Source organism: Chionomys nivalis, chromosome 16, assembly GCF_950005125.1.
Source record: "Chionomys nivalis chromosome 16, mChiNiv1.1, whole genome shotgun sequence".
Taxonomy (NCBI): Eukaryota; Metazoa; Chordata; class Mammalia; order Rodentia; family Cricetidae; genus Chionomys; species Chionomys nivalis.
In genome coordinates this window covers 3,123,642-3,195,730 of record NC_080101.1, presented here as the reverse complement: position 1 = coordinate 3,195,730, position 72,089 = coordinate 3,123,642, and the positions used below count along the sequence as shown (strand labels likewise).

The following is a 72,089-nucleotide window of genomic DNA, read 5'->3' as shown; positions in this document are numbered from 1 at the left end:
CTAGGTTTAATGCTAAGATTCTAAGATTAGCATTCTTTACGAAGAATTCAAGGAGAATACCCTGTTGTGATCACCATAAAACTCATATTCAATGCTACTAAGAAGTTATCATTCAGATGTCTGTGCCTTTAGGGAATAAAAAAAATATTTAAACCCATTTAATGTTTAATTAAAAACCAAAACATAAAGAATGTTCTAAGAACAACAAAGAATATTTCTTCTTTCACCCAAAGGGAAAAAAATAATCAAAATGTGACGAATGATTCCTTGCTGTGGTGCTTCTTTCATAGATGGACTCATAATCGCTTTCCTGACTTGCTCAGACCAACGTCCCCCCATGAGCCCAATGCACAATGAGAGTCCCATTCTCCAATGATGTAGGGGGCTAATGAGAGCCTGTAGACACTGCTCCTCTCTGATGAGGGCCTGTAGACACTGCTCCTCTCTGATGAGGGCCTGTAGACACTGCTCCTCTCTTTTGCACTTTCTGTTCTCACAGCTCAGCGCTCCAAAAATCCTCAAACTGCCTTAAGTTTGCAGTTTTGCACAATCCAAGACATCTGACTGGGATTTGGGTTTTATGGTGCAGCATTTGCCACTAAACTTCTCTCAGTAACATGGTTGCTTAAGTTAGGCTGGTCAGTTCTCTAAATGAGGTATGTATGAATACCTTACCTTTAATGATACAAAAATTCTGAAATAGATGGACACATTTCAATTTTTTTCCCTACTAATCAAGAGTCATCAAAATATGATTCACAGGCTAAATCCATCCAGTCACTTGTCTGATTTGTCAAGGTTCCTTTGGACAGAGGCCCCATTATTCATTTCCTGTTGTTTACGACTGCTATTAACGGTGCAATGATGTAGTTGAATGGTTGTGAAAGATGTGGATGATTTACAAAGCCTCAACTATTTCTATCCGGTTCTTTACCATTGTTGTTTGATGGCTATCAAAGCCCCACTTTTTTCTAAACCCAGAGCTCTCATCACTTCTTTTACAAGAGGCTCAATTGTCCCTCACTAAGAAGGTGGTGTCTGTAACCTGCTAAGGTCGTTCACACCCACCTCTGTATATCTACTTTTACAAAACGGCTTGTGAAATTTAAGAACATGGCAGCTGTCACCCAGAGGGCAAAACGTGCAAATGTTCACCTGTGTGAACTCAGTGGCCAAGAGCAGAGACCCAAATCACCTGGAGGTGATGCTCAGAGTTGCCACCCACCCGTCACTAACATGCTTGCTTTGCTACCTCTCTTCTCAGTTTTAAGTCTCCTGCAGCAAGTCTAGCCTCTCCACCGGCCGCTTTGTACCAGTCAGCCTTCGTTGGGTTGTTCCCAAAGGGAAAGTGTCTCCCAGAACGTAGCGCTGCGGCAACAAAGCCTCGCTTCACATTTAGTTTCCAAATCAGTCAAGGAAAATTTCCAAGGGCTGCATCCAGAACCGAGCCTGAGTGCACTTCTTCCTTGGTATCTGTCGCTTTGTAAGCAAGTTAAAATGAGACGATGCTCTTAAATCTCTGTGCAGAGAGCTCACGTGCGTCTCAGTCTTTCTCTAATAACAGACACCTGTCACTAGACTCGCCCTGATAAACGTGGAAGGGGGAGGTGTGCCCTCCCCTGGAGAAAGCCTCGCAGAAGGCGCTCATAGGGGAGAGGATTATAATCTTACAGGGAGCATGATGAAACTTTGGGATGGTAGCACAGCTTATGGCATGAGCTTGTTTATGCTCTTTCCGCTCCTCCTTATGTCTTCTTGTGGGGGCTCAGAACTTAATTTGGCCTCCGTCACCCTTCAATCCCAGAATCTGATTTGAACACAGCCTGTGCTGATAGATGTGGCCTGGGGCCTTGCACCTGTGAGGCCAGTGTTCACCCACTGTGTCTACTTCTCTTTGGACTCGAAAACATCTGATCTGTATCTCTCCCGGGAGCCAAATGAATTCTGAAGCTACATGAAGTTAGTGTTCCCTGCCCAGGTACTGCAAGTTCCTGTTCAGAATCACAACCCCAAGCAAATGAACATCGTTGGTTTTGCTTTTGATCATTTTCAAAGATACATTTTTATAAATTAGACAACCGTTCCAAGTTCTGATGAAAAATTAGAAAACCCTGTTCTCATCTCTGTACCCACTTTGTGCAGCTTTTTGTATTATCGATGGATTTTAAGCAAATAGTTGTTCTTAAAGCATTCTGCGATTTAGAGACAGGTTTCTTGACACTGATAAAAAATAAATATCACCATTGTGTATAAATTGGGCAGTATTTCTATCTGGACATTAATTCCATAGGTGCATGTAAAGCTTAGAATTATACTCAGTCCACACATGCCGGTGTGAGTGGAAAACATGGCTGGGACAGACAATGTATTGAACGTGGTGTTTAGTAGCTGAAGACTAACATATTGAAAGGACCAAAGGAAACAAGGAGGATGAAATACTAGAAATGGAAGGTGGCCTAAGCTACCACTCGGCCGACTTCAGGCCTCACAATAAGTTTCTGCTAACACCTGGCTTCAGCCACACATCAGTCATAAGCCATGGTCAGAACACCTGACAACGGAAAGTTCCCAGAGAAACTGTGGACCTTATCCAATGCCTACTTATTACGGTTTCCTGCAAAACGAACCGTTCCTTGAATAACTCCTTCTCTCTCTCTCTCTATTTGTATATCACTGGACAACTGGAATTTATAAAAGTGGTCCAAATCCAAATGGCTGTTCTCTTCAATATTTTAGAAAGTATATTTCTAGCATAAGTTGAGAAAAGACCATATGATGAAAACAATTCTCTAGGATGAAATTAGGGAGCTTTGCTAGTTGGTGTTGTGTTAGATAAACATGTGTAGGACCCTCACCCCTTATTCTCAAAGGGGCAAGAAGAAATTTCCTAGCAGAGTGTTTTCCCAGGAAGATAGTGGCCTTCCCCTCTCCCACCCAGGAGATTCCGAACACAAGGTCACTTAGCCCAGCCAGCCACCTGGTGATAACAAGAAAACAAGGACAAAGCTGACTTAGCAGGATGAGAGGGAGCAAAAGTCCTTGTAGCTGTGCCAAGGCAGCTTTAAAAAGCCTCTTTGTAGTTATGCCTTTAAAAGCTTACCCCACAGAGAGAGGTAGAAGCTCTCTCTACCTTCCTGCGATGGGGTTTTGGAGACAGGGATTCCAAACGTGTTTGTATTATGCTGATTAAACCTTGCTTATTACAGTCTGGGCCTCTCTGGTGGTCTCTCTCTGGGGGTTGTAATCTGGGCACAACACATGACATACGGTATTATCTGAATGGGTAGATTTTCAGCGGTAATATCTGAATGGCTTCAGAGTTTACTATTTGTTCTAAACAAAAGTGTGTTTTTGTTTTACCCTCAAGGCAGAGTAAACAATCCTCTGAAGGCAGACAAGATGCATCATTGGGAAAGACTGAGAAATAACTCAAATGTACAGGACAGCGCAACCAGGAAACTGTGAGGGGGTTTTCGTAGCTGGTAGCTGACAGCTGACAACTTCCTCATTCCCAGCATCAAGTGAGTTTTACCTCCACCTGAATGTGAAAGCTTGGTCTCTCTGGCATTGTTCATCTCTCAAAAGGGTAAACCCGTGGGTGCTGGGAGGATTGGAAACTTCCCATGGCTTCTCCACTGCCCGGAAACATACTAGATGTTCTCAAAAAATTTCCAAAACATAAGTCTGCCCTCTACGGCAGCATCTCTTTGAGTATGATCTAAGGACAGCCTGCACCAGTCATTCTAGTTTTTCCACAGACAAAGCCATGGCCCCTAACCCATATCTACTAAAAGCAGGATATTGGAGGGTGGATCCTGGGAATTTCTTTTTTTTAATTAATTAATTTATTTATTAAAGATTTATGCCTCCTCCCCGCCACCGCCTCCCATTTCCCTCCCCTTCCCCCAATCAATTCCCCCTCCCTCAGTAGCCCGAAGAACAGTAAGCGTCCCCTGCCTTGTGGGAAGTCCAAGGATCTCCCACCTCCTTCCAGGTCTAGTATAAGGTGAGTATGGGAATTTCTTAATAGGCAGGCTGAGTGGTTGTTAGCCACACAAATATTTGAGCAGCACAACTGGGTAATTTAAGCAAATTACTCCCCAAGTGTGACAAGTTATAAATAGATTCGTTTTTCTAGTAAAGCTTTGAACTCCTCTATCCGCTCTGCAACATGATGCCCAAGTCTCAGAAAATTACTGAAAGTCGCTACAGTCTAGCAGAATTGAATGTCCTTCATTAAAGTAATTTGTGGTCTAATTTCAGTTCTCCAAAGACCAGAAAATAAAAGCCAGAATCAATCTTAACAGGCAAGTTAATTAGCTGCATTGTTATCTTTTCCAGCATATGGGAAAGTTGTGTATGAAGTTAAAAAGAGAGAAGAGGAGTAGCAATCACGGAGGTTAAACAACAACCAAGGTTAATGCTGAAAACCGGATACAGAAATCCTGCTGTCAGCTACAATACATATGAGACGAAATTTGAGCTTACTTTTAAGGTACTAGAAAAAAAGAGAAAAAGTATAAGCGCCCTTATAAGACAAACTCCCGAGTTTTTCCGTTCTCTGAGTGTTTCTCTCTAGGCTCTTTACTGTCAGCTGCTGGTGTACTGGAGTAATAAACACCTTTAATTAAATGAATACCCATGATGGGCCATAATATTGATGACAAAACTGCACCAGGTAAAACTCACTCCTTGACTGATGGGAGGACAGGAAGCAGTTTCTGGTTGCAGTATTTTCAAGTCGAAATCAAACTGAGACCCAAGTTTGGGCTCTCAGAGGCCCTGGTCAGTGCTCAGGTTCTGACAGGAGCAGATAGCTTGGCAGTTAGTCTCACATACATGAGGCTGCACCTCTCCTTCCATAGGCAGAGTGAATGTGACCCTCTTATGGGGCCTACTCACACGGCTTCTACTTTGAGCTTCCAAGAAGATAGGCGTCTTCGGGTGGAGATCAGTGCAGAGAGGCCAAGGAAGGAGCCAAACGCCCAGACTCTTGCTTGGTCCCCAGCGCAGCATTTCCTTGCTGACAGCATGTCGGGACACTTCCAGGGATATCGTTTACAGGATGAATCCTGCAGTGAGCTCTAGCTCAGAGTGGGAAGGAGCTGGAATGAAAAGGGAATCGTGAGTCTAGAGTGTTGCTATTTCTAATTCCTATGCGTCTCTTCTTTTTACCATCCTTTAAAAGCAATAGCTTTCTGGGGACTCATTCTACTGCTTTCTATACTCACGCACCCGCTCGCCGCTGGAGAAGCATCCAGCCATATTGTTCTTCTCTAGGCTGTAACTGCAACTATTGTGTATCTGTGAGCAGTCCAGGAAACTCCGCGTGGAGAACTCAGATTAACTCAGATCACCTGTTCAAGGTCACCTTCAGAGCCCGTGAGAGGCAGAGCTGCTTGCAAAGCCACTTCAGCTCAAGGCTCTAACTTTGTACACCTGTTGCCCAGATTCTTTTTCATGCCGAATTATTATCTGTTTGTAGATACTTTGGACTGTAAAATCCTGACATTCCATCAAACTGACATTTCTACAAGTGTTTTCTTCAGGAAGGAAAAACTTTCAATTTTATATTTGTACTCTGGAATGCCTCCCCACTTTTTCTCGTCTCCAAACTCAAGTTGAAAAGAAACAAGTCCAATACAAACGCTGCCAACTCCGATCTTGGTCTACAGCAGCCACCCTCTACCTTCCTAATGCTGTGACCCTCACGTTGTGATGACCCCTAGCCATGATAATTTCGTTGCTACACCATAACTGTAGTTCTGCTTCTGTTACTGCAGGTATCTGACATGGAGGGTATCAGACATGCAACCCAAAGGGGTCAAGACCAACAGGAGGAGAAAGTGCTCTAGACGATGACTGCTTTCTGTCTCTGCGATCACTTTCATTCTGAAGCTGCTCCGTGTCTGGGTTACAGTGATCCTCATCACTGTCTTCCCAACCCTGACAAGCTTTCCTAGAACACAGATTCATAGACCCCACCCCTCGACAGCTGCTCTCCTCACCCAGGGCCAACCTCCATGTACGTGTCAAAACAGTTCATTGTTTTTCTAAACTGCAATCTTGAGAATGTGTGTGCAAGGGTAGAGATGGGGACACCAAAATGATTGTTAAATTTATTTGGAGAGAAGACATGCCAAACTAGACCTGTTTGATATTTTGTACAAAACAGGTGTGGGTCCAGGTACTTCCATAATCAAAATAATATGAAGGAAGTCAATAAAACACAGCTGATGTTGTATTTTAAAACCCTCTGTAAGTCATACAAATAGAGGTTGAATTATTTAACAAATGAAATTATTAAATTTGGGGCATGTTCTAGAATTCACTCATGGGACCTCTATAATGGAGCCTTCATAAAAACACAGTGCAAGCCACAGAGAGCTGTGAAGTTATGAACTCTGGCACAATTGTGCAGACACTGAGTCAGAGTCAGAAGCAGGTCCCTTCTGCCTCAGGGACACAGACTCCGTCTTAACACTGATAGATTCCATACCAATTATACAGAAAAATGAACTCACGTTGTTTAATTTATCCACAGAAATAAGACTAGGAAGAAGACAACCAGAATGTTCTTGGTGAGAAAAGGCTTTAATATAGAACACAAAGGAATCATTTTCAGTTAAATGCTATTTTAAGAATGTGTGGGTGTCACGGGATAATTTTAAACTTCTTAATCCAGCACTTAATCGTTTAAGGGACAGTGTCTGCACTTCCCTAGAAGTGCACTGTCCCCTAGAGCAGCAGCCACAGCATCGCCTCGTTGTTTCTAAACACGGGACCTAACCCTGCCTCCCATCGTGGTGTCCCTCTTTCATCTCACTCTTATCGTGTTCATGTTTCAGTGCCCAGTCCTGGCTTCCTTCTCATGCAGCATCTTCCAAACTCTTCAGGACAGGACCTTTCTTCCCCGTCCAACATGTAGCATTGGTTTTCTAGAGAAATTATCTGGCAAATTGTTTTTACACTGTGTCCAGATTATTTACTTAATTTATTTTACCTTCCACTGTGCCTGTAAGAGCAAATGTTACATATTCCTCTCAGCCTAACCCACGGTCCTCACTTCATCCTTTATTCACAATGTTCTTATCAAATGTGCTTGTCACGAGGGTGGTAGAAAGATCAACCCTTGAAGTCACACTATTCTGGGCAGAGCTAAGTTTGAATTCATGGACTCCATTCTCCTCTGTAAGAAACCTTTAATAATTATATTCTCTAAGATGAGGTGAAATGTGAAATTCATGTAAGTGGTATAAATTACAGTTTTGTCTCTCATAAAAGAAGGAACTTGATAATTGTAGCTGCTTGTCACCACCACCACCATCGTCATCATGAATTTACATAGTCCTTCAGATCAGGGGTCACAGCTACCATTAGCTCTACATTACTTATTCATAAAGTACTTGACGTGAGCCTGCTGCATGCCAGACAAGGCACGCTGTTAAACACGGAAGGTAAATTCTTGTCCTTTGTGTCTACAGCCTCCTGGGAACTGGTGTTCCTAGAATCAAATCTTAAACAATCCGGGTGAGAAAGTTCTTTTCCCAAACTAACAATGTTAATTAAGTCATAGTTTTTTGTTATGAAAATAATGCATTTTATCTTTTAGGTGATTCAAATTTTATTGTTTGACTGATTTACTTATTTGCAGAGAAGTCATGAACAACTTCACATTTGTACACGGCTACTAATCTTGACTGAACTGTTTTGTATGTGACGTGACCTCAAGTCATTTTTGTCATACCTCTGTGCTTGTAATCTAACGATAGATCGGTTGTGACATCAGAAAGGAAGAATGCTGGTGTGCGGGCTCTCCTTCACATTGCTCCACTCTGGGCCCACGCACTGCCCACAGCATTTTAGTGGTGTTTGGTGGATCGGGTAACTGGCACCACCGTGAAATGAAATGACTTCCTTTTCTTTCATTTCCAAAACCCCTACACACCAAAGCTCATTCCAGAGCAGCCCACGTGGCTGCTAACAGCTGTTGCTGAAGTGTCTCCTGACCACCAGCTGAGTAAACATTTCAATAATACAATAAAAAGTCCAATCTGTAAAACACTGGTTAAACTTGTTCTTGGAGCTATGTCCTATAAATCTAAGGTCTCTTTTTCCATAGCACCTGTTAGCTTCTTGGGTAATCAGTCAGCTCATAGACTAATATTTTCCATATAAATCAATGTTGTGAATAGCCTGGTATGTGACCTTATGCGCAGCTATGAAGGACAGGTCGTAAGAGTGAAATGAATATGGCCAGGAAGGGAAGAGCGGTCACAGAATTGAAAAAGGACAAGGGAGAGGGATCCTTCTTCTTGTCCCTTATACCTGGGGGAAGAAAAGAACATTTTCCATTTCATTTGTTTATTATTTGCCCATTCTAATCATGACAAATAGGACCTCTGCCATGTCTTGCTCCAGGGAGAGTGGGTGGCTGTGGGTTTGCCTGGGTACCACTTTGGTTTTGTCCAGCTCTTTGTGGGACGTTGACAAATTTGGAATCTTATATAAAGAAGTTATGGGATAGAGGGGCAGGAATTTTATTGACACAGCTGGGGGAAGTTTTCTGGAAGAGGAGAGTTATTTGATAGCTTTCATAGGAGTGGAATCTCGGAGCAAGAGAGAGATGTTGAGACAGTTCTCGGGAAGTTTTGCTAAGTGTTGTGGGACTGAACTCTAGTCTCTCAGTTCTTCCCACGGAGCTCTTCAGAGCCCTCATTGTGTGAAGGGGGAAGGTAAGTATGAGGCCACTGCTGGCTGGGAAAGAGCCGCAGGAGAACTGCGTTGCTTAAAGGGGAATTATGACAGTCTTCCACCTAAGATCTACTTCATTTTTCTTTGGCATAAAGGACACCTAAGATGCTAACAAAAAAATTCTTGGAGTACCTTATTATCTCAAACCAATTTCGTAAATGCATGGCTCAGGTAAGTCACCTAAATGTAAGAATACAATACTGAGCAAACGGTTCACTAGTTACAACATTAAATGTAATATCAATCTGTGTCATTTTCCATATTTGTGCCTCTTTATTTTCTGAACTCAAAGTATCAAGTGGTTGTTGTACATAAAATAAAATTCACGGCAGAACTCCGAGTTTTAAAAGTTCTTTCTTATATGCATTATTGCAAGGCATCCAGTTCTTGGGTTCAGGAAACATTTTAAAGTCTCTTTTGGTTTCTCTTTACAAGCTCTGTATTTGAAAAGCATTCCCCAGCCCGTCTTGGCAACCTGCTCTGAGCTTTGTGAAAACATAAGTGTGCATTGCTGGGAATCTTGTCACGACAACAAGTCCTGTGCACTGATGTGCTCCAACACACTAAATAAAGTTTTAAAATTTGAAAACCAAGAAATTAAACTTTCTCTTATTTCCTCTGAGGCTGCATGAATATCCGATACTCCATCATAGTCACGTTTAAAATGACTTTGGCCTCCTACTTATCTGAGAAGAATTAATATCTATTCCTCACTAGTAATAAAAAGGAACCTAAAATGAAAGTAGAGAATCCTAAAAGCCAGGAAGAGAAGCTAATTACGTGTTTGTTCTTTTCATATCCTTCATAGCTTCTGTTTGTTTTTTTGTTTTTTTGTTTTTGTTTTTTTTTTTTTTTTTTTTTGATTTTTCGAGACAGGGTTTCTCTGTGGTTTTGGAGCCTGTCCTGGAACTAGCTCTTGTAGACCAGGTTGGTCTCGAACTCACAGAGATCCGCCTGCCTCTGCCTCCCGAATGCTGGGATTAAAGGCGTGCGCCACCACCGCCCAGCCCTCCATGGCTTTTGAATGAGGAGGCAGCCTTCCCTCCCTGGGTTTGTCTCTCTGTGAATCCACTGCTCGGTGCTGAGGTCAGTCCCTTCTCCAGACTGTGGGTTAAGAAAACATCCTTGGTTCCCACTTCCTGTTTTTTGGTTCTCGCAACATCCTGATCAGGGCAAAAAACTGTATGTAACTAAATAATAATAACAAAAGGTTCAACAAGCCTTTCACTACTGTTTAAAAAAGGCTACCCCTGCCCACTGACTCCTCAGTGCTTTCGGCACCACACATACAGAACCTCCCCGAACAGGTGTGAAACCCTTTCTTTCTTCCTCTGCACTTTCTATTCAGAGCCGTCTTCAGGACTTTTCATTTCCTTGTTTCCATCAGTATATTTATATATTTTATATTTATAGGCATAATTTCTTCCTCTTACAACCTTTCAACCAGTTTTTAAAATTCCACTCTAAAGCTAAAAATTTCTCTTAAAATGTATTTCTGTTTCTACAAGCGGCTTATCCTGAATAACCTAGTCAATTCCAGCACATGCAAGGCCTGCCCTCTTTCATGCTTTTGACTCCCAGGAAATGTTTCATTCATTCACAATTTGTCCATTTATCTATTCATTAAAATCTTTATTATGTAGCCAAAATTAGAAACAAACATGAATGCCAAAACGATTCAAATTATGGGCTTGGGTCTGGACCCTAGAGCTCTTCCCTTTGCCAAATATGTGACTGGTAAATTACTAACCCTCCCATCCCTCAGTCTTCTCATGAGCCACATAGACAAGAAAATACTAACCCCATAATTCGTTATGAAGATTAAAAAAATAATCTATGCAGAGTACTGTAGCCTATTTGTAATGATCGAGATAGTGTCACACTGGTCAGCATGAGCTGGACATACTTTTATTCTAATTTCTGTGCTCATACTTCAAGTTCATTCTTCGGAGTGAGGGCACCATATCTGGGCTCTACTCTCCTTCTGAGTCTTCCGGGTAATGAACCCAAGTGAAGATATTTCAACAGTTCTTAGGTAGTAGCTGCATGAGCTTCTCAGAAGCAGGTCCATTCTGATGGGAGGATCCTAGGTCTGGGGATGCGATCACGAAGGGAGAAGGGGCACTAAGGCACAAGAAGATTCTAGAGAGGTTGTGTTAACTTCTGTGAAGAAACTGCCTTGACTAGCGGTGTGCTTAGATAGAATCCCACCTTTTAGACACAAAGTGCATACTGAAAGGAACTGCTCATATTTAAGAAGTCTCATACAAAGGCAGGCATTGTCCCTAAGCATGGCCTAAAGGACACCTACCTGTCATGATGTTCTACACTGAGCCAGAAGAATGGAAAGTTGAAAGTAGGGCTGCTGGCCTTTCCCTTTCTTACCCACAATGTCTTTGCTAGGCAGTCTGTGGGTAGAGGGAGGCAGGGATTTGATTGGCTCTTTCCTTTTTGCACTAAGAAGCCCTCTAGGCTACTCAGAGTCCATTATGACCATGTCAACTTAGAAAATTAATAGTACATACACTTTGAATATGTATTACACAGAGCAAGCTGCCACAACACTTAAATAGACACTCTCAAAGAGAGGAAAGAGAAGAGATTCCTGGTAATAGTTAAAATCAGAGATTCGTTTGAGGGGGCAGAAAGGCAGACAAATCCGCAGCAGGAATCAAATTTACCTTCTTCTTTGCTTAGTTGTTGCCTGATGAGAACTTTCTTGCTGTTCAAATTGAAACGAAAGGTTGTTTACAACTGTCATTTCAGAGTTAATTAAATGTGGGAAGTGGGTGCAAAGCAACTACCTCTGACCCCTTCGTTCAAAAGTAATGTAGAATAAACATTAATGAAATAATTACATAGAAGTAAAAGGTTATATAATTAATTCTATTCTGACTGCCTTCTCCACCAAAGAAAGGGGAAAAAGAATTTGAATGTCTGACATTACATAGTGATTTTAATCAATTATAGCATAATACAAATAAAAATATTATGTAGGTTTTTACTCTAAAAGCATAACTGTAGGAATATTGGGAACTCATAATTACATGGTGGGTAGTGAAATAGCAAGTATAGTCAACAGACACAAACACATAAAAGGAAGTGCATATGTAGGGTCGGAACCTTAGAAGAGAAAGACGTGTCCCTTACCTGCACACAGAACCAACCGTCTTATAGTTTACACTTATAAAATAAGTGTGTTTAAAAAAAGAGTTTCTTAAGTTAAAGAAATAAAAAGCACATGGAACCCTTCTCAGCCTAAACATGCTGAGCAGGATCAGTTCCCATACATCAGGATTTGTCTCCCGCAGACCCTTGCCTCCTTTAGGCTTCCTTTTGAAAACAGAGAACAGCAATTTGAAGGTAAGGACTAAAGAGCTGTCTTTGCTTCGATATAGATATATAGCGTGATTTGGCTCCAGAATTGCCTTTGTGTTCCATCTTATTTATTCCTTGCTGGATTAAGGTTCGCTGCTCTCAGTTAAACAGAAGCTGGTCTCCACTTGCTCAACTATGTTCATAGCAGCATTATTTGTCATAGCCAGAACCTGGAAACAACCTAGATGGCCCTCAACTGAAAAGTGGATAAAGAAAATGTGGTATAATTACACAATGGTGATGTGGGAGTGATTTCTTTCTAATCTGTTGCTTTCATTGGTTAATTAAAAGAAACTGCCTAGGCCCATTTGATAGGCCAACCCTTAGGTGGGTGGAGTAGACAGAACAGAATGCTGGGAGAAGGAAGCTGAGTCAGGGAGTCGCCATGATTCTCCCACTCCAGACAGACGCAGGCTAAGATCCTCCCTGGTAAGCCACCTCGTGGGGCTACACAGAATATTAGAAATGGGTTAGATCAATATGTAAGAGCTAGCCAATAAGAGCTGGAACTAATGGGCCAGGCGGTGTTTAAAAGAATACAGTTTCCGTGTAATTATTTCGGGTAAAGCTAGCCGGGTGGTGGTGGGAAGCAGCCCCGCCGCACACTACTATACAATGGAGTATTACTCAGTAGTAAAAAACAAAACAATGACACCATGAAACTTGCAGGCAAATGGATGGAACTAGAAAAAAAAATCATCCTGAGTGAGGGAACCCAGACCCAGAAAGACAGACACAAACACAGTATGTACTTGCTTATAAGTGGATATTAGCTGTAAAGCAAAGAATAATCAGGCTGCAATTCACAGCTTCAGAGAAGCTAGGTAAAAAGGAGAACCTTAAGAGAGAAAGAGAGAGTCAGAGACAGAGAGAGATGAATCCCCCTGGGTAAACTGTGGGGGGGTGGGGGAGGGGACAGGAAGGAGTACAAGATCATGAGGGAGCAGGATGGTTGAGTTGGGGGAGGGATGGAAAGGGAGGGCTATGAGAGAGATATCTTGGCAGAGGAAGCCATTATGGGGTTAGGGAGAAATCTGGTGCTAGGGAAACACCCAGAAACCCACAAGGATGACCCCACCTAAGACTCCTAGCAATAGTGGAGAGGATGCCTAAAGCGGCCTTCTCCTATAATCAGACTAGTGACTACCCTAATTGACATCATAGAACCTTCATCCAGTAACTGATGGAAGCAGATGCAGAGATCCACAGCTAAGCACTGGCCTAAAGTCCTGGAATTCAGTGGAAGAGAGGGAGGAGGGATTACATGAGCATGGGGGGTGGGGTCAAGACCATGATGGGGAAACCCACAGAGACAACTGCCTGAGCTAGTGGGAGCTCATGGACCCTGGACTGACAGCTGGGGAGCCTGCATGGGACAAACCAGGTCCGCTGAAGGTGGGCGACAGTTGTGTGACTTTGGCAATCTGTGGGCCCTGGCAGTGGGACCAGGATCTATCCCTGGTGTGTGAATTGGCTTTTTAGAGCCCATTTCCTGTGGAAGGATACCCTGCTCAGCATTGATGCAGGGGGCAGGGACTTGGTTCTGCCTCAACTTGATATGCCAGGCTTAGTTGACTCCCCATGGGAGGCCTTACCCTTTCTAGGGAGTGGATGGCAGGGTGGGGGCAGGGGAGAGAAGTGGCAGGGGAGCAGGTGGAGGGGAGGGAGGGGGAACTGTGGTTGGTGTGTAAAATGAATAAAAAATTTAAAATAAAAAAATGAAAGTCAAAGAAAGGAAGGAAGGAGGGAGGGAGGGAGGGAAGGAGGGAAGGAGGGAGGGAGGGAGGGAAGGAAGGAAGGAGAAAGGAAGGAAGGAGGAAGGAAGGAAGAAGGAAGGAAGGAAGGAGAAAGGAAGGAGGGAAGGAGGGAAGGAAGGAAGAAGTCATGGGGTACATACTGTGGCCCAAGTGACTAAAACAGTGTAACAAGAATGTTCCACTCATACCTTGGTTTTTCACCTTCTGTCTCTAATTCTTTGTAAATTGTTCTAATTTGGGTCTGAATTTTCCATTTTACCTCCTCCACAGGTCAGCCATTCTCCATGAAAGTGCGCTGTCATGGACATAATAAACTCTGTTTAGATGCGTATTAGAAAAGTTGAAGTTTAATTCTGTATTATATGAATAAGATTTTTCTGAAAAACAACTTCAAGTTTGGATTGCTTTGACTTCCAAAGAACCTATTAATATGATACAGTTAATTGAACAACAACATGGAAAGGGGGGAACTTTTTTTAAAGAAACCTGTAAGTTGGGTTTTAATGCATTTTTGTGTTCTTTCCAGTTTCCCAGGAAAAGAGAGTTCCATATCACTCAGCAGGACTAGCAAATAAAACTGAATATTTCTAGAGTTAATTCTGCCTAAAAAAACACACTTTAGGAGAACTGAAAGAGCTCTGCCTAAGAAATCCCCCTTTCCCCACTGGCGTTTTTAACGAAGGTTCCAGTCCCAGGGTAAAATGAAGTGTCATCCAGGTAGAAAAACCTACGGAGTCCTAAACAAGACGGGCATGGGCTCTGCAGAGCTGCCAATCTAGGAAGGAGGGAGATGCTGAAGAGTAAAGGGTGTTGAAGGAGTGGCGGGCTGCGTTCCTGGCACCCGGCCGCCCGCACGGCTAGCTTATGCCCTGAAATAATTACACGGAAACTGTATTCTTTTAAACACTGCCTGGCCCATTAGTTCCAGCCTCTTATTGGCTAGCTCTTACATATTGATCTAACCCATTTCTAATATTCTGTGTAGCACCATGAGCTGGCTTACCAGGAAAGATCTTAACCTGCGTCTGTCTGGAGTGGGAGAATCATGGCGACTCACTGACTGGGCTTCTTTCTCCCAGCCTTCTGTTTTGTCTACTCCACACACCTAACGGTTGGCCTATCAAATGGGCCTAGGCAGTTTCTTTATTAATTAACCAATAAAAACAACAGATTAAAAAAAATCACTCCCACATCTAAAAGGCTGTGTGTGTCTAAGAGGAGAAACCCAGAGTGCCTAGGAAGGCCCTAGAGAAGAGGCCTGGTGGGTGAGCCATTGACCTTAGCACCAGACAGTCCACAGTGCTGACTTTGGCACTGTTGAGTTGCTTCACAAGAATCTTGATTGGGCTGTACTTTGTCTCATCACGTGTCTTCTGTATTGAAGGGCTCCCCATGTCGCGACAAACTCAAGTCAGATGGCCTAAGGCTGCAACACACGTCAGTTCTAAGCCTAGAGGAGGATACAGTTTTTGTTAATCCTGTCTTTTGATGGTTTCATTTCAAAACCTCATCCATCTCCACTCCAGTCTGCACAAAAGCAATGAGAGCCTGAAGGCCAGGCTAAGGAAGAGGAGTCAAGAGGTCTGCTTTCTTTTCATCTAGGCTTTGGGCCAAGGACAGAGAAGGAGCCTTGGAGAGCGGCGTGAGTCAGCTGCGCTCACTCGGCCCTGCTTTAGAGCCAGGGGCCCGCTGAGAGGAATGTCTGCGCAGGCCATCCTCGCAGTGGTCCTAAGAAGTCAAAAGATGGACTGCTTTTCCAGGACTTGGAGGTCTCAGAAAAGCTTTTTTCGCACCGAGCTCTTAAGAAATCAGACACATAACAGTAAGAAAGCAGGCCCTGCATTTCCCTTTGGGAGATGCACTCCACTATTTGAAGTGTTTTTTCCTGCTCTTTTAGATGTGGGTGCTCACAGTCACACTTCCCATCCTTCTAGGGACGGTGCTTGGGTTATTCTCTCAGCATCATGGGTCAAGGCCAGGCTGTACCCAACCCTGCCCTTCCACATTCCCCAGAACAGAGTTTTAGCAGGCTGTGCCTTGCCTCAGGAGACTGCATTTTAAAAGTCATTTTGCTTTCATTTTCAGTGAGAAGTCTGACTACAACTCCTGGGTTCACTATCTGCCAAGCACATGATCATTGATTATTCGTGAGAAAACAAAGCGTCCTATACATTAACCATTGAGAACTCAGACTGTAGGGCACATCAGTATGCTAAAACCACAGAAACCATGGCCAAGAACGTATTGGATGCTCAGAACCAGGGAACAATGTGGCACCCTTGCCTGGATCCCAGAAAATAATGGACACCTAATACAGCCATGGCACAGCCTCCCACCAACCTGTTGTAGGAAAGGTGGTTTGGACAGTGAGGGGCTGAGAACCCTGGAGTGAGGGTGGGTCCCCTGCCCCGATGCAGCCCATTCAACTACCTCTCTGTCCACCTGTTCACGTGTCCATACCTGTCCCTCGTCTGGCTCTGACTGGTTCCAGCCTTTTCACAACACAGCTGAATTCTGCAGCTTTGCTCTCAAGCCCGACTCCCACAGCTCCTCTGATAGCAACACCACCAGCAGTTCCCTGCCGGCTGGGGCTGGCTCAGTTCCTTATCTACACAGACGCTCTCAGGCGACTTCTGAAACCTTGCTAGCTTTGCTGCATACTTTTAAAGCTTGTAGCCAGCGTTCTAGCCCCATGCGTGGATAGCTACCTGTATTTACTGTGTGCTAAGTGGGGTGTGATGTGAGAATGTCTGTAAGTAAGATTGGAATAAAGAACTTGTGTTTGCCTTTCGCCAGGTGCCAAGGTAAGCAGATTTTAGAGCAAAGGGTTAAACTTGTAAATTTGTTCTTATTCAGTAAATTCTGACATTGTGGAAAGGCATACTGTATTCATGTCTGTTTCTGGCATAGCATGGTCATGCCGTCACAAGGGTTAATTGGGCTACCTTTCCTAGGGTCAAAGGTTTATCTGGGTCCAAGCATAGGTCACCACAGCCTTGCTTCCTTCTGGGCTTCTCAGCAACCAGCTGGTAGGATGGTATGGGGGTAGAGTCTGGGGCCAAAGGCTGAGCTTCCTTTTTCCCCACCCCCTTGCTGAGTTTGTAGCACAACCTTGGAGTCTTCACCCAAACACAGGCAAACTAAAGAAGCGTCCCCTGATGGGGAAAAAGCTTTGCATTTCTTAAGGGTCTTATTGGAGTACCAGGGAAAAATTAAATAAAGAATGACAGAGGGACCCTAAAAGCGAGCCCTCCAGTCTGAGACTACTCTGGCCAATAGGCTCAGCGTAAGAAGAAAGCCTTTCATATGCTCAGTCTTTTTAACTAGAGCTCTGGACTGTGTCTAGAAGCCAATTCCCAGCTAATAAAATTTTTACTGTCGTTCTTTTATTTTCTCCCTTGCTCAGTTGCTTGTGAGACTGGACCTCTCAGAGGTATTAATAGGGAAAATAGGAACTTGCAGAAATTAGAGTGATATTCTTAATGCTCATGGGAAAAACATTGTTCAATGGTATTTTAGATGAGATCTGATGTGATCTTCTGTAAACAGGCAAGGCTCCCAGTGGTGGGACTGGGACACTAATACCTATGACCCACACCTGTCCTGCCTGCAAGCAAGACAAGACGCACTGGAGCGATGTTGGATCAGAGCTTGTGGGAGTGACCAAACAATGATTGGTCTGACTTGAAGCTCATAACAGGAGAGCCCATACCAGACACTGCCTGGATGGCCAGGACCTGGAACCTGATGACTCAGCATCCTAGGGTAGCGCCAATCATGCCCCCCAAAAGGCCAAAATGATCTTCTGCTATGCTCAGAGATCAGTGCTAAGACCAAGCATCAAAGAAGCTTCCTCTAGCAACTGATGGGAACAGATGCAGAGACCACAGCCAAACATTAGGCAGAGCTCAGAGAAGCCTGCAGAAGAGGGGGAGGAAAGATTTTAGGAGCTTGTAGGAGCCAGAGGATTCAAGGAGAACACAGCAAGGCTTCACAGATATTGACGTAGCAACCACAGCGCCTGCATTGGTCTGCCTCAGGCCCTCTACATACAGGTTGTTAATGCTTTAGCTGGGGGATTTTGTGGGATCCTTACAGTAGGCAGGGTGCTGCCCCTGACCCTTTGCCTGCTTTGGGAACCCTTTTCCTCCTTCTGGGTTGCCTCATCCTTGATGTGAGAGCTACTGCCTTGTCTTATTGCATAGCATTGGGCCAGAGTCAGTTGCTATTCCACGGGGGCTAGTTCTTTCTTAAGGGAAACAGAGGAATGGCAGATGGCAGGGAATAAAAGGAGGGGGAGAGAGGGGAGGCTGAGGTCAGTATGTATCATATGAGAGAAGAATAAAGACAGAGAGAAGAAATAGTATTTTAGTCTTTACAAATTTACTTTTAAAAGCCTGAAAGTTTAGAATTAAAGGATTAGAAAGGTTGAACATGTGACTCTGTTGTTCAGTGTTTGCTTTGCAAGCACACAGACCTGAGTCTGATGCCCCAGGACCTGTGAAAAAGCCTGGCATGGTGGCTTGCACTCATAATCCTAGTGCTGAAGGAGCAGAGATAGTCAAATATCCAGGGCTGACCAGTCAGCCTAGCCTGCTTGGTGAGCTGCAGGCCAGTGAGGGGTGTGGTATCAAGAACAAAGGTAGCAGCTGAGAAACAACACTGAAGGTCATCCTTTCACACATACATACATACACTCACGAGTGCACACACACACACGCACACACACCCACACACACACCCACACACACACAAGTGCTTAAAGCAAAAATGCTCTTTTGTTGTAGAATCTGTGATACTAATATAGGCATCAGGGAAAACCCTGGCCTTCACTGTAAACAGTACAGCATACAGCAGAACCAGGGGCTTACAAAAAGAGTTGTGGAGGACAAAAACACCCTGACCATGAACCAGAGACTGACCCCTTTAACAAATGGTCCCGCTGGTCCTGATGCTGCTCCTCTGGCCTACTAGGTTTCCAAAAACAGAAAACTAAACGTTGAGACAAGTGAACACCGGCAGTGTCTTAGTTAGGGTTTCTATTGCTTTGAAGAGACAGCATGACCACGGTAACACTTACAAAGTAAACATTTAATTGAGGGGACTTTCTTACAGTTTCGAGGTTCAGTCCTTTATTATCATGATGGGGAGCATGGCGGCTACATCTTGACTAGAAGGCAGCAGGAAGCTGACTGTCACAGTGAGTGAGGCTTAAGCAAAAGACCTCAGAGCCCACCCCAGAGTGACACACTTCCTCTAACAATACCACACCTACTCCAACAAGGTCACACCTCCTAATAGCGCCACTCTGCGTGGGGGTCATTTTCTTTTACACCACCACAGGTAGGATCAGATATTTCCCGTGAACCACAGTGTAGTCAAGGCTCTCAAGCTGCGCCGTGAATGGTAACGTACCAGAGGGTAATAAGCATAAAGACTTCCCATTGTACAGGGTAACATGTATTATCTCTTACTAGCAACAGTATCATATAAATTCTCATTTTCTGAGTCTCAGAGATCTCCACCTAGAAAGCTTTTTCAGCAAGGTGGGTGGACCAGCGGTGGATCTTCCCTTCACAGAATTCGCACAGCCAACTGGGGCCCCTTATTCTTCATTAGAGGGTTTACATGCATAGTTTAAAGTGCACATGAGAGTTTCCAGCACAGCCTCAAGGTGCTCAACATCTGGGCTACTCTGCAGTATTAGATAACTCAGCCTGTCTGCAGCATAGTGTCCTTGAAGAAATCTAGATGATATACAGGTGGTATAACATTCAATGTGATCTCTTGGCAAGATCAGGAGACACAGTGTAAGGAGTGAGAGGATGTGTATTGTTGACATGGGCACAGTCATGTCAGGAACCCCAGTGCCTCAGGCCCTCGGGAGAGGCAAAGCCTTCGCCAGTTGAGGCTCCAAAGGATGAGGAGACTTCCTTCAGATCCAAGTGTGAATTCTTGACAGTGTGTAAAGAAAATGTTCACCCTTGCTTTTCTTTTTCCCAGATGCTTACAGACTAAAGTCTGCTCCCCTACAAAGCCTGCTCCGGATGAGATTAGCCAAGTCCTTGTTCAGTTATATACAACAAACTGAACTGTAAACTCTATGTAATAGCCTCGTGTCCATGTTCAAATGCATATAAGACACCTGAGTTCCTGGGATGCTGCAGCTTCCCCACCAGAGAGCTCGGACTACGGTTAAAGCTCTTCTGTGTCTGTGTGTCTGTCTGTGCTTCCTTCACTTATCCACCTTGAATCAAGGTTCCTGGACCCATGCTGTGCAAGGAAATGACAATGCAGGAAATGCTCCAAACTGCTTCACAGAAAACTCTTATTAGCAGAAGGAGCAGATGCTAAGACGATGATTCAACAGTGTAGCACGGCAAGTACAGCAGCTGGGAACATTGTTGTTTATTATTACCAGGTGCTGTGTACTGTACATAATAGTATGTGCTCCACTTGTGTAACTGGCCACGTGGTAGCTGTGTTGACACAGCATCACCACAGACACGTGAATCATCAGTTGTTCAATACAGTCACCTAGGGACAAAAATGTCATGTCTGCTGCATTATAATCTTGGGGAGCCACTGTTGCCTGGGTGGCCAACTATTGACAAAACCATTGTGCTGCATGTGACTTTAGCTTGAAAACAAAGCCATTTTTTTTTAATTATTATTTTTAGCTTTGGATCAGGACTTCTCACATTTCTCTCATGGTGATACATTTTCATCTGAGAAACATTTATAGAACCTTGGGAGTAAACATATATTAACAAGGTGTATAAATCAAGTATTTACTGATAAAAACATAGAGTTTTATTTTAAAGCATTTTTTATATATACATATCAAAATTACCAATCATTTGCAATAAAAGAATATTTGCATATTAGTAAATGATGTTCTTATTAATTTTGCATAAATAATAAAACCTTGCCAGAATATTTTATATTGTAGGAAAATAGATCTTTTTTTTAACAGTTCTTAGAGTTTTTATGATGTTATCATCAGTGTAAGAATATAAGCCTGCTTTGCAAAATACCACAGTTATGTTTAGGAAAATTTCAGAAATTGACTTAATTCTAAACAACAATCATTAATACTTTTTTATGATGCCCAATTAAGCAACTTGACCATCAAACTTTAAAATAAAATATTCTAGCATAGTACAGTCCAAAGGTATAGTTATTTAATATATGCCAGGCATGGAGGTAGAAAAATATTATCTCTTTTTCTCCCATAATTAAAGCACTATGTTTCTCACAAACTACAAAAGCTTTGTATGTACAAGAACATGCAATAGTCTTACACCTAAGACTGGTTCCAGCCAGTGTTTGTTGGCGCTGTATGAACTGAGGGCTGTGCAGGGTGAGGGTATGTATTTTATGTCCAGAACCAAGGATACAGGGGTCACACAGTGTAGCACTGACAGGAATGCCTTGGGGGAGATGGAGGAGGGAGGGAGGAAAGGGAGAGACAATCACAGAGCAGGAGGGGCGCAGTGAAGGACAGAGGTTGAAGTTTTCCACAGGGAGGGGAGGTCTTGAGTTTGTTCACAGGAGATCACCTGTGGAGCACTGAGCAAAGAGCAGCAGGGATCACACCAATGTCCTTGTGTGTGCTGGCCATTACCAGTGAGCGGTAGTCCCAGTGTGTGTCCTTTTCTCCTAGCAAATCTCATCCACTTCCATGGATTAATGAAGTGTTAAATCACTTGCACCCTCAAAACTGGATCTCTAGGCTGAACCTCTCTCCCACTTTCTGACTGATATGTTGGCTTGCTTAGGAACTCCCTGAAAAATACCCCGGCTCAACTTGCCCCGTGCAGCATGAAAGGGGCTGCTGCAACAGGGGGTTTCCTCAGCCACATCTATAGATAGACAAGCTAAAAAGAAGGCAGGCTATGCAGGGACCAAAGGCAGATGGGCACCCTCAAATCTGAAGTGTTAAAACCGCTTCCTTCTGTGCTCTAGAACACATTTTCTGTGTCTGTGGAATGTTAACACATTTCATTTTAATTCCAAATCATTTTTGTTCTTCAACAACCACCCAAAGTCTGAAAAAAAAATCGAACCACTGGCCTGATTCCAGCAGACAAGCATGAGGTACAAGTGGGTTGATCTATGACAGACACAGACCTTCCACAGTTGCAATGTCTGTATCAGTCAAACAGAACCAGGGCTTATCTGGGGATCTGCTGCTCTGCAAATGTTTACACAATATTTGCAAAGCAGAGTTGTAAGAGCAAACATTACCTGATAATTTTACAACAGAAATAGCAATCACCCTGAATTTTACAAAAATGAGTCTCAAAAAAACATAAGTCAGAGGATAAGTAGACCATGGAAACAGGAATTCCCTACCAAAAGCAACCTGTAGATTCAATGCAATCCCCATCAAAATTCCAACACAGTTCTTCACAGAGCTTGAAAGTACCATTTCCAGCTCGCAAGGAAGGGGACGTAGAACACAGTATCATCGGGAGTTAAAGGGGGGAACTGGTGTAGGAGGGTAAACAGGGGGGGAGATGGGAGAAGGGGGTAAAAGGGGGAATATGGGGAGGGGCAATTAAGGCTAAAGGCCTTAAAGTTATATGGAAACTTACCACTGTAAACGCTTCCTAAGTTTTTACATGCATAAAAGGCATCTAAAAGGAGTCACCCCAAAATGGGAGAGACAATGCCTCAACTTGACATCTTAAACCATTCCATAAAACCTCTAGTGTCAGGAACAAGTTCCATTTTGTTGAGTCATCAGCCGAAGGTGTCCTACATAATCCCCCAAACATCACAGGCCTTTATCAAGGCTTTCAGTTGCTCTCCACAACCTGATGGGGAGGTCCTACTGATAAAGACAACACTGTTTATGCCACTGAACACAGAGAAACTTCATCCCTACTGACCAGCATCCAGGTTACTAGACAACACCCTGCATGCCACCGTAGGAGAAAGGTCATCTCCAGTATCACCCAGCTACACAACACTCTGTGAAAGGCAACATCAGCCTGCTTGCAAGACACACTGCTGCGATAGTGGCACGAACGGTATGGGAGAAACAAACCTTTTTGTTGAAATCAGACTTAAGACCTTCTTTCTGAGATGAAACCCCTTTCTGGCATTGCCTAGAGGAAAAACACTACTATTATTATTTTGCTAAAGGAAATGGCTCCTAATGACAGTTTGCTGTCTTCCAGACAAAACAGGAACTGACACACACGTGAACTTAGAGAGACTGTGGCAGCAAGCATAAAATCTACACCAGGTCAAGCCAGACAGGTTCCTAACACTAGAAGGGGGGGAGAGTGAACACAATGTCTCACTCCTAACCAAGAAGCTGTTTGCAGTTTATACCCACTGGCAAAAATAAAATCAGTTTTCCCCAATGAAGTGTCACTGGGCATATCAACCACATTTCAGGGTAGGCCCCATGTCTAGGAGGAGTTGACCAACACAAAATGAACCCAGAATTATTTTTGTGAAGTTTTTGTTTTCTTTGCTTTGTTTTGGAGTTTCTTGACTTATTGGGGTTTTTTTTTTGCATATTTGTTTTGTGTGTTGGGGGTCTGTTTTTGTTTTTCTGTGAAGAAGAGCGAGAGTCAGAGACAGAGGGATAGAGAGAGAGACAGAGAGGTGGGGGGGATTGAGAGAGGACATAAAGTTGGGTGGGCAGAGATGTAAAAGGTTCCAGGAAGAGTAGGAGGAGGAGAAAAGCAAGATAAAGTAAATAAAATAATAAAATAAAACAAAAGATAAGAAGTCAACTTTATGTGAGCAATCACTTAAAGACCCCAGTTTTGGTAGAAATGCGGATGTGTATAATCCCACACACTTAACATCCAACATCTTTGTATGAATTTGGCAGAAATATTTTTATAGAGGAAAGAACGTTTTCCAGGATTATTTGGGAGGGCATTTGAAGAATGAAGCTTTTCTTTAGCATTTTTATCTTATTTATATATGTATATATCGCACAATAGCAAACATTATTTCACTAAGGAGGAAATGTATTCACTTGTCAGAAAGTATGAATATATTTATTAAAGGGTAAGTCTTAAAACACAGTGAGTGCAATCTTCTTTGACATATGTAGGCATGTATATATGTGTGTCTGTATGAACATTGTGTGTCTCTGTGTGTATGCCTGTGTGTTTGTGGGCACATGTATATGTGCACTGTGTTTGTGTGCTTGTGTGTTGTAAAATTCCCCTCTGTATGCTGTGAATATCGTTGATTAATAAAAGAACTGCTTTGGGCCTATAGCAGAGCTATAGGGGAACAGAGCTAGGTGGGAGAAACTAAATGGAATGCTGGGAGAAAGGAGGCAGAGTCAGAGAAAAGCCATGTGGGCCTGCCAGAGACAGATGTTGGAACCTTGCTGGTAGGCCCGAAGACTCATGGTAAATATATAATAATAAAAATGGGTTAATTCTAGATATAAGAGCTAGCTAGCAATATGCTTGAGTAATTGGCCAAGAAGTGCTTTAAGTAATATACTTTCTGTGTGATTACTTCAGGGCTGAGCAATTGGGAACCAACAAGCGGCTCTTCTTACTACACTTGTGTGTGTGTGTGTGTGTGTGTGTGTGTGTGTGTGTAGTAGTATTAGTAGTAGTAATAGTAGCAATACTAGCATCCTGAATGAGTGGTTCCTCTCTCATCTTACAGTCTAGTTGTGCTAGGCTGGTAGACCGGCTCTGTCAAGTCAGTATCCGAGCTTAGCAGAGAGAAAGACAGCAGAGAAGGAGATGATTCTTTTTCAGCACGCTGGGTTAGAGTTGCACACATCACTTCTGCAGCTTCAGTTTCTTGCTGAGAGCATATTTGCATAGATTCCTTAGCTATGGGTGGGGCTGGGCAGTAGCATCTCTAGCTAGGTGAACACAGCTTAAAATGCTACAAGTATGTCAGAAAAAAGAGTAGATTGGAGGAGAAAGAACAGTAAAGGGTAATTTCCTAAGACTTGAGTTCTCCCTTAACAGCTTTGGATGATTAAACATAACTTAGGCAGACACAGTATCAATTATACATTTGATTACAGCACCACTCATCTTCAGGGCTGTGATGTTATTCATCACCTTTAAAGGTGGCAACTCTTTTTCTGTACTGCCTTAGTCAAGCTCACTACTGCAGGGATGAAACACCATGATGAAAGGCAAGGTTGGGAGAAAGGGGTTTATTTGGCTTACATGTCCTGACTCTCAGTCCCCTGAGCGAAGACAAGTCTAGTTTTATTTTTCCTCAATGATTCAGATCCATCTACTCTTTCTTCTGGACTTGTGGAATAATCCACTAGGCAGTTTCCTTCTCTGGGTCTCCTCATTATTGTCCAGTAAATTTTCTAAATTCAAACCTATTCAATTATTTCTTGAATTTTAAAATTTGCATGTACCACCATAAGACAGCATCCAAAAACTGAGGAGTGTTTCTTAAAATGTATTTCAAAGACCACTGCACCTGGCGATTTGTAAGCAATGCAAATTCTTACCCACTCTCCTCAGTCACAGACCTGCAAAATCAAGGTCTCTGGGGATGAGGTCCAGTGAAGTGTGCTTTTCAAAGCTCCCAAGGGAAACGTGATGCACACTCAGGTTTGAAACACTACTGCAAGGCCGGTGTACACTGGTGCTGGTCCCGTCCTGTCCTGCAGGCTCACAGACGAACTCTGCATCTCTTTTCAGAATATCTCATCCCATCTCAGCCCCGTCTTGCCCTTTGTGGGTGCATCACTTGGCACTTTCTATGACCTAAAGATTTACTCTGCTTTGTATGGTGTGGGCTGATCCCATAGGCAATCTTAAATCCTCACATAGGATATAACACAATAGAATACGGACGCCGTGGCCTGTCCTGGGATTGTAGTATTTCATTTGTTACTTTTGCTCATTTTCACTCTCTTCCCTCTTTTTTTTTTTTTTTTTTTTCACTGAGATAAATCACCTCCAGAGAAGATTCCTCTTCAACTAAGGGCATAATTTGACTATCAGTTATTAATCACATTAAACCTAAAGGCCAACAGTAACTATTAAGTCTCAAATTCATATCTAACAAACTGGTAATTTTGAAATAAACCTGGTTCAAATTCCAAAACGTCTTTTTACTCTTAGATTTATTTGTTACTTTATAGAAGAGTTTAAAAATTATGTATTTTTGAACTGTTAGAAAATGTGTAATTCCCCTTCTGTAAGTGTGGCTAACAAGTGACTAACTGGCCTGCTGAGAAGGTTCAGTGAGGAAAGACACTCACGCCAGAGACTGACGATCTGCTTCCATCCCTGAAACCCACGTAAAAGTGGAAGGAGAACATGAATTCCAGGTAGTCTGCCGACTTCCACACTCTGCCACACCATGCACGCGCTGGTACACACACATCATGCACACAAAATACAAACTGAAAGTAAAGAGATTTTTATTTAAGAAGTGATATATTTGTCTTGTAGAAGTTTTATACATCAGTCTTTCCTGTATTAGAAAATGAAGTCTCATTGGTAATAGGATATTATGAGTTTTTTCTTTTTGTACATCTTTAAACAGAATGTACAAATACATAGTGTTAGCGTGGTAGCTAGACCAAACAGCACCTTGTGTGAACATGAACTTGTACAATAACAGAAATGAAATAATGAAAAGATCCGGCATTTTCATTCAGTATAAGTGATCAACAGTTTTCTCTTTGGAATCTGAGATTCCTTTCCCTCAGAGTTTGGACTAGAGAATCTGCAAACATCAAGTCCTATGACCTCCCTGGACTAGAGGTGGCATCTGTAGAGTCAAACCTGTATGTCTTCATTCTCTTCCTGTGAATAACAGTTAGGTAAACATTTACATGGCAGATGCGAATCTGTCCCCTCCATCACGCGCTCCTTCTTCAGGGTCGAGCGAATGTGTCGTGAGGTGTGGTGTGGGAGGTGGGAGAAGCTGGAAACACTCAGGAAGCTGTGCACTTTCTCAAGTGTGGCCAGACATGCAAATGATGGTGTCAGATCAATCCCGGGTGAAACTGCAGGGTTTTTGGCTGGAAGAGAAGAAGCAGCTGAGGCTGGCTGCTTTCCAGATCAGCTCAAGTGTTGAGGAAAGCCTTCAGTTTGAAGTGTCTAGTGAGAAGACTATTGGAAAGCAGGCACCCTATCAGGACAGTCTCCGGATGTCTGCCATCCGAAACCCTCAAGTGGCACTTTGATGTTGTTGTCACAAGGACTTTGCAATGGAATTGTTCTCCTTCTTATAATAGGATTGCATTCCCCAATGGTAGAAGTGCCTTTAATTCATCCTTCTGCTCTCAGAGGAGTCTGCCACAGGATATATCCTCAATGCATTCCTGTTGAACAAATAAGGTGAAAATCCATCATTTAGAAAGAATTAGTGATTAGCTTAGAAAGGCAATGTTATGCAGGATCGGGGTATATTTGTGTGTATTTAAATTATATAGCCTCAGTGAGCCTGAAAAGAAAGACACTTGTCTCCTACAAAATGCACCCAAACTGTTTCCCTCACTAGAGCCACTGAAGAATAGCATTGTCATCCCAAGTCCACCTGCTTGTGTGTATATGTTTGACTGTGTGGAAGGGGGAGAGGTCTCACGTATCCCACGATGACTTTATACTTGCTATATAGCTAAGGATGACTTTGAACTTCTGCCAGTAATTCCTCAAGTGCTAAGACTACATGTACCCCCACCCAGCCCTGGTTTATGAGGTGTAGTTAAGGATGGACTTTGAGCTTCTGCCTCAGATCTCCCAAGTGCTGGGATTACATGCATACCCTGCCAGCCCTGGTTTATGAGGTGTTGGGGGTCAGACTAGAAAAGCATTTCATCAACTCAGCCATGCCCCCAGTCCACAAGGGCACCAACTGATGGAGAGCTGTATACTCATCCAGTTGCAGTCTTGTCTGGAACATATGTTTACCTGATAGAAAGGTGAGCAAAGAACTCAAGACTTCTGGAGCTTTTTACAAATAAGCCAAGTCCTAATTTGAGCCCAGAATCCTAAAATCTCCCCAAATCTACTATTTTAAAGGGCAGCGGAGGAAGGCAAACACACCCCAGACCACCATGCCAAAGCAAAGGGACACCTAATTCCAGTTGAGAGATGATTGGCTGAGTAACACCAAACCACAGTGAACTGTTATCAACAGTTTCAATATCCACATGTCAAAATTATTATGGATTTACCTACCTTTATGTAAGTATATAGAAAATACAGCACATAGAAAACCACAGTTTAGATCCTTTGGAGGGTGTAGAGTAATTTGCCATTCAATTTGTTTTTAATAGCACCTTCCATTTGGCATTTAAACAAGATTAGTTAACAATGTTCTTCCATCTACATTACAAGGAACTTGAAACCCTTTGCCTGTTGTATGGTTGACAAAAAGCTGGAACCATAAATCAGCTCTCCTTAATGTTCAAGAAAATTTATGAACACTGCCCCAGCTTATCAAAGGAGACACAAAATGATATGCATTCTCCCAACCACAGCCAAATAAAACCTCAAATGACAGAGCCCATCTGTGTTATACAGGATGGAAAACAGGAGAGATGGCTCTTCTCTGATTCCCAGAGGAAATGCCTTGTCTCCTGTAATCTACCCTGTATCTTAATCCCATCTCCTGCTCAACCTGACCCAGCCCTTACATCCTCTATTGTGAGCTTTTGGTGTGGGAGAATGGTCTGTATTCTGTCAATTATATTTTAAATAAATGCTGATTGGCCAGTAGCCAGGCAGAAAGTATAGGTGGGCCAATGAGAACAGGAGAATTCTGGGAAAAAGGAAGTTCTTTCTGAAGTTGTGAGCCTGCCACAGAAGAAGCAAGAAGTGATTGCCCCGCTGGAAAAGGTATGGAGCCATGTGGCTAGCATAGACTAAAATAATGGGCTATATAAGTTATAAGAGTTAATAAGAAGCCAGAGCTAATGGACCCATCAATTTATAACTAATGTAGACCTCTGTGTGATTTCTTTGGGACTTAACAACTGTGGGAACCAGGCAGGACAGAAACCACAGTCAACAAGCCTTAACCTAAATTTGTAAAGCTACTGGAGTATCTGAATATCTGTATCATTCTTGCCCTGCCTTAACTTCTAGCTCCCTTCCCTTCCTTCCCTTCTGTGAAGATTATGAAAAGCTATTGAACTTTGTTCCTTCATTCCTCCCTTTTCTTACACTCATGCTTTTAAGAGAAATCTGTAAGGGATCCTCATTGGCCCTTTTCTCGCCTTGATCTTGCACTACCTTGGGCAATGTTGATCTTCCTTCCCTTCTCTCTCAGCTTCTCTTTCCTTTGTATTTCTAGTATACAAAGGTTTTCTTGATTCCTTCTAATCCTTGAATTTAATTTTACTTTGAAATCCAATCCTACCATGATGCCTATGTGGCCTTCGCTAGGTTACATTAAAAACAAGTGTGGATTATACTAAACTGGTCGGCCTCTGAATTGCCCCTCAGGGTTCCCCAGGCTTCTGCCTGGGACAGCAGCAGCAGTGCAGCTTTACAGTTTATTGTGCCAGCTGGACTGGACTGGACATCTCTAGACAATTGGTAAAGTGCGTTTGGGGTGTGTCTATGGAGGCGTTTACAGAGAAGACTGGCGTGTTGGTGAGACAAGTGAGGAAGATGCACCTTGAATTTGGAAAGTACCACATGGGTGGAAAGGAAGGGAGAAGAAAACAAGAATCCCTGCTGTCTCACAGTCTGCTCTTGGAGAATTTTTGATGTGGTTTTGACTTGGTTTATTCTTGATGCTGCTATTCCATGAGAACCTGAGATTTGGGAACCCTTGGATTGGTTCTGTATCATTTGATCCATCTTGTTTGGAGGTTTCCTTGGACTGAACAGCTACTGCTGTCCTGTACTCTTCAGTCTTCCCTGGCATACAGGCAAGGGCTAAATTGGCCTCTGATGACATACATCCTTCCTTCCTTCCTTCCTTCCTTCCTTCCTTCCTTCCTTCCTTCCTTCCTTCCTTCCTTCCTTCCTTCCTTTCTTTTTTCTTTCTTTCTTTCCTTTCTTTCTTTTTCTTTCTCTTTCTCTCTTTTATATTCTCTCTCTCTCTCTCTCTCTCTCTCTCTCTCTCTCTCTCTCTCTTTCTCTTTGTCTGTCTTTATTTTGAGACAGGGTTTTTCTGTGTAGCTTTGAAGCCTGTCCTGGAACTTGCTCTGTAGAGCAGGTTGCCCTTGAACTCACACAGATGCACCTGCCTCTGTCTCCTGAGTTCTGGGATTAAAGGTGTGTGCTACCATCATCCAGCACATAAATCATTTATAATATAGCTCTTCATATTTATATATTCTATTGGTTCTGTTCCTCTGGAGACTCCTGACAAATACAACCGGCTTATTAAAGAAGTATTACATGGATTGGTGAAAAACCATTGCCAGAGTTTGGAGAAAATTGGGAACTTAGGAAATAGGAGTTCTTTCTAGGTAAGGACACAGCTAATGCCAAAATCACAGAGAAAACTGGATTGCCTTTCATTCCCCTCCTCCTATCTTCTGCTGGTGCTGATCACTACTCAAACCCATGTGGGGGTTCGTTGGTGCTCTACAGGTCCACCTACTCAAGTGTCTATCAAGGCAGGAAGGAATGGAGGATGAACCTTGGTGGGGGATCAGCAGAGGATGGGCAGCACATGGGCACGCTGTCCATCTCTCCTTGATGCATGCAATAATATTTATTCTGTCACTTCTGCATAAATGGCAGATCATAAGTTGTCCCCATGTGGCCTAGTAGAAGAAGAAAGTTTGAATAAAAATAGGACTCTATTCCTGTGGGAAACAAATGAATAATTAATAAGTTTATCTCAGTGAAATGTACCAATTTTCTCTATGGATCAGAATCCAGGAGAAACTGCCAATTGTCCCCCAGGACAATCAGACCTGTGCTACCGAGCTAGGTCAGGAGGGAATGTGAAGGTGATATGACTCCCTATTGACACGAGCACTAAAGGAAGAGAGGCCGGAGAAGACAGACATGGATGGGCATGGCATCCCATGGGTGGAGGGGTGGCCAAAGAAGACTGACACGGATGGACATGGCATCCCGTGGGTGGAGGCGTGGCCAGAGAAGACTGACACGGATGGACATGCACGTCTGGCATCCTGTGGGAAGAGACACGGCCAAAGAAGCACTGCCTTGAAGATTACGGCTAAAGTGTGGCTTGGGAACATGAAGGTGAAAATCTAGAAGTGGGTTCAAACTGAATTTTAAGACTATGACACCTTTGACAATGCCTACGTGAGTGGAAAGAAAATCAGAGATGAGGCCAGGAAGAGAATGCAGGTATTATCTACCCTGATACTAAACCTGGATAAAGATACACAATTTAAGAAAAGTACACTAATTTCCATGCTATAGATGCCAAGTGTAAGGAAACATCAAACAGCTGACATATTAAGATGAACTTGGTTGTATCCTAGGTATACAAGACTGATTCAACATAGGCAAATAAAAAATGTAATATAAAACATAGTTTAAGGACAGAAACCATATGATTAGCACAACAGAGAAAATCCAACATCCTTTCATGGTGAATATTTAGAAGAAACTCAAATATAAGGGGTATATTTCAGGTCAATGAGGGGTCTATACAACAAACCTATAGCCAATAGGATACTAATTGGAGAAAACTTGAAGCATCTGCTCAAACTTGGAATGAGACAAGAGTGCTAACTCTCTCTGCTTTTATTTATGGTAGTGTCTGAAGTATTAACTATGGCAACAAATCAAGAGAAGGAAATAAAGGGGATACAAATATGAAAGGAAGAAGTCAAATATCACAATTTGTCACTGGCATGATCCTCTACTTAAAGATTCTATAATAAAAAGATCTGATAGACACTTTAAGAAAGTAGAATACAAAATCAATATATAAAGGTCTGTAACCTTTCCATATGCCAATAAAAAACACTGGAGAAAAATATCCTATTTGACTTAGCAAAACAAAACAAGAAAATGCTAGGACTAAGCCCAAAGTGATGGTTGTTAGTATTGATTGTCAGCCTGACAGATAGTGGAAAGGGGTCCATGATCGTCTCTGTGAGGGGTTATCTGGAGCACATCCATTAGGGGGAGAACACCTGTGTCCTGGCTAGGACTCTGGACTCTGTGAGAGAAGAGCTGAGCAGCAGAAGGCATTCAGTGCTCTCTGCTTTCTGGTTGAGGACGTCATGTGACTAGCTCCTGAGGATACACTGTGAGGCAGAATAAACCCCTTCTCCCCGAGTTACTTTTGTCAAGGGTATTTTATCTTAACAGGAAGGCAAACAGATACCTAACCAAGGATGTGAAAGATACATCCTACAAAAACTTTAAAACATTAAAGACAGCAATGGGAAAAATGTTAGGGATAGATTCCCATTGCTTGTGGTTTGGCAGAATTAATATTTTGAAAAGGCTACAGCAAAAAATGATCTATAGATTCAATGCTGTTCTTAGCAAAATTCCAAAGATATTCTTCATAGAACCAGAAAAAATTTAGTTCACAGGAAAGCACAAAAGGCCCTCATATAGCCAAAGCAGCCTTCAACAGAAAGAATGACAGAGTTAACGAGTCAGAATAGAAAGATAGGGAATTGTGGCAACCTGGAAAGAAAAGAGGGATGGACACACTCTTCCTAGACCTTATTGCTGAGAAAGGTAGGGGACTTGAGACTCATTTGTGGAATAATGTTTTTGTACACTGTGAAGATTTGTCACTCAGAATGGTCTAATGAAAGGCTGAATGACCAATAACTAGGCAGGATTTGGGGGGCAGGGAGGAAGCTGAGATGAAGAAGGTGAGGACACAGAGAGACAGGGAACAAGTAAGACATGCATGAGGAGAGGTAACAGCCATGAGTCATGTACAGCACACAGAAAATAAACGGGCTAATTTAAGTTATACGAGCTAGATAGAAACAAACCTAAGCTATTGACCGAACTTTTATAATTAATAGTAAGTCTCAGCATGATTATTTGGGAGCTGACTGGTGGGACAGAGAAAGACTTGCTACAAATGGTGTCCAACATGGAGGCAAATATTTCCACATAAGACCTGGGAAAGCTTAAAAAAGGTTTCAAACACACACACACACACACACACACACACACACGGAACTGAAGGCAGCTTCCTAGTCCTGCAGTCTCTCATGTGGGCTGCAGTACATAAGTTGTGTGGTGGTTTAAGTTTTGCTCATGGAAACAGAAAATGTTACAGATACACAGTAAAGCAGGTTCAGACAGAAAAATCTCCTAAACAGGTTACACTGTGTTTAAAAAATGTGTGTAGGCTTTAAAAAGAAAAGAAAATGGGTATAGACAGTCATAGAAAAAATAGTTTATAAATAATAAGATAAAGTCTTCAAAGAGAAAATAAAATAATATCAAAAGGACAAGCCATGTAGAGATGAGAACTATATAAGGAATCTGGATGCTGTGTGGTGTTGCATTGACTTTAAATTCTTTTGATTATTGATGAGTGAACAATAGCTGCTGAGAGACATTGGATTATGAAACTGCTAAATTAAACCAACACACACACACACACACACACACACACACACACACATATATATAAATGTCTTAGTTTCAAAATGGAAATGAAAAATCATGTTGAGTTGGGGAAGAGGTTATGTTTTTGTTTCCACAGAAAATGAAAGGCTGTGAATTTATTCAAGGTTGATGGAGATCAGATTTGATTGGCAGACACCCCCTGAAAATTCTGGCTACAGACATAAACAAATAAACCTAGAAAAACCACAAGACAGGCGATGCATATTTTAATTGCTCAAACATAAAACAAAAAAATCATTTTTGGCTGGTTTATATACAATATAGAGTCCAGACTTGTATTAATACATATATGTGCATTACCTTTAAAACCTTTTTGCTCTCATTTGAGGCCAGATCTTATAAACTTATCAACCAAGGAAATAAAGCTAGGCTTACATAGGGCTAACATGATGTATAATCTTATATTCCTAGAACCAAATGATGCCTCTCATAAATCCACCTTGTTTACTGACAGTGCTTCTTTGCCCTTTAATTTTACTACAGATTATATGCTCAAGGGAAGGCTAGAAAGTGGGGGTGTCCTCTCTAACCATCTTTGGGGAAGTAACTAAAGAGTCACTCAAGCCCCATATATATCTGTTGTTTTTCCATTGTCTTATTGGCTGCACCTTGACCTATGAATACTGTAATTACTGTCTGCAGCTCTGAGGCCCCGCATAGCACCTCACCGTTCAGACCACAGCCTGGCAGGACTTCTGGTTCTGCTGGCACCAGTTCTGCCACTGTGTGCCTTCCTTTTTGGCCAGAGACCTAGCAAGAGACTGGCTCTCCAGCTGTCCCAAGTCAAAAAAGCCTGCGAAATCCCAAGACCCTCCCCACTCCTTTTCGTATGTGTCTCTATCCGTTTTCTTGGCTCTTCTGTACTCTCTATGGCTAATTCCTGTCAACTAATTGCTGGCCCCACCATCTGACCAAGGTTTATTTTATTAACACAATCTTAGGTTTCACAGGGTGATCAAATATCCCATAACACATACCCATTGTATTGAAACCCAATTGTGACTTTTTCTTAAAGAAACCCATACTTTTCCTATTGGGTGTGCTTACTCCTTCTCTCTTGGAGAATCTTTCTATTCTTAATAATTCCAGTTTTGCTTCATATTTTCGTTGCCTTGAAAATCGTTTCTTTATAGAACCATCAACCCAAGCTTTGCATGGGTAGAGGTTTTTTGAAGAGAACTTCTTAAACAGTTGCTACTGTGGTGTGGAGATGTGCTCCATTTGCCAGTGAGGGCATCACAATATCTAATGTGCCAAATTATGATGGAGACATTGTGGCAATTAGAACCGCACAGCACGGTGCATGTGCAGTCCTGTGCTGTGTGTGCGTGCACATATACACACTTACACACACACACACACACACACCACATATGCAGGAAAAAAGACCAGAATGGAGGACCTATAAGCAAACACAAACACAGCTATATCCACCTAGTTTTAAATAAAAGTGCCAAGAACATACATTGGAAAATTACAACCTCTTCAATAAAGGGTGCCAAGAAAAACGGAATATGAAATTAGATCCATATTTCTTACTCCACAGAAAAATCTATTCAAAATGGATCAAAGATCTTCACATCAGATCAGAGGCTTTGAAACTACCAGGGGAAAACATCTATGTGAGCATAGTCAAGAGCTCTCTGGAAAGGACCCTAGCAGCCCAGGAAATAACTCTAAGGCCTTATAAATGGGACTGTGCAAAACGTAAGGAGCTTCTACACAGAGAATGAATAGAAATCCTATAGAACAGAGGAAAATATCATTGCCAACTGGGTGCCACTCAAAGTTTAATCTCTGGAGCATACAAAGGTCTAATAAACAGTCCCAAATCTTCTGATCAGTAAGTGAAGTAATGATTTGAATGGACAGTTCCCTAAGGAAGAAGTGCCAGTGGCCAATAAATTGCTTTGCCATTCATGAAATGTAAATTAGAATCATTCTGAGATTCTCCCTCCAGTCAGAAAGGTGACCATCAAGAAAGGAGAGCCAGCGCTGGGGAGGACATGGGGAAGAGAAACCCCTAGGGAATCCTTACTGCTGGGGTGACAGCTACTAGCATACTGCCAGCCACTATGGAAATCAGAATGCAGGGTTCTCCAAAAATAAAGAAAAAACAAAACACAACAAAAAACAACCAAAATCAAAACAAAAGAGTGAACCAAGCAAACAAAAACCTCTATACCATAAACAACAACAACAAAAAAAATCGAAGAAACTCCTGGGTGTATATACCCGAAGGGCCCTGAGGTACTTGCGTATTCATGTTTATGGCTGCTTAGAAATGGAACCACCCTGGAAAATACCTGGATTAAAAAAAAGTGATACTTGTGTGATACATATACATAGGGAATTTTACTCAGATTTAATAGAAACTGAAGTTATGACATTGTAGAATAAAGAAAGATGGAACACACTGTATAATGTTAAATAAGCCAGACTCAAGGACAAATTCTGCATGTGCTGACCTATGCAAAACAAGTGTGTGTGTGTGTGTGTGTGCATGTGCCCGTGTAATGAAACTAGAGAGTGAGTGGCTCAGGAAAGTGAGGAGGGGTGAAAGAGAGATGATTATTGGATACATGAATTGTACCATGAATGCAGAAGGGAATTATTGAGGGGTGGCGGGGAAGGAGACTGTTAAAAGTGGGTTGGGGGCAGAGAAAGACATTAGAAGAGGTGGCAAAATAAGAACTAATTATTAAAATTCCACAATGAAACTCATTCCTTTGGCTCTTAACTATTAACGGCAATAAACTAAATAAGTTAAAGAAAAAAACCTTATCGGGTATCCTAGAAAGCTAGGTTATTGGGGTTCACAAGACAGTAAAAACGATCTTCACAGTGTCTTCACTTAAGGGACAGGCAACGAAGGGCAAACACTCAAGACAATGCCAGGTGGGGATGGGGCTAGGAGGAAAGCAAGGAGCACCCCACTCTTTGGTAGCCAGATTTGTCCTTCAGATAAAAGTCATCAGGAATGCCACCTCTGAGTGAGGCCTGCAGAGCTTAACATGAGTAAAAAAATAAAAGGGGGCAGGGCTGGGCTTTCTAAGTGACAAGGGTGGCTTCTTCACCCGAGGAAGATCCGCAAGAATAGAACGTGAACAATCTGAAGTAGGAAACGTGCCCATGCAGGAGAGGAGGAGGCCAGGGTGCCAGTGGGAGAAAGGGCAAGGATGAGGTAGGAATGGCCCAGACGGTGATGTCATAAACACCTTTGCAGGTCAGGGAAAGAGTTTTAATATTTTCCCATGAGGGGTTTAGGCTGATCATGATGGGCTGCTGTGTATGGGTCAAGGCATGCCTTATCTCCTCTTGTGAAGTTTTCACAATCCTATGAAAAAATTATGGCCAGGGAAGAGTGGAAACACTCCATTGGGGTGGTCACAGCATCATGCTCCATGGTGACAGATAATAGCTTGGATAGGCACGGCCCTGCGTAGATAAGGACTCATGATCCAAGATTGGCACATCCAGGCCGGCCAGCAGCCCGCGAGCTGGCTCAGAACCAAGGGCTCTGCATCTGGATTATAGTCTCCTGTAAAATGTGAACTGGAGACTAACTCAAGGCTTACTTACGGAGTTGGTGTCATGGTAGTAAACCACGGCTAGAGAACACAGTGGAAAATATTCCTGGGTTCCTAACAACAACAGCAACAGCAACAACAACAATAATTTAGTATCGAGGCAATCTTTCAGATTCTAATCACAAGAATCTAAGCAGCACAATACTGTCTCAATTTTCATTTCTTAGAACTATTCTCAGATCGCTGAGAAGTGAAAAAGACCTGCCCTGGTAAAAACACTCTCACGTTGGTTGTTTTCCTCCCAACTCACGAAGTAATAGAAATTCTTATTCCTCAGTATCTTCTGAAGATGAAGAACCCTAGAGCTCACGGTCTGGAACACTGATAGCTGACATGCCACAGAGGGAAAGTATTTTGGAAAGTCTTTGCATCCGCATCTAGAAGCTAGTCACAATTCACTGGCAAACTATGTCGTGAAGATGGACCCAGACACAAGGCTTGGACAGACAAGCCAGCCTACCACGCACTGAGAACAGGCGGTGTTTGGTGCACCTATCACCAGTTACTTGCCCATAACCGTGGTTTTAACTGCCGCCTGTACCCCAATGCCAACATTACTAGACATTACTAGGAGTGATAGATAACTCGTGTCAATGCCATAGTTGTATTTTCAACCATCTACTGGAATGCCACATTTTGGATGGTATTTTGGCCATCTCAACTCTTACGCATCCACCTCATTTTTTTTTTTTTTTTTGGTCATATTTTCCTTTGGTCAATGGCTCCTTATCGACTACCTCAAATAAGAACTCTAAATAGGATCCTTGACTCCTCACCCTGCTATAGCTGCCTCAGCCATCAATCAGTTTACAGTCAGTGAAAAGGGGTCCCCTGGTAAGAGGAGCCCTTAACAGAGGTCTTCCAAGGATCTTTCCCGCTGTCCCCAGCACTGCTTGGCACTCAGCAAAGGACTAGGAACTGAGAAGACACATTCCCAGTCAATTCTCACAACCAATGCCCTGGGGCAGAGTTGTGGAACAACACTGGGAGGGACCTGGCTCTCTGGGAAGGCACATCTGCCCTCCTCTGAAGTCGCCAGACAGCCTCGGGTGTGAGCGACAGCAGGAGAGCTCACTTCGGGAACCGCTAGGCAGGCGCCGGGCAAGAGGGCCGGCTGCTGCGGCCAAGGGTCTGTGACACGCAGGCACGCGCGCGCCCGGGGGAGCGGGGAGCGCGCAGCCCGGGGTCCCCCCCCCCTTCCGCTTCCAGTGGCTTCCCCCTCCGCTCCATCCTCCTGCCCGCCGCCCGCAGAGGCCTCCGTTGCCCTAGAGACCCAGGCCGGGCGTCACGGAGGCGTGGCCAGCAGCCCAGCGATGGCCCCGCCCCTTATCTCGCCACGCCCCCTCGGGCCAACGGGGCGGGCTCTGCTGGCCGCCCAGTCCACACTCGACCGACTCTCGGCGGGACCGCGTCTTCGCCATCTCGGGCCGTTCCCTCCCCGCCAGCGGACGCAGGGAGCCGAGGCCCGGCGTGCGGGGTTGCCATGGAAGGCCGCCGAGCGGCGGACGCGGGGGGAGCGGAGACCCTGGTCGGCTGAGGCTCAGGCATGCGGAGTCCCGGCGGGAGCCTGCTCCACTCGCTGCCCCGGGCCTTGCAGCACGCCGGTCGGCTGGGCGGCGCGGAGCAGCCGGGCCGCCGGGCACCGGAGCGGACGGTGGGCGGGGACCGCCCCGAGGACCGCCTTCCCCGCGGGGGCGGGGCCAGCGCGGCGGCGGCAGCGGCGGCAGCGGCGGCCTCGGGCGCCCTGCTCGGCGCCTATCTGGAGCGCCACGGTCCGCCCGCGGCCTCGGGCTTGCCGGCGCCTGCCGGGGCGTTGTCGGGCGGCCCCGGGAGCGGCGGCGGCAGCGGCGGCGGCGGCGTGGTGGTCGGGGTGGCCGAGGTGAGAAACTGGCGGTGCTGCTGCCTCGGCAGCACCTGTTGGTGCCGGAGCCTCGTGCTGGTGTGCGTGCTGGCCGCCCTGTGCTTCGCTTCCCTGGCCCTGGTCCGCCGCTACCTGCAGCACCTCCTGCTCTGGGTGGAGAGCCTCGACTCGCTGCTCGGGGTCCTGCTCTTCGTCGTGGGCTTCATCGTGGTCTCCTTCCCCTGCGGCTGGGGCTACATCGTGCTCAATGTGGCGGCCGGCTACCTGTACGGCTTCGTGCTAGGCATGGGGCTCATGGTGGTGGGCGTCCTCATCGGCACCTTCATCGCTCATGTGGTTTGCAAGCGGCTGCTCACCGCCTGGGTGGCCGCCAGGATCCAGAGCAGCGACAAGCTGAGCGCCGTTATCCGCGTCGTGGAGGGAGGAAGCGGCCTGAAGGTGGTGGCGCTGGCCCGGCTGACTCCCATACCTTTTGGGCTTCAGAATGCAGTGTTTTCGGTAAGTGGGGTCCCCCTCGCCAACCTCTCTCCCCAGATCTGTCTTTTAGCGGCCTGTGGCCACCCTGGGAGGCCCTCCATCAGATAGATACCCAGCAGAGGAGCCATTGACATTTTCATGGTACCCTGAGAAATTTATCCTATAAATGCGTATAACACAGCCCCTCGGAAGACCTGATACAGAACTGTTTTTTCTGGGTGCGTGTGTTTGTGTATGAGTTTGATAGAAAATGAAGTATCCTTTTCACTTGGGTCAGGGGAGGCGGGCAAAGGTAAGTGTCCCGTTGCCGTTGCGTGTCTGAAGCAGCTTTGGCAGCTCTTGGGCACTTGACCGCCCTAGCATACTCTCTGCCCTGCGTAAAGGCATCCAGGTTTTGATTCAAGTATCTGATTACATGGGGCTTGGGGCCGCTTTTGTTTTAACAGTGCAGGAGACAGCAGTAGGCTCCAGTTTTTGGAGTTTGTCTAGATTTGTTATTCTTAAAAGTAATTTGCTGTAATGCTATGTAAAAGCTAAGAGTTCTGTTTTGAAATTAGTCGGGCTGGTTAATAAAACAATGAACTTCTACTTTTCTTACACCATCTTGAGTCTCCCTCTTGCCCTGTTTATATACGTTCTGCTTATTCTGTATAGATCTCTCTAGTAGCTAGCGTGCACCCGATTTCAGGTAGAAACACAGCTGGTGAGGTCGGGACTACTAGATGAGAAACTTTATGGCTTTAGGACAAATTATTAAACCTATCTGACCTTGTTTTGTCTTAAGACAGTGTGTAACTCTAGCCCAGGCTGTCCTAGAGAACTCACTTTGTAGCTTAGACTGGCCTCAGACTGGCAGTGGTTCTCCTGCCTCAGCTTCCTTAGTTGAGAAGAGCTGATTAAAAGCTTTGACTTCACTTTTACAGTAAAAGGACTAGATGACCGAGTTTCCCGTTTGGTGATTCTAAGCTAGAGTTCACATGCAAGATTCCCAGATATTCAGCCCCCAACTAAAAGGGAACCGCATGAAGTATTGAGAGTCAGCAGTAATTTGGCCTCGCCTTTCAAATTTTACCTTTTTGCATTGTGAAATATGACCATAGATTTCTGTCAACCTTAGACTACTGTGTAGTTTCCTTCTGATAGTGTGCTCTGTCTCTAGCACAGCCTGCATCTCCCCTCATCCCCACAGAATGTGTTAACTGCCCTTCTAGGCTCTTTTTAGCCAGTAGCAGTGACTGTACACATCTGAAAGTTGTTGCCTGCAGCCAGTGAGAGAGCACGGGCTGTCTAAGTGTCTGCTGACCTTGGCTAAGTTGTCTGTTCTTTCTGTACCTCCGTTTGTGTGTCAATGAGGGAAGTATTGGACCGTGTTTGATAGAATACCGGGATTACATAAGATACATGTATGCAGCAGAGGCTGGCTTGCAGACCCAAGTTGGATTTTGTCTGCTGTGTGCTCCTTCTGCTGTTACTGTCTGTGGTCACCTGGAATAAGTGGTGGAGCCAGACTTTCAACTCTGGCCTAGATAGAGTCTCAACCTATGGCCCTCTCTGTTTCTTCATGAATATTGTTCAATTGTTCAATAAATCCATACACATTGAGGAAGATATTTATTGATTTACAGTGTTACTTTTTTCTGTCACAGTGTTAAATTTGTAAGAAGTACTTTACTACTGGAAATAGTTTAAGATTATTCAGTATGAGTTTTGGCATTCCTGGATCAGGAGAAAAAGACGACTTTGTTATTGAAAAGGGTAAGAGGGTATTGTTACCACAGAAAGAAAGAAAGGAAGCCGCCCTTACCCTGGAACTTGTAGAGTCACCTGCAGAGGCAGGGCTTCGGTTCAAACACGCCACCAGCTGCTGTGGTGTGTGCTGCCATAAAATTCTCATACACAAACGCGCAGGACAGCATAGGAAGCCACTAGACAAGGTCTGGTCATTGGCATCATCTAAGCTGGCTTATGGCAGGGGAGGCCGTTTGTTGTGTTTACTCAGAAGTGCGAAGGATAGGGTAATGTTGCCTTTAACCTGATTTTCCCCTTTGCCTTCTCGAACTTCATTCTCAGTTTCATGCCCATCCTACCTACCCAGGCATACTTCTTTTGTCTTCTCCTTATTAAACTTTTGAAAGTACCCCATTCCTCCCCCGAGTTGAAGCTGTTTTCTCATTTACTCGATGGGTAAAATATTTAGCTCAAAGAGGAAGTTAGGTTTAAAGGCCATGCAAAGCACAGGTTTTGAAAATATCTTTGCTTGGTTCCTGCTGTGTGAACTCCTTTCTTCCTCAAACAGGCTGTGGAGTCATGTCTATTAGATAACGAGCTGAAGGCATTATTTACCTGACTTAACTGTTGCTGGTCAAAGTAGTTACATTTTAGAGGAAGAAGCCAGTCATAAAAGTTGAGTATACTGAAGACGGAAAAGGGCTCTCTTTGCTTCTAGATCTTAACCAAATTCTTTAATTATCCTCGTGTGCTAGAAAGAGATTAGCAAGCTGACACACAACATTTGAAACTCTCAGACTAGAAAATAGCACTTTATAGAATTGGTACTTAAGCTTTAAGAAATATAATTCTCTACGTCTGTATTTACATTTTTCTGTTCCATCATTTTTTCTTGCAAACTGTGAAGCGTCTCCCTCCTCACAGCCTCTTTGGTGAGATCTTGTATAGGCAGGTCTTGCTGCCCATCGCTGTGGATCTCTGACCTTAGAATTTGCGTGTTGCTAAGTACGGTTCCTGCCCGGACACACACCTGAGATGACTGTTCGCTCTTACTGGATTGTCGGTGGTAGGCTAACCTGGGCATCAGTGACAGACTCCATTTCTCTAGGCTAAAGCAAAGGTTCACTTATTCTGCTTTATGCAGGTATAGGTCGAACTTTGTTTTGGGGAGGGACCTTATGTTGTTTTGACTGTGAGGTTTGATCTGGCAGAGCCATTGCCTTGCCCTTGGTGCTGTGAACACGGAACTGTGTTGTGTACTTTCAAGCGTCCCTAGTAGTGATCTTACTTTTCCCCGGCCTCAGCAAGTTGCCTGCTTCATTGCGTGAGTCCCCATACCCAGCGCTGACTGCACTCTGAAAGGGACTGGATGGCTGTTCCCCACGTTTAATGATTCTAAGCTAGAATTCGCACTGAGATTTCCAGGTTCTCAGCCCTTCGACTCTTACCATTTCACAGTGTGAACTGTGAGCATAAATTCTGACCAGCCTTGGGACAGCTGTGCCAGGACTTTGAAAGAGGACTAGATGCAAATACAAGTTACATTGCCTTGCACGTGGTTGCTGAGAACAGTGAATTAATTCTGCGCTCTGAAGTCTCATGCAGTGGTTTTCCCTTTTTGCTGGGTCCAAGTTGCCTGCTCGTAACTAACCTCACAGGAACGGTGGATTTGGTGGCAGGAGAGAGGGGTGGCACCTAGTGAAGTCTCAGTACTTCTGGTACTTGGCACACCTTCCCCATCCCAGGCATTGTTGTCCCTGTCCTGTGGGGTTTGCCTCCTCACACTTCAGTCCAGCCCATTGCCTCTGCTCTGTCCAGGAACCTCTACCTCAGACCAGCTGTCACTGCCTTCTACACTCTCCTATCTTTGTCTAAAAAATCACGGCAGCCCAAATGTGATCTGGTTAACACTATCTCTGAATTTCCCCACCCTGAGGATGACTTCACCTACCTTTGGGTTATTTCCTCTCTTATCCTCTATAGTTAAGAGTTGCTATATCTATAGTTGCTGTGCACCTTTTGATGTCTTCATTATTTAATGCCCAGCACCCTTAGAAGCAGACACTATTTAAATTTAGCAAATGAAATCCCTCCTCTCCTGGAAACCTCAGGTCTCACTTTCCTCAGTCTAGTTAAAGGGACTCGGATCAGTAAGGAGGGATTGTTGCTAGTAGGTAGAGGAACAGAATTCGTAGAGTGAGATCGGAAGAAATGCTCTGACAAGTCTGTTCAGACTGCCTCCCCTTCACCTAATAAACAGTGAGCTGTCCTTGTACTATCCACTCTGCGAGACCCCCCTGGAGACCTGCATTCTAAAGTTACTTCCAGTAAACGCTGTTCTTGATCCCAGAAGACTCCATGAGTGTGGGTTGTATGAGTAGTGAGATTCATAATAATATTTCCACACCAAGTGGCTCTGATGTAAAACTGTGCCACGGGGAGTTCCTAAACATCTTTTCTGCTTTAGTCGAAGAAAAAAATAATACAGTGTCAAAAACTATATATTCTGTCTTACAAACAAGTGTACATGGGAAATTTATTTTCACTAACCTTAAATATATGAAACATATCCTTTAACCTTAAATATTGTAAGAACTGTCAATGGTAGCGTACGTGCCGTCTTCCTCACGCACTGTACCACTTCCACGTACAGAGCAGAGTTACATGCCTGATTCCCTTAGTTTTCCATCACAGCAGTGGAAACACATTGGTCTTAGGAGGTGGTGTTTCCTGAAGGACAAATGTCACAGACTTGAACCAGACTTGGCTCCAGCGTCTGCTTAGTCATCCGGGGAACTTATAGTTACTCTTTCGAGATAGAGTTTATGTTATAAATCATGTTTAGTAATATCTACTACAAAACTGTGATATGTTATGTTTGCTCATTATTTACTATTTCTTTCTGCTCTCTGCAGCCCCAAAATAGGACAAGAAGCTCATTTGTAAACGTTTCACTCCGTCTGCACTGTCTGTATGGAACACTGGGCACCAGTCTCTCAAGTGCACATTACTTACTCAATGCTCACACCTACCTTCATTTTAGAGTTGAGACAGTTGAAGACAGAGTGATAAAATAACTTGCCCTTAGCTAGTGCCTGTTTCAGTTTCATGCAAGGAGCACTGGCTTTCTCAGAGGTTGCTGTCCTTAGCAACCCTGGGTATCAAGCATCTTCCTCCTGCTGTCAGGTGGTGTACAGAGTTCTGCAGAGCTGAGTAAGTTGTCAGACCAAACTCCACCACAGGGTGATTTCATGCGCATGAGCGTTCTGTGAGACTGAGATTCGGGCATCTGTACGTCATGTCTGTTCTTTGCATCCCTCCCTCCCTCCCTCCCTCCCTCCCTCCCTCCCCCCTCCCTCCCTCCCTCCCTCCCCCCCCCCTCCCTCCCTCCCTCCCTCCCTCCCTCCCTCCCTCCCTCCCTCCCTCCCTCCCTCCCTCCCTCCCTCCTTCCTTCCTTCCTCCTTCCTTTCGGACTCTCTCTTTTTCTCTCTCTTTTGTTAAGCAAAGACTAAAGGTTCAGTTGTTGAGGTCGACCCTATGCCTGCACAGTTAAATCTTTCTGACTTCACACTTGGTGGAAAGACTTTAGCCACTGCTGCTTTATATTCAGTACAACAAAAGGCCCACCAAGCCTCAGCTACTGCTGCTGCAGTGGGAGAGAGGCCTGTGAGTTTTCAAGTCCGTCCCATCTTTTCAAGACAGAACTATTTAAGCAGAAGTAGTATGTCTTGTGTGTAAAGTGAAAACAAAGTAAAGTAAGCAAATGTAAAAATACCAAGCGTCAGCCGTCACGCAGCCTTCAACATGCAGTGTCTCCACGGGCACCTTCAGGGGTTGACGCTGCCAACTCTTCATTACTCCAGCTGTGTGTGTGGAGGCTCAGACGGTCAGAAGCAGCCACTAGAGACTCTGCTTCTTTATTTGATTTATTCTGAGTGAGAGACCAGAAAGCCTGTACTGACGGAACACTGACGGCCAAAGATGTCATTATAACTTAAAACAGGCATACCGACCCTTGAGTATATTCCCCTGGAATTTGATTTATCAAGATGAGTTTCTTTTAGTAATTTTATTCACAGTTGAACTTTCATTTATTACAATTAGTTTATTAAAAATATGTTGGCAAATTTGTCTAAAGCCATAAATGTGGTAATGTGGTCGCCTGGGGACCCTGGAGACTTGTGGTTCTGGTCAGCTACTGTGTGGGCCATGGCGAAGTCATTGAGTATGTCTGGACTCCAGTTCTCTTGCTGGTAACTGGTTTGAGTAGGCACGGTCTCCGAGTTTGCTTTTTTAAAAGCAGGTATTTTAAGCAGTGGTATAACTTTTTCTAAAGAAATTTATTGGGAGCATGCTTTATAAAAAATGTCTTTTCATTTCCTTATGCATAAAGTCATAGACTGGAGTAAAGATTATGATACTGGACCCGAGGTAATGTACCACATTATCGTTTATTTCCTGTGAAAATACACTGATTTGCTGCATGTGCGTTGCAGGCCAGAATAGGCGATGGTCCACTTTGGGAGAGTTGGTATCTGCTCTGAAGGGCTGGATAGGGCGAGCAGATTGACACACTGATAGTATCTTAGCCACATCCTCAGCCCTCCTGTCTCACTGCAGACAGCTGGCTGTTGATGATTTCCTGGAAGCCCGTCTCTCTTTTGATGCTCAGCAGTTATCTAACCTACCCTCTGGTGTCTGTCATATACAGGCGTGAGTTCCAGGCATCTCCATCTGTAGCTCAGAGCAGTGTGAGGGTTAATAACCTTCCCGGCCTGAAGACATAGGAAAGTCAAAGTAGAGAGATATGAAAGCTGTTTTCACGTGGGCTTTCCCTTTACAGAGTGTGTTTGTTACCGAGAGCCTGAAACGTACAAATCAAGAAAACACTGCTTAGCATTTTTGTGCTTACTTTGCTTTGTAGTTACTACTCTGTTTTTCTAACGTGAGTTAGTGTTGTAAATGGTTTTTGTGGCCTTCTTTTGCTCAGTGTGCTGCGACATGACTTTTTGACCATACAGCTGGACCTTACACATAAAGGTGTTGGACCAGTTTTTGTTGAATGCATAGGAAAAGTCATCAAACTATGAAAAGAATTTTCAGCTTGTGTCCTAGAGGTTATATTTAATAAGGTTGCATCCCCCCGCCCCAGGAAGAGCAGGTGCTATGTGTTAATCAGGCTCTCAAATGGCCATTGTTCTCCCCATCTCAGGAAGAGCCAGCACTATGTGTTAATCAGGCTCTCAAATGGCCATTGTTACCCCCCCCCCCCCCAAGAGCCAGTGCTATGTGTTAATCAGGCTCTCAAAAGCCCATTGTTCTCCAGATTGCTTGGGAGCCATTAGGAGCACTTCCCACTTTAGGTATGATTAGATTGTGGTCAGAAGACCAAGCTATTTCTGTCAGTAGGATTCATTCGTCCTGTCTGATAGAATGGGCTTCCTCAGAGTCCTACCTTTTTCTAGTAACAAGATTTTTCTCAGGAATATCAAGGTTGACACTTAATAGAGTATCTCAGTTTTGATGCAGAAGTTGCTTGAAATACTTTGGTTCCATTCAGTATCCATCCAGCGTGCAATTAGTAGTCACCGACTGTGTGCTCGCTGCTGCTCTCGATGCTGCCCATGAATAACTGTGAGTAAGTCAAAGCCTAACGACCCGAGGCGTGAACACTGCAGTGAAGACACGCTTTCTAGTCATATGTGTAAATTCTGCTGGTGGTGAGTTTCTAGGCAAAATGCTTTCTGTTGCTAGGGCAATAGTTTATTACAAGTAAACTTTTCTTTTCAAAACATCTTCAGGCTGTTTGTAGATATCAACCTTTACTGTTTCGATATTTGTAAACAAACCAGTTCTGAGATTGATACAACTAGCCTCCAGTCAGTGCATGTTTGCAGCTAATATTTATTAGATATTTACATCCTAGTCTAGGAGAATAAAGAAAACCAGATAGATGGCTTTCTTCACTCAGATTAGTCTGGGCCAGGGACACACACATTGTGATACCTCAAGTTGCTTTTGGTGTGAGGGGCAAGAACTGTCCATCCCACCTGCTAGGAGCACTTCTTAGTCTTCCAGTGTGAGGGTGAGGACTGTCCACACCTGCTGGGAGCACTTCTTAGTCTTCCAGTGTGAGGGGTGAGGACTGTCCATCCCACCTGCTAGGAGCACTTCTTAGTCTTCCAGTGTGAGGGTGAGGACTGTCCACACCTGCTGGGAGCACTTCTTAGTCTTCCAGTGTGAGGGTGAGGACTGTCCACACCTGCTGGGAGCACTTCTTAGTCTTCCAGTGTGAGGGGTGAGGACTGTCCATCCCACCTGCTGGGAGCACTTCTTAGTCTTCCAGGGTGAGGGTGAGGACTGTCCACACCTGCTGGGAGCACTTCTGTGCTGTGTTTGGGTGTCAGAATTCCTTCAAGGAATCTTTGACTGTGCAACAAATGGCGGTTGCCCTCGTCAAGGGAGTGGGAAGCTCCTGAGGAAGGAGCATGGGATGTCCTAGGAGCTAAGAGCATTTAGGTATGGCTGGAGCCAGGAGACCTGCAGCGGATGGCCAAAGGCTAGACTGTCGAGATGAGACGGAGTTGACACTGGGGAATCCGTCCCTTCAGAGACCACGGGCCAGAACTGACTGAGGATTAGTTTGCCTGTAAGGACCTTTCTGTGGGATTCAGTCCTCACTGTAGAGGAAGACACTGAGTGGGGGAATTGATGTTCAGAAGATGCATTTAACAAGTCGTAGTAAATAGGAAAGGCGTGAAGAAGAGGGGTGACACCTAGGGTGTGTTTGCTTTCAGTGGGTTTGGTTTTGTTGTTTTGAGACAGGATCCCCTATATCAGTCTTGCATTCCTCAGTAGTGGAAGATGGCCTTGACTTCCTGAGAGCCTCAGGCCTGCACCTCACACCCACGCACCCACACCCCCCCACACACACAGGTGCAGGCCTGCACTCTGTGGATGCCTCTGTGTGGATGATTCCAGAGCTTCATGCATACTGTGCGAGTATCCTACTGACGGAGCTACGCCCCAGTCCCTAGCCAGTTGGAATAGTTTTCTTTTTCCTAAGAGTGAAAACCACCTACTGCCTTTGAACTCTTTCTCCCTCTTCTCTGACCTTTCTGAAAAATCGACAGTAAGAATTGGGGGTTGTCTGAGGAAGAACACACACTATGTCAGGAACTTCACGAAAAGTAGGAGCTATGGTCCTTGAACTTTGGTCTTTGTAGAGATTCATGATTTCCTGTGTAGTACTGAGTATGTTGGACTTAGAATTCTTACAGTGCCTTAGTCGTAGCTGACAGTGAGCAGCAGTGCAGATGCGCACCCCATGCACTGCACCAAGCACATGCTCGATGGTGCAGTTTGCCCAGCCAGTGTTGACGTACAGAGTTATGGATGAAACTTGAGGCCTCTGAGCTCATTGCTGTATGCTCTTCAGTAATTCCATGTCGAGCTATTCTATGCAAAAATGAGAGTTTGTAAAACTCTGTGTGAGAATGGTAATCTTATAAAATGATCTTATTTCTAGAGCAGAATTCTCAGGACTTATATTCTATGCCCTGCCTGAGAAGAATGCAGGGTCCCAGTTGCTCTCCAGGTGAGTCACAGAAACTCTGGCGATGAGAAGACAAACGGCACTTGCTGCTCTTACAAAGGTCCTGGTTCCCAGTGCCCAGGTGGGACTCCAGTTTAAACCTGATAGGCTTTTCTGGGCTCTTCAGGTACCCGAGTACTTGTACGTCACAGCCATACACATACACATAAATAAAACGAATATTTTTGCAGTATGTATATTTTTATGTCATATGCATATATGTGTCTATCCGGTAGCACTCAGACTCTGAAAAATCTCAATAGATAGTTTCTGTCTCTGACCATAGCAACTCTCCAGCTCACACTGAGGTTCTGGGCTGACATTCCCATGGGCTGTTTGAACTTGGAGGATCCCTTGGCAGCAGAGGCCCCAGGGTACTCTAGAAGGCAATCCCAGTGGCATTGAGCTTGGTGGATTCCTATCTCTGAAAATGAGGCAAGGGGATAGACACTTAACTTCTGTGAGGAGAACGTCGGGGGAGGTCTCTGTAGGAAGCTGTATTTGTCGAAGACTGGAGAAAGTGCAGGATCTGACTAGGATTTGTCTACATTAAATAAGGGGGAATCTTATCTTCAGTAATGTTATTAATAGCTTAGGAACGGATCGTGTTGTGTTCCTCTAACAAAGCTGTTCACACTGAGTATCTGGTTCGCCATTTGCTTCTCTGAGACAACTCTATAGAAACCATACATGGAAGTGGCGGCACTTTGCCATGATGAGGGTTCATCCTGACATTTTGATAAACTTGGACTTGCTCATGGGCAGTAGTCGTGTTAAAGAGTTGAGGGTCCGAGTCTGTTCCAATTGCTGAAATCCGTTTACATTCTCATTTGGATGTTTTTGATGCCCTTTGAATAGCAATTATGGCTTCTTGTTCAGAGACATTCCATTCCATTGAAGACTGGTCTGAAGGTTTATATTAGAACATTTTGGAATGTAGCATCAGTATTTTTAAGATTTTTAACCTTTTAAATTATGTGAGTGTGTGTGTGTAAACTGGTATTTACACCTGAGTCCCCATACCTCTGGAGGACCAGAGAGGACTTTGGGTTCCTGAGCTGCCCAGTGTGGGTGATGGAAACCAAACTAGGTGATGGAAACCAAACCAGCAGTAATACTCTAAACCACTGATCTCTGTCTCCACACCCCCTTGTTGGAAGGAAAGGGGCCGCTTGTTTGTTTCCCAGCTGCCCAGACTCCCAAAATAATCACAAAGAACCTGTATTAATTAAATCACTGCTTGGTCCATTAGCTCTAGCTTCTTACTGGCTAACTCTTACATCTTAACCCATTTCTGTTAATCTATGTATTGCCATGTGGCTGTGGCTTACCAGGAAAAGTTCCGGTGTAGATGGAGGGGGCTACATGGCTTCTCTCTGGCTCCGTCTTCCTTTCTCCCAGCATTCAGTTTAGTTTTCCCTGCCTAGCTCTGTTCCCCTATAGCTCTGCTATAGGCCCAAAGCAGTTCCTTTATTAACCAATGGTATTCACAGCATACAGAGGGTAATCCCGCATCCTCCCTCTCCGGTTGTTATGTTTCTATGTGTGTATGTGTATATGCTAAGCATGTATGTGTATGTCATGGAGGGGGCTGGAGGGCATTGGATTCCCAGAAACTGGAGCTTTTGGAGTTGCAGGCTTCCTCTCCAGCCCCCTCATATTTATTTTAAATACAATTTTGATAAATTTTATGTAAACCATTGCATAGGATTTTTATCACTCATTTTTGCCCTGTTTTTTCATTGTAAACATTTAACACATTTATTCTAAAGAAGGACCCTCTTCTATGAATAAACTCCCTGGTTCTTTTTGCGTGTGTGTCTTGGTCTTCTTTGTCAAGTCTGCTAACAGGTTTCGTCTTAGTGACTCTTAGCATCCTTAGTGCTCATGATTCTCTGGCATGTGTCTAAACAATCCAGAATGTACTGCCAACTGCATTAATGTGTCTGTACTTTGCCTCCCACGCTGTCTGTGTTCAGGCTTTTCCCAGAACACCTGCCTTCCTCATGGTACCCAAGTTTGCTGCTCAACCCACGCAGGTTTTTGTGTCCATCCCTACGGCTGCCTTTTCCACAGAGTCTTCCCTTGGCCTAGACTCCCATACTGATTCTGATTCCTCTGTGCACTTCAGTGTTCTGCACTTAGTCCATCTCAAGGCTCCTGTCCTGTCTGTGTCTGAGGTAGTCGTGTGTTATGTGTGTTTCCTTTAAGGATAATTGCTGTGTCTTACTCTGTATCTTTCAGCAAGTATCAGGGCATCTGGTGTGGACAGTTACAGGCTCAGTGATAGATGAAATGAATTAGCAACTTGTCGCAGTAATGTGCTTTCCAACCCAGTGCTGCATCTCCTGTTCATTTATGACCGCACAATTATTGTATGCATTTATGATAGTCATAAAGCAACTGTCTATAGGTAGCTGAACTACTAGAGCTTAAAAATAGTTTTAAAAAGCCTAATATTTAAATAGGGGTATGATGATGTTACTCTCAAAATATAGGCGATTAGAATTAGACTAATAAATGCATGACACATGATTTAATTAGCCAAACTTCAATAAAACATGTTAAAGATTTGAGCACTTATGTAAAAAATTCTGGATAAGGATAGGGAATATGTAGATCTTCTATCAATATCCATATTTATTATAAAATTTAATTTAGTTCTTTCAATAGCAGGATGATCAGTAAGAATAAGCAGTGAGAATGGATGTGGTAAATAGAATGAGTGGTGTTGACAGGAACAGGACATTTGTAGAGAAGCCTTGATGGGCCAGTGTGTAACGCTAGCAAAATTAGCCGCTGGGAAGAGAAAGGAATACATCCACACGTTACCTTTAATGTGAATATATTCCAAAATTATACAATGGTGAATATTAAAAAGGTAAACTAATAAGAAAACAATTAAGAATACAAGCAAAAAGACTCCATAAAAAGTAACAGAAATAGTGTTTTCCCACAGTGGTGTTTGGTTATATGTTTATGTTTCTCTAAGAGGAACATGAACCAGGTACTGTGGTGCCAACTCCTTGGAAAAGTCTGGGACGGGAGGAAAGCTGGAGCCCAGCATTTGAGTCTGCCTGGACAACATCGTGAGACCTCGTCTCAGAATTTAGGGTCTGGGGACAGCACTGTAAGAATGTGTGATACATAGGATAGATGGAAGCAGGTCCTCTCTGTGTAAAGGACACTATGAATTTAGGGTCTGGGGACAGCACTGTAAGAACATGTGACACATATGATACATGGAAGCAGGTCCTTTCTGTGTAAAGGACACTATGAAGAAAAGAAATTCTGAGAACAAGGGGCAAGTACAAACAAATAAAACCATCAAAGAACATTAAAAATAGTCAGTATAAAAAACCCACAGTGCAGATGGTGTCAAGGTAAGATATAAGTTTTCCTTATCTCCAAGATTGTCATTTATTACAGTTAATGAGCATGAAGGACACATATTATGATGCACATTATTACTTGCAGTGAGTATGCAAACCCCTGTGATTTGATATGCATCGGTAGGTGCTTTCCTCGTGATCTACCCTGAGGTAGCTGAGATGCGTATTTCTTTCTGTTTAACAGATCACTTCAGAACTTTGTAGTGTTGTCAGGGTGAGGGCTCTACAGATTTGCTCTCCCATAGTTCTACAGTTAGTGTGAGCCGGGCCTCTAACCATCTTGAGACTGAGAGCCCACTTCCGGCTGGACCTTTGCTAGCTCTGGCTACAGATCCCCAGTTCCTTTCACACAGAGCTGCTTCTGCACTACAGCAGCTGGCCTGCTGGGGTGTGATAGGCGGAGACCTTCTTTTCATTTTATCTTAGAAGTGATTTCTCATTTTGTCTGCTAGAGTCTGTTTGCTAAGAAGTGAGCAGGAGGCAGCCCATATTTGAGGAAAGAATTGCCCAGGCCATAAACACTGGAAATTAGATTCTTTTTATTTATTTTTTTTTCTTTTTTCCCCCGAGACAGGGTTTCTCTGTGAAACAGTCCTTGACTGTTCTGGAACTCAAAGCTGTAGACCAGGCTGGCCTTGAGCTCACAGATCTGTCTGCCTCCACCCCTCAAATCCTGAGATTAAAGGCGTGCGCCACTGCTGCCCAGCTGGGAATTAGATTCTTGGGAGTTTGCTGACTTCCACTTGTTAATATGCACATGCATTCACTGTGGCTTTGTGTAATAGGCTTTCTTTTAAGCCACCAACCAGCTCCCAAACCAGGACGCGGAGACTTTGTATTAGTTTAGCCTTATCTTAGCTCTTATTTTAATCTTTCTCTTTATCTACATTTTGCCACGGGGCTTTTTAGTCGGAGACTGCTTGTTCATTTCTCAGCCTCCCAGACCCAAATAATAACACAGAAAGTATATTAATTACAATACTGCTTGGCCAATAGCTTAGGTATATTTCTAGCCAACTCTTACATTTTAAATTAACCCATTCCTATTAATCTATGAATCACCACGAGGCTTTGGTGCCTACAGCTAATATTCTGACTGGCTGCTTGTGGCTTTGTCCTTCAGCGTCTACATGGTGTCTCCCTGACTCCACCTACTTTTTATATCTCTGTTCAGATTTCCTGCTTGGCTTTACTCTACTAAGGCATTGTCTAAAAAGCTTCTTTAATAACCAATGGTAATGAAACATATTCATAACATACAGAGGGGAATCCCACATCAGGGATCCTTCCTTCCCTCCCTCCCTCCCTTCTGGCTCACTTTCCTGCTTCTTGTGCCTGGTTGACTGACAGCTGCCTGGCCTCTGGTCCCAGGTGTGTCCTTTTCTCTTTTCTCTCCTTTTGCCTACATTTCTCCTCCTAACTTAACTCTCTGCCCACCAGCACCACCTGTCCGTCCTGCCTAGCTACTGGCTGATCAGCTTTTTATTCGACCAATCAGGTACCTTAGGCAGGCGAGGTGAAACAAATGAACACATCTTTACATAACTAGACAAATGTAACACACCCTTACGTAGTTAATGTTCTGCAACATAAACAAATAGGACACATCTTTGCCTAGTTAAACAAATATTCCACAACAGCTTTGTGGATTTATTTTTTAATAGCAAGAAGGTAGAAAGTATCACAGACACCAAGGAATACACACTGCTGCTGTTTCTGCATTGAGAATGACGGAGACAGTAGCGATTCCTTGAGTTCTCAGCCCCGCATTAGACTGTTCCAGCATTCCTTGGTAACTCCATTGCCACTTACTAACTCCATTGATGCTTACTTACTAAGACAAGACGGACTCAAAGAAGTTTAGTGATCTGTGTGTGGATTTTATTTATAGGTAAGAAAAATGGTTACTAGATGCTCTCTTTTAATAGCAGTAGAACAGAACAGCAAATCTTTGTTTATCACAAGTTCAGATGCTTCATCCATGCTCAGCTCTACCCTGATAGAGACTTGGAGAGGCCATGCTGTGACTTTGTACTTGGATCTGCTTCTAGATTGCTGATCTTTCCTTACCCAACTATCTGATGGCATCTTCACTTGGACTGCTTCCAACTCAGCTTCTAAACTCGTACCTGGGCACCACCCTGAGGACAATGGAAGACGTCATTGCAGAACAAAGTGTTAGTGGATATTTTGTCTTTTGTTTACAGGTGAGTCTAAGGCCAGGGGTTGCCCGGCTCTACCCTCTGCATTGATGATTTAAGCCTGGTGTTTCCTCACCACAGCTGAAGGATTGTTTCATTGTAGATAGTTTGATATTTGGATAATAGTTAAAATTTGTGGACACCTTGAAGTACATAGATTTGGTCAGATGTATTGGATATCTGTTTCAAAATAATAAAAAAATCATAAAAATAAGATTTTTTTTTACAGAGATTGTTTTTAAAATCACTGCAAGTCAAATGCTGTATCATGACTTTGTGTGAAAGCTTTGCCTTCAAAAATTTTTGTAATATTTGACATTTAAGGAGTTGGTTTTTATCTAAGTTTAGAAATTTTGTTTTGCTTGCTTTATTTACATGGATAAGCATGCTAATCACATAATGTTAAATTTTGTGTGTGTCCTGCCTACAGTATATTATGTGTAGTTTATTCATTTCAAAGTACAGTGAAGATTCTGGCATATATTGCATTTCCAAGGTTCCTTAAGATAAATTAAGTATGTATCTTGTCTTCTTTCCTAGAAATTAGAAATATGTCTAAGATATTTTAAAAATTCCATGTTAGAGTAAAATTCCTCACTAGTTTGCACATTTTCATTATTGAATTTTATATTTTTATGCTGTCTTTGTAGATTACTCAACTGCAATCATTAATGCTTTCTAAAACTATAGAACCTCTCTTTCCCATAATTTGTTAACCCCTTTGAGTGGGCTTATTGAAACTTAAAGTACATTACAGAAAGGAAAAGGCACACAGTTCTTAGCTCAGGCATTGACAGAGACCACAGCGATGTTGTGGCTTGGCCTTGGCCTCAGTTGCAGCTCAGGTTGTTTCAGCAAGGATTTCATGTGGTTGTAAAGTGGGGAGGGGGAGTGGTCATGGTGGTGCCATTGACAAGGGAAAAGTGAAGCTTAGGGTACAATTAGTAGAGCAAGTAAGCTTGACAGATTCTTTCCGTGCTAGAAATGAGCCACAAATAATTTGCTTTCTGGGTTTTACAGCCAACAGCCTGAGGAGAGCCAGCTCATTGCAAAACTGAAACATTTTCTATGCCTGTTCTCGTCTAGACGTGCAGCATCTCTCCCTTCTTGCTCATGTTATGTTTCTAGTCTCTCTTTCCAGAACTCCACTCCCACAGAAGTCCACGTTTGATCTGTTTTGTATGTGTTATGTATGGTCAGAGGTACCACAAGCAGATGGCTAACACGGCTTCTCCAGTGTTCAGCTCCCCACATCTGAGCTGCTCCTTGTCAGCTTCCTCCTCTCACTTGTCCTCTCCCGACCTCCTCTCTGTCTTCAGTAGATCGCCTCTTCTTCCTGAGGGCCAGGAGCCTCCGTATATCCAGGAGAGCTGTTTCTCCTTAATCTTCTCCCGTACTCCAGCCTGCTTTCCTGTCAGTGACGGAAGAGGCGCTTGTGTTTCTGCAGAAGTCTTGTTCCTCTGCCTCCTTTCATTTAAAAAGAGAAACTTTAGAGAGCTTTTATATCCTGTTTGTTTCTTTCCTTTTTTTCTTTTCTACTCCATGAGACGAAGAAAGTGCATGCCTGCTGAGAAAGCCAGTGTGTGTGTCCCCTGCCCTGCACACTGAGTTGGCCATTTCCTGTAGCTCCTGAGTCTGTTACCACAAATTCAGTGTGCCTTAAACAGATTTAGCATCTTACACAGCCTGTAACACAGATTCCACTAACATTATCTCCATTTCTTTACATGGCATTATAATCTACTAAAAGGTCTCAAAACTTTTAGTTTTGCAAAAATATATGATATTTCTTTAGGAGAAATAAAACAATTACAGTATTTAGAAACCTACTTTTCTAATGCCCAAATTAGCATTTTATTGAACAGGGGCTGCTCAGTGTTTGGCAAATAGCTATTTAAAACGTGGCTTGCTGCTCCCACTCTTACTGACCGGCTGTGTAAAGCTCTGTTTATGCCACTATTTATTGAATCCATGGCCTTTACTTCTGTGCCTTGTTGGTAACGGCTGTTCTGTTTCTCCTTACAGATTGTTATAAGCATAGGCCTCATGTTTTATGTGGTCCACCGAGCTCAAGTGGAACTGAACGCAGCTATCGTAGCTTGTGAGATGGAAATGAAAACCTCTCTGGTTAAAAGCAGTCAGCCCAATGCCAGTGGCTCTTCCTTCTACAGCAAGAGGACACTCACGTTTTCTGGAGGTGGAATCAATGTTGTATGAGTCTTACACACTGTGGTTGTCAAGAGCTAGTGTGCTGTCCAGGCCTGGCGGTCACATCCCTAGTGGCGGGCACAGTGCTGCTTGCTCATTGTGGCACAAACAAAACTGACTAGTTTTTAAATTGCACAATTTTCTAAAAGCAAGAATCATTTTCTGGGTCTGTCAATGTAGAAGCCGCTCCGGCTGCCCCTTGTTAGGCCTGTAATGCCTATAGTGTGCACTTTAGTGTTGTCGAATTGCGTTATTGCTGGGACGTAGGGACAGAAATAACCCAGAAAGTTCTTTCTGTTTAGTATCTTTATTTATAAAGCCCATGGATAGTTTTCTGCATCTGTCTTCAAAGGAGTAAAGTCTGCAGTCCTGCACGGATCATTGCTGGATGCTCTTGGCTTAGGTGGTCTTTCCAGAAGGAGTAAACTGATGTTTCTGTTTTTGTTTTATTTCTGTTGTTGTTTTAAGCAGGACAACTTTACTTCATTTTCTTTGCTTATGAGAAAATAAGTGTATTTCAGTTGAATGTATATTATCAAGCATTATATCATTGTGGGTCTTTACACCTTTTCATATAAGCTTAAATCCTACATTGTGGGACTGAAGTGCTCTTAAGATTCCTTTTTGTTTCCACTGTGTTATATGCAAAGCAAAAGGGAACTGATTTAGTGGGTGGTGGCTCGAAAGGAGAAGCCACATGCTTATTTCTTTATGTTGTTCTCACCCGTTAGACCTCATCAAAGGGCTGTGTGATTAGCACTCTTACTGAACCATTTTCCCTTTTTATATTAATAATTAGGCTTTGAAATAAAAATTATTCCTACAAAATGATGGGTTTACCATCTCTGAAGTTGTTGTTCTGGTGGCCTTGCTTAGTCAAAACGCCTTGTTAGAAAGAAACGAGCTTTAAAATCATGTATATAGTTCCATTAAAGTTCTTATATATTTGTCCCCATAGTCTTCAGCTTTAAAACTATAAACATAATTTTATCGCAATGCCCATGTTTGTGTTCTCTGCTGCATTATTGCTGTTTGATTTGGGGCTTTGGTATTCCTTTTCCCTGGTACGACTCAGGAATTCTGAAATGTGAAATTCTCTGTTCTTTTTCTCGTAGCATGTGTGTTTACGAGCAGCACTTAGGGCTGTAGAACACAGCAACCCACCATGGATTCGTACGGCGTGCATTCACTATTCAGCTTCATCTTGAAAATAGTTTAATTGTAAACTCAACCATTAGTTGATTTGGTTACGAATGAGATTGTAGAGATACAGGAACATTTTCTGTTAAGTATTTCATTTTTCTGACTTTTCCAGCTCTCAGAGCTCCCTCCTCTGCCTTTTCTTTGCAGTAAAAACCTTTGCCCTGTTTTCTGCTGACCTACAGAGTAATCCTTTTTAAGCAGATTTTTGTAGTCTTACGGTAGAGATGAATTTGATCATGCTGATGTACAAGATTTTACCCTATTCAAGTTGTTTTCTTCCCTTACTTACGCCAGTGGCCTTGGTGGGAAGCATTGGTCTATGGCGCGACTGGTAGAAAAATAACTCTGTATACTTTGAGTCCCTGTTGCCTATTTTGGTTTTAAATTTTGTTTTAGTTTGACCATCCCAGTAAAGGAAATATTTAATTTATTCTTTTAGGGAGGACTTAGCAACATTGTGTTTACCATTAGTTAATGTTTTGTTAGAGGAATCCTTGTTTAAGATCGCTGTTTCCATTCTTGTGTTACAGTTCATGTATTTTGAAGTGCATTCTATTGACTTCACCAAATGAGTGTCCTTTGGTAATGAGTTCTTCCAGATGTTAACACTTTCCTTGGACTTTGTATTAAATATGTAAAGGTTAAAAATACTTTTCTGTATTCTGCCAATCATAACTTTATATAATAAATCATCAACTTTTATAATACTATGGACTGACGGTCTCTAAAATACTACGCTAACTGTACTTTCCCAGGGTCCCATTACTGCCCTGTCATTGTGCCATGTGCAGCACAGCTCTGCCATGGTCACTCTGTCTCTGACCCTGTCTCCAGGCAGCCTGTCCCCAGGCCGTGCTTTCCTGCTGGGTGCATACCCTCCAGCCGTATGTCTGTACGCAGTGCGTATCCACAGGAAATGAAATGCTGCAGTTCTTTTACACTGGCTCACTACAGTCTGGAGATGCTCTCGATTCATCCGGAGTCCACCTAGTTTTCAAACTGATGAGAGTTTTGTGCTCTTTTCCCTGAGATTGCCACTTTGACAAATTTGCATTACCTCTTTCTAAAACCAAGTTTATACTTACTGTGATTTTTAAGTCATTTTTATTTGATCCTCTGATTTGTGAATTATTGAAATCTGTACTCTTGATGGAAAGTCCCACCATCAAGTCTGTCGTTAGAATGCTCATTTCCAGTTTGTGTTTGGAAGTGGCTGGATATGCAGAGTTAGCCATATTCTCTCGGATGTGCCGCAGCCATCTGCTCACGGCCACGGTGGCATCCCCCTTGTGTGTGACTGCCAACAGTTTCCTCCCGCGAAGCCGCGAAGGTCAGTGTTTGTTTGCCCTCACTGTGAAGGAACTCAGTGGTTGAGGTGCACACTCGTCCCCCGCATCTTCTGTATTCACCTGTGGTGGCGATTTGGACTCGTCCTGGGGAAGTTACTAGGACTTAAATTTGTTGTCCGCGAGACTGTTTCCGGTTCTTGAAAGCCGTTTGGCGTGTGCCACGTTGATGCAATTAAATCCTTACTGTGTGGCAGATGCCGCGCACAGAGAAGGAGCATTTGAGGAAAAGAGGTTTATTGTGAAGCCGGACAACTGTAACTGGTTGACGGCCTTGGTGCTGAGATTTTGTTCCAGCTGAAGGTTACTCCCCAGCTCTGGATGATACTTCGTGAAATTCTCTCCAGCTTCTCAGATTAGACTTTCCTGGTTTCTGTTATAATAAGATATTTAGCTTAGATATTTTTAAAGGTCATTACTTCAAGCTGAAGAGTTGAAGTGGGGAGAGGAATTATTTTCATAGGATATTTACAACTCAGGAGTTAAATAAACACACATTGAGCAGACACTGTTGACTTTGCAACTGAATTATAACCTGGTACAAAGGGATTGCTCCAAGCCGTTCTCCAAGGTGGTCAGGATTTACAGCAGAGAATTCTAACAGTGACATAGTACAATGTCTTGAAACTTGGTATCCCACATCACTTGGGTGCCTAAGAAAATAAAAGGAAATATTTTATTTTTCTTCTCTCTTTCTTTCCCGTGGTTGTACAGACATGTTTTGTGGGAGGGAGCAGTTCTGGGGGGCGGGGATGCACCCTGCTCCTAGCACACCGGCCATACTGATGATCAGGCTCATGACCTCATGTTGAGTGTTAGGGTTGTAGGAAAGACGCTGTGGACAGGTGATTCTGATTTCTCGTATCGGCCTCGGCCCTTCAGCTCCTGAGTTATAAAATGCCATCTGTATTAGTTCCTTGATGCTTTTTCATAAAGACTTGTCCTAATTTAATTTTCTGTTGATTTGTGCCAAGTTTCTCTGACAGGTCCCTGGACAGCACATTGCAGCCACCACAAATGATCTTGGTAGCATCCAAAGTGATGCTTGCCTATGTTTCCTGTTACCTGATCCAATGCAGGTTTCATGTTTTGCTGTTAAAACTGCCTGCTGAAATAGAAAATAAAAGGTCCTCAAGGGAAGCCAAGTATGATGATGTATGCCTATAAGACCAAAACTCCTAAAAGCTGAGGCAGGAAGATTGAGGCAGTGAGTTCAAGAACAACCTGGGTCACATGCGTGATCTTGTCTCAAAATCAAACAAAAAAACAATATCAAAATCAAAATACAGAAGCCCAGGGAAATAATCACATATTGCAGAGGCTCAAGACTGGGTGTCACATCAGTGTCCACATCAGATAAGCACCTGGCATTGGTGGTGCTTGTCACCCAAGTCTGTGTACCTCCAGACTGGCTCTTCTCCCAGTTAATACTAGAATATGTCCTAAGCTTAGGAAAATGTGTGTTTGCAGGGTATGTACCGAACTGAGTTAAATATGAAGGCTTAGCATTGTGTGTATTGTAGTGTTAAGCAAGGTATGAGCATCTGATATATTGAGTCACCTGTCAGGCTCAAACAAATGTAGTTATCCAGGTTTAGTAATAATCAGATAACACTACCGCTTTAAAATGACTCAGAATTCCTCAAGGTAATATGCTGGATAGGAAACTTGAAAACTCTCAAAATATGCAGGAAAATTGAATAGGGAAAGTGTGCGGCATATGGATAAGACCAAAAATAAACACTGTGAAAATCTTTTTGATTTCTCTGTGTAGCTTTGGTGCCTGGCCTGGAACTTACTCTGTAGACCAGGCTGGCCTCAGACTCACAGAGATCTGCCTGCCTCCCGGGTGCTGGAATTAAAGGCCTGCGCCACCACCGCCCAGCATGAATTCTTAGAGAATGGAACACTTTAAGCATTTCACATGCATCAAGTTGGTGGCCAACATGAATGCTTGGAGCATGGTCTGTTGTATTTATCTGCAGTCGTCTCCAGAACCTTCCTTGGCAAGGGAGGTAGCGTACTAAGTTGTTTTCCACTCAAGTTTTCTGTTTGTTACTTTGATTTCAAATTAATTATCTGGTTCTGCAGCGTCACATTCCTGCTGTGAGCATGCAACCAGTGTCTCCGTGGGCTGCACGAGAGCGCCCGTTCGTTAGACGGGTGCCAGCCGGGTCTAGGAACACTGACTCTCAGGACCACTGATTCTCTCTTCCACCCCTGGCTGCTGGCCGAAGATGAGGCTTTCTTAGTGGACATCTCAATAGAGAAACCAGGGCAGGGCTTTCTCTGGTACTTGCTTGGCTCGTGTCAGTGGGTGGAAAGACAAAAGTCAGAGGTCCTGGGAACATACTTGCTCTCAGTTTGATATTGTGATGCCTTTTGGGTAGAACCATCCTCTGTCACACCCAGCTAGTAACAAAGGAGCTGATGGGCCTGGGTGTCCCCTGCTATATAAGCAGGAGAAGATTCCGGAAGAGTAGGTGGAGAGAAGTTTCTTCCCAGGACCCCCCACATTGGTCCGCTTCTTATCCCCCACACTGGCATGTCTGACAGCATGTTAATGGGATCATTGTTCCTGTGGTACCTGGAGGCACAGTGAGCACAGCACCCAGAGGACTAATACAGCCCATATAGGAGATTTGGCATCGCTCAGACAGGCTCAACTAGCAGATGCCAGTGAGCTAGAGGGAGGTCTAGAAAGTTACTTCAGAAAGACGCAAGATGACACACCTGTAAGAACAACCAACGCATCTTGCTCCGAAGTCCCGTGGGTTTGTAATCACCCCTGTGATATCAACATCAGCCCGAAGGATGAAATGTAGTCGTGAAACTGCAGAAGGGCACTTTCTAGTTAATTCGGATTCCTTAACTGGTAGTGGAAAGTAGGGGCTGGCGTCCCAGGAGCAAATGGAGAACAGTGAAGACAAAGCTGAAAACGAAAGGGAGGAAGTCATACACAAAAGTAAAATGGTCTGGCAGAAGTTATCCTGGGGTTAAAACGTGCCCATCATGGGGTCTTCTGCCTGAGCCCTTGTGGAGATGCAGGGCTTTGCTGAAGAGCAGACATACTCCAGGCCTACTACCAGCTCCTGAGTGCATGTTCTCAAGAAGTTGTGAAGTCTTTCACTACTTAGGAGGTAACAGTCAATCTTCTGGTCTTTGGGAAAGTAAGAGGCCTTGTGGAGAGAGAACTAAGCTTCAGAATTAATGCACAGAACTGTTGCTGCCAAACCTCCATCCTCCTTCAGAGCTGAGAGAACCCACCAGTGTGGCTGTAAAGACTAAAGATGGCCCAGCCATTATGAGCAAGAGCAGCGGAGTTGACAAAGCTCTTACCTGGCTCCAGGAAGTCACAGGCACAGCATGAAAAACAAACCCTGCATGGATCATACAGCATAGAAGAAGAGTATAAAAAACCATTGGCACGAAATGCGTAATTAAGGAAAGAAATGCTTGGACAAGTCACTGCTTTGGGTGATGTGGTTTCTATACTGTTTGTGGCAGAACAAGGGAGCCCCTAGCTGAAAAGATAAAAAGGTGAAAGTCCTCTAGAGGGAAAAACATCTTTTTGTTGTTTTGTTTTATGGAGTGATGAGTTTCCAAGTCAGAACTTCTTTCCCAGATAACCGCTGCCTCCACCTGCAGCTTTGAACTGCTTTAGCTAGTGCATCCTGTAGACTCGCTGAATTTGTTACAGCTTTTGGGTTACGCTCTCTTCACGGGGCCCCTGAGTTCATCCATTCTTGTTTATGATGCCAGTCTGCCTTTCGTATCATGTCAATATAGTTCTGTGAGTGATGAAAAGAAAATTTAAATTCTCTGACTTAACATTTCAGACAGCCCTCTTTATTTCTGTAGAAAGAAAAAATTGGATAGATATGTGCTTGACCAAAGCTTAGGCGGTAAGAGTAATAGGAGCTGAACTCTCTCTATATGACCAGAGCTTACGGAGGTTAGAGTAATAGGAGGTGAACTCTATATATGAGGGAGGTGGGGAGGGCAAACAGTGGCCGTGTAGCTGGGGCAGGAGAGAGATGACTAGGACTGCAGGGGATGGGCCAGAATTAGAAGACAGACCAGAGTTAGTGATCATTCCGTTGACGTCTGAAGGATGAATGCAGACTATTAGGGAAAGCGGAGGGATAAGGCAATTCAGAGTGCAGGAAAGTATCATAAATGTTTAAGAACAGCAAGAGCGTGAAAGGCAGGAAGCAAAGTATTAAACCAGCGCTGGAGCAATGCATACGCTGCTCCTGCTGTAAATGCAGAAACGGAGGCATATGTCGTACAGGAAGCATAGGTGTTATATTTATGGACCAGGAAAGCACTGAAGGGGAAAGAGTGAACTTTCAGTCGCACACAGTAGTTTAGGGAAATAGAAGAAGCCAGAACGATTAATCCAAAGATTAATCACGGGAGACGTAAAGACCAGAAAGCAGACATGATGGTAAATATAGCATTTGTCAAGTGTAGGATGCAGATCGGCATATGGGGACGGAACTGGGATGACTCACACTTTCTGCAGTGGATGGGGGCATAGATTAAATAAGAACAGTTTAAGGCCAGATAACTAAAAGAGGAGGAGGTGGTGGTTGAAGCTTCTAGGGTATGGAGATCAACCAATATAGGCAAAGTAGATGCGGAGATCTGAAACTTAAGGCATAGGGCTGTGATAGAGGCTTGGGAATCAGCACAGAACATGCAACTGTAGAGGTAGCTTTGGTACCAAGTGAGGACAATGGTGAGCAAGGAGAGAACCAGAAATGAGGAGTCTAAGCCTGGTAGTGCAGCCTCGAGAGCCACCAGCATTGTGACATGGAAGGTGCCAGAAAGGACTCAGTGGACTACTTCAGAAAGGAGAAATGCAAAGCACTTAAATGTGTCCATTGAGCTTACCCGTTAAGAAGATGTTGGTATCTTGGTGACAGTACATGGAGGCAGGAGACATGAAGTCTGAAGGTGTGTGTTGTGTGACCTGGAGATGAGGAAATGGATGCTGAGTAACTATGGCAACTGAAGGAATAACGAAAACCCTAAGTTAAGGGAGACCTGCTTTTTCAAAGAGATGTGCATTGCTTCTCCATGTGGTACTGAGACCGATACCCTGCGCACTAGGCAAGTCCTCTACCAGTCAGAGATACTTAGTTTCTCTCTCTGAGACCAGAGTCTAGCTAAATTGCTCAGACTTGTCTCATACTTGAGATCACACCGCTTCAGCCTCCTGAGAAGAGAAGCTAGGATTATAAGCATGTACTCTCAGGCCTGGCTTTCTTTCCTCTGTCTTTTCAATTAACTGACAGTGTAAATTTCCAAAACAGACCAAATAGGAAGGGAAAGCACAGTCGGGGAGTAGGGAAAAGATGAGTTAGGACTAGGATTCCTCCACGTTGAAGACACCTGGAAACCCAAAGCATTTGCCACACCTGGCCCTTCTCACCTTTTCTGATATCTGTGAGCAGGACCTAGGTGTGGAAACCTTTGCAGAGCCCAGCCAGTTCTGGTGCTCACTGCTGAGGAAACTACTGTTCAGATGGAAGGACTGGAGGGTTTTAAACGGTGGGGTAAATTGCCCTCCATAATTTATGTTAATATGTTAACTCAGTGGATTATGCCCTTAGTTTATCTCACAAGATACCGGTACAGACTAACTAGAGCACTGGCCTGGAAGCTGTGGCATAATTTGCCCATTTCTGACTGTTGCCAATTAACTACATAATGCAGACTGTCGCCACAGCACACTGCTCTTTATCTGATGGAGTCGTTGATGTGTTTTATTCTTTCCGTTTAGTTAATGTTTCCAAGATCACCTGCTGTAGTGATTGAAAATATGCCCAACGATTGTTTGAACTAGCAAAATTGACTTAAAATTCTCTTCTTGCAAAGGAGCATGACTCTGGAATAAGTAGCCTAGTTGTTTCTGTGGTTAAATATAATGCCAGCTTCACTTGACCTTAGGATGGCTTTCAAGTATTCTTTTTCTTCCATCTCTAAAATGAGGATATCAAAAGACTCACAGAAGCAGGCAGATCCAAGATCATCCTCACTAAAATTATCCTAAAGATTTCCTCTACTCAGTGTTTATAGTCCAGTGGCGTTTATTATGTTAGTGAGAAATAAGGGCAGAAACGGGAAAACAAATACCTCATCTTCCCACTATATTGTGGAAACTAAAAGTTGACCTCAGAGAATAACCCAGATGAATTGTAGTTAGAGCTAACCACTATTAGAGTAGAGAAGGGTGGAGAGAGGGGTGGAAGGAGTTAATTAGAGCTCTAAAATATCAGGAGGAACTGATTCACTATCTCTGTAACAGGATTCGGTTACGCCACTTCATGGTTCCCAACACATAAAAACGAGCCATGTTTAAAGGCGTGGAAATGCTCTTAGCCTGACTTGATCACTAGACACTGTATGCATGTATCTACTTGGTATAACACACCCCGTGAGAATGCGTAAACGTCGTGCCACCATAAAAACGAGTTTAAAAACTTATTAAAAATTTGGTTAGTTTTAGGGAACTGTCTTTAAGGCAGAATGCTGTTCAGATTTCTCACGTCAGGAGGGGCGGTTGTTTTTTTAAGATTGGAAAGTGGTTGGCAGAGCATCCTCTTGCCCTGTCGAGTTTTCCACAGTACATCAGACCTGGAGCATCACTGAGAGCGTACCCCCTGAGTTGTCCACAGCAGGGACTTTACCTTCAATTAGTGACGTTAATCCCCTGCACTTCACTCTAGATTCTGATTTAGTCTCTGAATATATCAAGTCCTATGAAACATAGAGTAATTACAAAGACTTTTGACACATAATCTTTTTTTTTTTTTGTTTCAAATTTTTGAGATGAAGGAAAATGATTTGGGACTGGGGAGATGGATCAGTTGGTAAAGTGGGCAAGGCTGGCTGGTCACCAGAACCCATGTGAAAAAATCCACAGAGCTGAAAACTGAGGGATCCCTGGGGCTCAGTGTCTGGCCATCCTAAGCCTATGTGGCGAGATCTATGCCAGCAAGAAATTGTGTCTCCAAAAACAGTGGGCAGCATATGTGTGGTGGTGCACATCTTTAATCCCAGCATGTGGGAGGCAGAGGCAGGCATATCTTGGTGAGTTCAAGGCCACCCTGGTCTACATAGCAAGTTCTAGGACAGCCAACACTAAGTGAGAACCTGCCTCAAAAATATTTCAAAAAAGAAAAGAGTAGAAAGGTGGATAGTACCTGAGGAACAACACCCAAGGTTGTTATTCAGTTAACCTACACCTGGAGAGAGATGGGGGGGAGTAGGGGGGGAGAGGAGAAGTGATTTTGTAGCACATAGTTAAGACGAAGGCAAAGTTACCTCAAAATAGGATTTTTCACTGCAAAAAAAGAAAAGCAAAATCTGTGCAGATGCAGGGCCATTTGTGAGAAATAACTGAGATTGCGGGGGTTACTTAGACATTGCAGTTGCAAGCGTTTCCTCCCTCCCAGCCTCGTATGTGTGGCCTACGGTCGGACAGAGGGCAGCTCCTCCAGTGTCAGACTTAAACTAAGAAGTGGCAATGAATGTTCTGCTGCCCGTCATGATCCCCACATATATATGCAGGGAAGAGAAGAAGAGAGGGGAGAGGAGGAAGGTGGGAGCAGAGAGGGGGAGAAGGAGGAGGGTGGGAGAGGGGTAGGAGGAGGGTGGGAGGGGAGAAGGGAATAGGAGGGTGGGGGGGGAGAGGAGAGAAGGAGGAGGATGGGGGGAGAGGAAAGGAGGAGGAGGGTGGGGGGGAGAGGAGAGGAGGAGGCGGGTGGGAGGGGAAAGGGGAGGAGGAGGATGGGGGAGAGGAGAGGAGGAGGAGGGTGGGAGGGGAAAGGGGAGAAGGGTGGAAAGGGAGAAGGAGGAGGGTGGGAGGGGAAAGGAAGAGAGAATGTGCTTTGAATACTCAGGAGCAGATTCATAATTAGGTGTTCTCTTAGCTGGAAGACCTTTTGAACATGTTTGTTTGCTAGAGTCAGAACCAAAATGGGATTTTCTTTCCCCAAACATCCAAAGTGCCTTATTTTCCTATTATACCTTATTTGTAATTCTACAGAAAGATTATGGTGTTTTAGAAACTGTGTTTCAGCGGTTAAGGTAGCTCTTAGCTGCAGATGGGAGGGGATGCCTGGTAAGGTTTCTCGTGTGTCTTTTAGTTGCATTCTTCCCGAGAGGCTGTGCAATGGTTATAACTTCTGCAAGGTGTAATCCATGACAGACATGTGGAGTAGGCGTTCTTCCTCACTGCCCCTCTTCATTTGCCAGATTACCAGTTATCAGATTCATTACCAGTTCTGCAGAGCACAATGGAAAAGGAGAAGAGGCCCAAATATTTTCACTCAGGCTTGACAAAAATTATTCGCATTCATGTCACTGTTGAGTGTTTAGTGCTGGTGACTGGTCAATCGGTCTGTTGAGGTGTAGGTGTTGCCATGTAGCAACACTGCAGCCTGCAGTGTACTGGGCTTCTCTGATGCTAACGACAAATGAGCCCCACATTAACGTTAATGTAAAGTCCCGAGGTTAACATCAGGTTTAACTGCATCACAATCACCTTTCCCCTTACGATTTGCTCTTTCATATTCCTCCTCAGGATTAAACAATGTTGAAATTATTAATTTGTAATAATAAAAGTATATACTTGCTAAGGATAGTGGATGGGTTTTACTGTTTTTTTTTTAACTTTTATTCTTTTTTATTTTTTTACATGTGGGTGTGTGGTATGTATGCATGTATGCATGTTTGGAGTACAGGTGTGAGGGTTCACATGTAAGTGTGTGCACATACATGTAAAGGTTTGAGGTAGATGTTGAATATTGTCTTTATTGATCTTCCATTGCATGCATTCGGTCACGGTCTCTCAATCAAACCCAGATCGTCAATATGGCTAGCCCTTGTTCTGGGGGGATCCCCTGTCTCTGCCTTCTGGGGCTGAAATTCCAGGTAAGCCCCACGGCCAGCTGGAATTGACGTGGGTTCTGGGGATCCAAACTGTGGTCCATATCTGTGCAGCATATACTTTAACCTCTGACCCATTTCTCCAGCTCCTGTTTAAGTAGTGAGAAATGCTCGCAGGGTCTTGGGCAGTGCTCTGTGTTCTTGTACTCTTCATTAGCCAAATGATAAACATTTTTTTTCCATTGGTTTGTTTTATCCTGCCTAGTAATTAGTCCTCCTTGTGTTTCTCTGAATATTTGTAATTGCTAGTTTCCATCAGTAATTATATGTATTCTAGTTGTAGAGTTGTTATTCATCTTGCAGTTTGGCAGCTCTTTTCTATGTGTATTTTCTTGAAAGTTTCATATGATATATTTTGATCATATTTTTTGATCATATTCTTTTCCCTCCCCCAACTCAGCTCCTCTCCCACCCTTGATCCCATTGATAGAGTTTCCCTGACAAGTCTAGAAATTTTTACAAACATATGCTTCAGCACTAAATGTTACATATGTAAAATGCTTTTGTTTAACTTGACCTACTTAACAGCTACACTGAGCATAGACATCACCAGCTACAGACTCTTACGGCAATCTTTAATTTTAAAATCCTTATCAATTTGCTGTGGTTGTAATAAGCAGTGCAGAGAGACAGCATGTTCCCCAGCAGGATCATCTTCCTGCACTTCCAGACTGTAGCCCAGCCAGCATGCTGACCTTGATACAGTAGAGAACATTTGCAGAGCAGGGAAAGACCCCCTTCTAAGCTCTGTGACAGCTGTGCCCACTCCTGTCCCTAACCTCTCCTCTACCCGTGGCAGTTGGGAATGCACTCTCTAACTCTGCAATTTGTTACTTTAAAAGTATTATACTAATGTTAGGATATAGTATGCAATCTTGGGGGAATGGCTTTTATTGACTAAATGTGGTTCTTTAGATATTCACTAAAATCGTTATATGTATCAATAGTTTATTACATTTTTCCCTAAAAGTCTGTATAGTTTTATGGCCCATCCTTGACATTTAATAATATCCACAAAATGCTTTTTGATCTGTTACTGTGCTGTGGGGATTTCTCTCTCTCTCTCTCTCTCTCTCTCTCTCTCTCTCTCTCTCTCTCTCTGTGTGTGTTTTGAGACAAGTTGTGTTGTAATAAGCTGCTTGTTGGTTCCTGACTAGTACATCTAGAAAATCTAACTAACATGAATATAAGCTTGATTATTACAGATGATTTTCTATTTACCTATATTTCTTAATTATACACTACATTTTAAAATATGCTGCACAAGCACAGTACCTTAATCAAGATCAGAAATATATATATACACACAGTATAACAAAATTGACCTTAAATTTGTATCAATAAACCAAGATCCATACCAGTACAAATCTCTATAGCATATTCCCCTTTATATGTAAACAAACATTTATAGACAATATTTGAGAATTTGGGCATAGTTCTCTAGACTATGTCCTGTTGATTGGGGGATTAAAGGTCTGTGCTGTCATACACAACGTGCTTCAATCTTGACTTCTGCTTATTTTCTTTTTTCTCTAATAGGATGAATTCTTGTGCATTTTTTCTTTAATATCTCTGAAAGTATTTCCTGTTATAATTTCATCAGTAACTATGCTTCTCTAAATTTATCTTCTCTGCTATTCTTGTATTGTGTGTTGCAATGAGCCACTTGTTGGTTCCTGGTTGCCCAGCTTAGATCCAAAATAATCACACAGAAACTGTATAATTTAAATCACTGCTTGGCCCATTAGCTCTAGCTTCTTGTTGGCTAACATCTTAATTTAACCCATCTCCATTAATCTGTGCATCACCGTGAGGTCGTGGCCCACCAGCAAAGTTTCAGCATGTCTGTATCTGCTGGTGGCTCCATGGCAGCTCCCTGACTCCGCCTCCTTTCTTCCAGCATTTAGCTTAGTTTTCCTGCCTAGCTAAGTTCTGCCCTGCTATAGGTCCAAAGCAGTCTCTTTACTCTTTAATGGTAATCACAGCATACAGAGGGGACTTCCACATCATTTGTGTCTCTTCCTTTCCTGACCTCATATCCTGTTTCTAGGACAGCACTCAGCACATACACACCATACAATCATGTATTAAATATTTTAGTCAACAAATGTCTTTCGTGCCTCTCCACTTATCTGGCATTTTTTCCTTAGTTTTCATTGGTGTTTTTGTGTGTGTGTTTGTTGCTTAAATGCTAGTGTTAAGTCCAGGTTTGACAATGTAATTGGACCGTTTGTTGCAGCAATGACATGAGTTGTCTCCCAACTCTGTCTCTAGAACAATTTGAGGGGCAGTGCAGATGTGTAACAGGCAAAGGCAGAGAGCTGCTCAGGGCACAACACTGCTGGGGTCCAAATGAGGTTGCATGGTTGGTTTTATGCAGGTGGACCGAAATACACTGAGTTTCTCGCTACGAGAAGAAGTTAGGAACAGAATGAGCCAGCTGGTGCTTGTTTACAATTTTAATATCATTAGTTTCTAAAGGTAGACACTAGATAATAGATAAATAGATATGTAGATACATAGAGATAGATGATAGATAGTAAGTAGATTTTGTTAGGCTCAATTCATCGATAGGGCCTGGAAGCAAAGATACTACAATAGCAATAAAGTCACCCAGTATCCAGGCGCTGGTTTCAATGTGCCATTCAACTAAAAGGAACTGGTCTCTGAAGAAATGGGTACCCTAGGGCCAGGCAAGGAAAGAACAGTGGAGTCTGGGCCTGTTTGTACTGGCAGTTAAGAATGCTACAGACACCTCTGAAAGACACAGGAGCCAGTATCTCGTCTGGGACAGTTTGAGGAGCAAAATGACAGCCACAGCTCACTTTTTTGTCACCAACAAACCAATAATGGAGAAACCAAGCTGTTAGCACAGCCCATCAAGGGGACATTGCCAGAACTAGTGTGTCTGGGCCATGAACGTGCCCTGGTAACAGAATATGTTGTGAAGGCCACACATGCTTGACACATCAGTCTGTCCCTGTGAATGCCGAGGTCATGCTTTTCCCAGGATGCTCCAGCCAATCGCTGAGCATGCCCAGGGAGCTGGGACTGAGCCTAACCCATTCCTACCTCATTTCTTTCCTTATCAGGCAGCTCTGCCCCATCCGCCAGTCTGAAGCTTTCTCAGAACTGTTCTGCGGTCTGATTCTCCCTCCTTTCATAGACCCTGTGGCTCTCTCCCTGCCTACCCTTCCCTACTTCTTCCTGCCTGTCATTTACAGGTGTTTGCATTACTAACCTATCATGGTTTTTAATCCATCTGGCCATCCACTTCTTGGAAGGCTTGAACTGACGCAACCAGACGATGCAAGCAATAAGGAGGGACAAGGCATCACTTTGCGGAAATTTTACTAAAAACAAATAATATGAATATTTTCATGAGGAAATACAAGGCACACACTTAAATGGTGGTAGAACATAAAAAGCCAGTAGTCTCAAAAGTGCCAAGCTTTACACTAAAAGAAAAATAGAAACCGTTCCATCTTGAAGGATCCTAGAGAGTCTTGAAAGCTGAACAACTTGACATCTAAATACAACATGTGCCCCCAATAGAATCTTCAGTCATAAAAGACATTGTTAAGATGACTGGAAAACTTGAACAAGCTCTGTGTGTTAAATATCAGTAATGAAGGCAGACGAAAGACTGAAGGACTCAGGGATCAAAGACGGGATTTTCCACCTTGAAATGGTTCAGAAATCCCTCGCTTCTTCCACTGTTGTTGCAACTTGATTGTCTGTCTGAAAATCTTGTCTAGCGTCAATCTGGTTGACTGGAGAATGGACAGATTACCAGGACACAAGAAGAAATGTCTGGCCACCAGTTGAAAGGCTATTTTCAGTGTCTAGACAAGAGAGCAAAGGCCAGCAGTCAGAGTAAGCAAAGAGAAATCCCAAAGTGCACAGATCCCAGTGAAACAATTGCCAGAAATCTTTAACAAACCAGACATGGCATATTGGGAAAGGTAATGTTTGCCTTTGTTCTTGACTTGAGCAACTGACTGGGTGGTTGTTCGCAGTTTAGTAAGGGAGACCGGAATGAATTTGGGAGAATAGTGAACAGCTCTGCTTTGGATGGGTTAGAGTGGAAAAGTTTGT

General features: G+C 43.5%; 1 protein-coding gene across 1 annotated transcript; it reads left to right on the top strand.

The window, feature by feature from the left end:
• Positions 1 to 38,458: 38,458 nt before the first annotated feature.
• On the top strand, positions 38,459 to 58,385 carry Tmem64 (transmembrane protein 64). The gene is made up of 3 exons (XM_057791144.1): positions 38,459 to 39,379; positions 54,124 to 54,279; positions 56,299 to 58,385. The coding sequence occupies exons 1-3, from the start codon at positions 38,567 to 38,569 to the stop codon at positions 56,488 to 56,490; spliced, it is 1,161 nt and encodes a 386-aa protein (XP_057647127.1). The 5' UTR covers positions 38,459 to 38,566; the 3' UTR covers positions 56,491 to 58,385.
• The last annotated feature ends 13,704 nt before the right edge of the window (positions 58,386 to 72,089 follow it).

Excerpts from the sequence above, each read along its gene's own strand:
- Tmem64 (XM_057791144.1), top strand. The coding sequence starts at position 38,567 with ATGCGGAGTCCCGGCGGGAGCCTGCTCCACTCGCTGCCCCGGGCCTTG. Across the intron at positions 39,380-54,123 it reads TTCAGAATGCAGTGTTTTCG|ATTGCTGATCTTTCCTTACC; the intron begins GTAAGTGGGGTC and ends ATCTGCTTCTAG. Across the intron at positions 54,280-56,298 it reads ATTTTGTCTTTTGTTTACAG|ATTGTTATAAGCATAGGCCT; the intron begins GTGAGTCTAAGG and ends TTCTCCTTACAG.